Below are 68,401 nucleotides of genomic sequence, written 5' to 3' on the forward strand. Positions count from 1 at the left end.
CAGCGTCTGCTTCCCAGAACCAACTCCCTGAGCCCTCCCTCCTGGGGGCACCCGGGACAGCGTGGGGGTGCTGGGAGCCAGGGCCCAGCCTGAGGCTCAGGCTGGGCTAGGGACCCCTGGAATAGCTGGGCCCGGGATCCCTGGCATAGCTGGGCCCTGGTTACTCACAGGCCACTCTCAGCCCCTGACCCAGACCTCAGAGGGTGAGCAAGAGGCTAATGAGGCTAATTGGGGAGGTGGTGGCCCCGGGCTGGGTGAGTGAGCAGGAAGCAGCAGCCAGCTCGCGCTGGGCAGAAAAGGAGGGCCAGGCAGGCTCCGGGCCCCCAAGATGCAAGGCAGGCCTGGAGGCAGGCCCTGGTCTGCTAAGAGGGTGGCGGCTTCTCCTCCACTGCGTTTCCCTCCCTCGAGCTTTGGCTCAGCCCCACCTCAGCCTATTAATTGCTCATTAGTATTGCCAAGAGTATCAGTATCGGAGGGAGGGGCTGGGATCCCTCAACCTGCCCTCCCCTCCTCCCCCAGGCCCAGTCAGATGGGATGCCTGGGGGGGCCCCAGCTGCCCTTACCCAAACTCTTGGCTTCTAGAAGTTCCTGCCTCCTCACAAAGGCAGCTCTGTCCCTGGAGCCCTTGGGCTGGTCTCCCCCACTCTCTACCTCCTGAGCCACCTGTAACTCCAGCCCAGCGCCAGGACAGAAGTGTCCCTGTCTGATAAGGCAGACACTGCCACATGGGGCTAGCAGAACCAACCAAGGAATTGGATTTTGAATTTTACCTAATTTCAATATGGATGGCCACAAGCAGCAGTCTAGCCGTTGACTTGCTGGCAGCGGGGACTGGGAGCTTTGCGCAGTGGCAGTGTGGTAGCCAGCGAGGCTTGTCTGAGGCACGACTATTGCTAACTGAAAACTTTTCCCAACGCCCCGCATGACGCCTTGCAGTACGGTGGGCACTGGCGATTTTTGACAGTCTCTGCGGACAGAGTGAAGGAAGAGCGGCTGTGGGAGTCACAGAGAGAGGAGGTGATGGGCCAGCGTCCCCTGAAGAGGGCTAATATTTGGGGGAAAACAAGCAACAAAACAAAAAACAGCAGCTTCAGAATGAAGAAGGGGTGGATTCGAGTCCCATTGACCCCTGGCTCTGGGCAACTCACCAAGCCTTTCTGAACTTCAATTTCTTCAACTCTAAAATGGGAATATTTTATTTAATTAATTCATTTATTCTTCGGAGACAGGGTCTCACTGTCACCCAGGCTAGAGTGCCATGGTGTCATCGTAGCTACAGTAACCTCGAACTCCTGGGCTCAAGCGATCCTCCGGCCGTGGCCTCCTAGGGTGCCAGGATGACAGGTGTGAGCCACCGGTGCTGGGCAGCAAATGGGAATATTTTAAATAGTCCTGCCTTGCAAGGTTGTGTGAAGCTCAAACAGGAAATTATCAGAAAGATTAAATGGGACAAGGGGTGCAGTCCCCCAGCCCAGCCCCCTGCCCACCCCTGCAGAGTCTCCTCTGCTCCTCTCCTGCCACAAACGTGACACGGGGATGCCATTTAAAGTGACGCTGACCTTCTGAACATGCATCCCTCCCAAGCGCCTTCCTAGGCAGGAGGCTGGGGCAGCGAGGGGCTCGGCAGGCAGCAGGGAGGCGTGCGGAGCCTGCGGACAGGAACGTGGGTGGGAGAAGGCCAGGGAGCAGCGGGGCGGGTGGCTTACTCTTTTCCAACACAAGCTTCCTCCGACCAGCCAGAGGTGGCAAAGTTTGTCTTGTTTTCTTTCTCACATTCCTGCTGGCTGCCGTCAGCGTTTGGCCAGGACAGCAGCGCTGGTGGAGGCACAGTCTCTCCTGGCCTCTCCCGGCCTCTGCCAGGTCTCCAGCCACCCACGCAGGCTGGCAGTGTGGCCACACTCCTCCTCCCGCTGCTCTCTCCTGCCCCCGATGTCCACCCCGTCCCTGTCATCCCGCCACCCTGGGCCTCCCGCTTCCTCGACTGCCCTGCCCACATCTGGGCCCCCTGAGCTCCAGTCTCGCTGCCAGTTTCTCACTGAAAACGTCTGCTCTGCCGTGGTTTGCTCTGGTGCTCACCGTCGACCTTTCTCTCTGCACAGGCAGGGAAGACCGAAGCTGACGGGCTAAGGAGGGGAGGGAGGGACACAGGCTAAGTGCCCACCTTCTGTGAAGCTGCCAGTTTGGTGACGTCCACAGGAGTGCAGGCGGGTCTGCTGCGTTCCACAGCGACAGTCTGCCCCGACCCTGCCAGCAGGTGCCCGGCCCCATGGACGGACTGGGGAGAATGCGGGTGACACGCATCCACCCCTCCCCACTCCCCACCAGAGAAAACCCAGCTTGAAACATGTGCCTTCCGTAGGCAAGAGATGGGGACGCCTGCCTTGTGCTATGAAGAAGGCAGGTCTCTGTCCCCTCCGGCAAACCTGTGCTGCTGTCTTTCTGTGCCAGGCAGCGGCTCCCCGGCATGGCCCTGTGCTATGCTTTGGAAATTGCAACCAGGAGGAAGATGACTTGTTCCGTACCCTGAAGGAGCTGCAGCGCAGCTGGCACACAGTAGGCACGGAGCGGAGAGAAGGCTAGCGTGGAGAAGGGGCAGGCTTGGCTGCGAGGCGAGGGGCTTTCCCTGGGCCTTGAGGAATAAATGAGGAGCCGGGAGCAGGCCACCGAGGCTCGGGGCCCTGGCGGTGCTTCCGGTATAGGTAGGATGAGCAGATGGCTTGGGTTGGTGAGGGTCACACGTGCAGGGAAATAGTAGGTGGGAGAAGGGACGGGCTGCTGGGACCAGACTGTAGATGCCACAACACCAGGCTAACGGAATTTGGATTGGATAAGAAATGGAGTAGACACAAGAGGACGCAGGGAACCGAAGGGCTTTGAATGGCCAAAGAGGAGGCTGAAGCCGGGCGTGGTGGTGGAGCACCTGCAGTCCCAGGGACTCAGGAGGCTGAGAGGAGAGGATTGCTTGAGCCAGGACTTCGAGATCAGCCTGGGCAACACAGCAAGATGCCGAAAAGAGGAGGCTTGGGGCAAGAGAATGCCATTTACTGATTGCCTACCAGACACTGTACCCTGCGTATTGGACGTGTGTTGTCTCGTTTAATTCTCACAACAGCCCTACAGAGTTAAGTGCTTTTTCTCCTTATCTCACAGATGAAGAAACTAAGTTTAAATTATTTGCCCAAAACAACTACCAACAAGCAAAAACGGTTTGGAAAAGACTCAAACCCAGGCCTGCTGGACTTCCAAGCCCACACAGACCCCATTACTCTATGCCTCTGACACCGGCTATAAAGGGGTGGCAGTGGGTCGTGGGTCTTCACCGCTCCTTAAACCCTGAACAGTGCATGCAAAAGTTCTTGTATGTTTATATCTTTCTAGAGAGAAGGTTTCCACTTCCATCCAAGCCTCAGAAGTGAAGAAGCCCTAAGTGGGAGAGTCGCCACCAATGAGGTCCTCGCACCAGCTTCTGTGTCCTGCATGGCATCCGCGGACCTCCAAGGAGAAGCCATGGAACAGGTGCTCCACTTAGGGGCCCTTGGCAGACCTGGGGCTTAGGCTTGGGAGAAAAGAGTCAGTGTGAACACAGGAGACAAAGCCTGAAAGAGGAGCTTATTTGTGGTGGGGAGAGGAGAGAGAGGCCCCCAGAGCCACTCTGGCCTCCAGGACCTGTGGCCCCCTCCCCGTTTGTTGCTCCCTGCTGCGCTCCAGTCCAAGGCCTTTTCCTCTCCGCCTCCCTCTCTCTCTCCATCACGCCTGGGCCGTGTGGACTCATCTCTCCAGCCGTAACAGCGCCCCTCTCCCCGTGCGCGCGCGGATGCCGCCCGCCCCAGCGGGGCATGTCCTCCCGGTTGTTCTTCCTGTAGTGGGGAGGGCGGCCCTGAGTCACCCACTCTCTTCACCTGGTTCCTCTGGTGACCAAGGACACAGAAGGCGAGGGCGCGTCGCACGGCGCACCGTCGTTGCGGGCAGGGACCCTCTTTAGCCCAGGTGCTCCCAGGAGACTGGCGAAACGCCGGCGCGGCCTCAGTCTCTGCTTCTCCGCGTTCCTCTGGGGGGCGCCCTGCTCACCCTGCGGGGTCTTCCCCGTGGGCGCTCAAGGGCGGAATCCGCACTCCACCGGCCGGCTCCTTTGCCATCCTCCCAAATGGAGTCTGCAGCGTCGTCTCCGCAGCACCCCACGGCTTCAAGACGTGGCAGAAACCTTCTCCCCCGGACCCACTCCGTGGAGTGGGCAAAGCGCAAGTGTGTTCGTGGCGTTTTCGGCACTTAGCCTTAGTCGGAGCTTCGGTGCTATTTTGGAAGAAAAGAATAAATGAATGTGTCGGGCCACGCTTCCCCCTTCCACCTTCCCGGGGACACATCTCCCTCCTCTCTGGTTTCCTCCCTGGTGCCCTCTGCCCGCCCAACCGCACCTACTATGTGCAAAGCCCCACAGGTCCTGCGGCCATGCAGCGAGGGGCGGGGCAGGGGAGACACGTGCACTTGGCTCTGTCACAGCCGCTCACGGGCCTGTCTGTCCTGCCCTCATTCCTCACGGGTGACTATCTCCCTGGCCGCTCTCCTCCCTACCGGATTAGCTCCTTTTTTTTTTTTTTTTTTTTAATTTGAGGAATGCAGCACAGCAACACGCTTCCACTGCCACACGGCGGAGCTCCAGGGCTGGGACCCCCGACCGGGCACTGATGTGACGCTGAGGGCGGAGTAGGACGGTGCTTGAAAAATCCCCAAGGGGGACTCTGCGAGGCGCCCCCACTGCAGCATAATGTGTTGCTCCTCGCTGAGAATTCCTGCTCTGGGGAGCAGTCTGCACCCCACCCCTCTTCCGGGAATACTCCATGGTGTGGGCTGTGCTCATCTCTGCCCTTCCTTCCTCTTCCCTGCTCTCTCCCTGACCCATCACTCCCTCCTCTAGAACTGGCCTCCTGGGGCTTGGCTGGGTCAGCCTCCACTGGCCATCTTCCCATGCCCTGTCCAAACCTCCTGGCAGCCCTGCTGGCCCCTCCATGGGACCCAGGGCACCACAGACAGCACATGGGAGTGAGGACTGGGGTCAGAGCCAGGTGCATCCTCAGACCTTGAATCCAGAAAGAGGAAGAAGTTGGCAGGTGGAGGCTCTGCCCACCAGGCTATCTGCACCCCAATTCTTTTCCCTTCACCCCTCCTTCCCAAAAGCAGCAGGGAGTCAGCTGAGGGACAGTCATACTCCCTGGGCCCAAGCCTCCATCGCTCTGTTTCAGTAACATCTGATTTGGCCACCAGCCCTCTTGTCTTGTGAGGAGGTGCATACAGAGGCTGTGATTAGCTCTCAGGATCACAATAATATTTGTCTTCTCGTTCTGCGGGGCGAGTGCTAGGGAAAACAGCACTCACTGCTCATTATGTGCACCTATGAAATAGTCATTCTTTCCCCTAGCGCTATTAATGCTTTTTATTGCTATTGGTCACCCAGAATTAGAGACCCAGCTCCCTCGAGAGGGTGAGAGGGCCAGGGTGCAGTCTGAGTGTGCTCTTAGGAGAGGCCAGGAAGCCTTGGAGTAGGAGGGCTTGTGTGGCCCCGGAGCTCCTGGGGACAGGCTGAGCGTGGGCCTGTCTTCTCTCCTGTCTTCTGGGCTGTCTGAATGCCTCTCGGTGAGCATGCCCCTCGGGCAGGGAGCTTCTCCTATTCCCCAGCGTCTCCCTGGCACCTGATGCCTCACCCAGCAACAGACGTTTCCAGTAAACACAGAGTCCTATCGCAGAGGCCAGCATCTCGTGTCCAGCTCTGTTCTCTTGAACCCCAGGACTAGCCCAGCCCCACCAGAGAAGGGTGCCAACTCCTTGCCAGCGTGTAACATTCAGGTTATTGCAAACAAACATCTGCACACGCAGGACTTACCTTGACTCTCTCAGTGACCCTAGGAGACAGGATATTTGTCCTTTGGAGTTGCAGACACCAGTTCAGGTCGTTAAGCATGATGCCCACTACCAGTATTTGGGGACTTTACCCTAGAATCTTGACGCTGTGTTATACACACCATGCCACGCTGTTTTTGCCTCTTCTCCCTAGATGGTCCCATGGCCAGGCTCGCTCCCTCATTCCATTCAGTTCCTATCACCCCGTCACCTCCTCAGACTCCTCACGTGGACGTCACCCTCTTTCCCTCCTCTGCCTCACGCTGCTACATAGCATTTATCGCTACGTGGCAGCCTCTCACGGATACGCTGTGTGAGTCTGCCTGCCGTCACCGCCCCCACTCTAGGCAGGCCGCGTGCGGCAGGGCCCTGGTCCCTTTGGCGCTGTGACCGCACGGCTGGAGCACTGGCTCGAGGAAGGAACGCAATAAGCCATCAAGGAGAGAATGCACAAGAAATGAGTGCGTGCACCACTCGGCCAAGCAGCCTGTGCCTGGATTTTCCGGAGGGCTCCAGAGCCTGCCTCGCCTCACCTCACCTCACCTCACGCGCCTGGGCTCCCCTTCCAGGGGTCACCCTAGGGAGCCATGATGTCGGGGACGCAAAGAGCAAAGGCCGCTCTAGGCTGCCCTCTGGTGGCAGAGCTGGAAACACCCACATTCCAGGAACTCGGACTCCGCATTGCGTGGAGTTGAGGGATTGTTAAAGAAATCCCCTAGGCCGGGCGCGGTGGCTCACGCCTGTGACCCTAGCACTCTGGGAGGCCGAGGTGGGCGGATCGTTTGAGCTCAGGAGTTCGAGACCAGCCTGAGCAAGAGCGAGACCCCATCTCTACTAAAAATAGAAAGAAATTATATGGACAGCTAAAGATATATATAGAAAAAATTAGCTGGGCATGGTGGTGCATGCCTGTAGTCCCAGCTACTCGGGAGGCTGAGGCAGGAGGATCGCTTGAGCTCAGGAGTTTGAGGTTGCTGTGAACTAGGCTGACGCCACGGCACTCACTCTAGCCTGGGCAACAGAGTGAGACTCTGTCTCAAAAAAAAAAAAAAAGAAATCCCCTAGGCAGGGCGCGGTGGCTCACGCCTGTGACCCTAGCACTCTGGGAGGCTGAAGTGGGTGGATCGCTCGAGGTCAGGAGTTCGAGACCAGCCTGAGCAAGAGCGAGACCCCCGTCTCTACTAAAAATAGAAAGAAATGATCTGGACAGCTAAAACTATATAGAGAAAAAAATTAGCCGGACATGGTGGTGCATGCCTGTAGTCCCAGCTACTCAGGAGGCTGAGAAAGGAGGATCGCTTGAGCCCAGGAGTTTGAGGTTGCTGTGAGCTAGGCTGACGCCACGGCACTCACTCTAGCCCGGGGAACAGAGTGAGACTCTGTCTCAAAAAAAAAAAAAAAAGAGAGAGAAAAGAAATCCCCTAAAGTCCCTTCCCAAGTTCCCAAGGTCACACCGAGACAGATGGCAAGTAGGGACAAGAACCCAAGTCGCAGTCTGATGATCTCACCATGGTCTCCTGCCTGCCGCCATCACAGGGGGTGGGAGTGCTGCGAAAGGGAAGGCATGTCTGGGGAAGGGACCAATGACAGACTTTGAGGACATTAGAGAAAAAAACTTAGGAGGTGGATTTGGTTTAATTTAACAAGTTTTCTAAACCACTGCCAGGCACCTGGTGAGCACTTAATTAAAGATTAGAGGGAGAAAAATGCACAGTAAGAGAACTTAGGTTTGTACCAAAGCAAGTCTTTTTTGGCCAAATGAATTTGCAACATGAAATTGGCTGAGTTCAGACTTCCCCCTGGGGCTCCTACCCCAGGGTGTGCCCCTCTCTCATTTAACCTTTACCACGTGTTATAGCCATGATTTATGTTTGTTTCCTCCCTAGACGCAGGGCTCCTACGGGGCAGGGAGGACTGAAACTGCTTCCTGGACTGGCACCAGTACCCAGCACCCCACACAGGCGGTGCTCAGTGAATCAGACGAGCAGCTGCGTGGTTTGGAGTTTCCCTGCCTGGAGAGCTTCAAAGCGGCACAGACAACTACCTCTTCTGTCTAGTCCAAGACGTCATTCCCGCGCAAAGGCTGAGGGTTGTGCCGAGTGCTTTCTCAAGGTAACTCAGCTTCTATAATTAGATTTTACCATGATACTAGTTCTAGGTTCTTTCCTTTCATTGGCCAAGCATTTGTTAACTATCTGCCATGCCCAAGGTACTGGGCTACTGTTCTGTATGTCTGTGACCCTATTCTATTGTTTAATTCCATGACTCCGTGTTGACGGGAGATGGGAAGGTGCTCCCATCCCATTCACTGCTAGGCGAGGTCAGCCGGGGCAGGCGGAGAGGAATGGGCAGTGTCTGATCTGAATGGATAAGTGCCACAGTGGGTTTCCCTGTGCTACCACCCAGCGCCAGCCAGGCCCACTCGGTCTCCTCCCCAGCTAATAAACACGGCCTGGGTGCCGATACCCACTGCCTGTTAGTAGGTGCTAGAATCTCCAGTGACTTCCCACTTCCCTCTCCCACTCACGCACCTGTTGCGTTGGACTGGGGAGAACTGATTTGGAGCCAGGCAGCCCTGCGTCCAGTCCTGACTTTGGCACTTGTGATGTGTCTTGGACTGGCGAGTTACCTCTGCAAAATGGGGCTGATCATGTGTTTGATTGAATGCCTCCTGGGCCAGGTGCTAGGAGAGGAGTAAGGGATACAAAGACAGACAAGGCACAGTCCCTGTCCTCAAGAGGCTCAGACCTGACAAGGAGAGGCAGGCGTGGAAACCAGCGCAGTGCTCTGGATGCAAGGCAGGCAGCCTGCCGTGAGGAGCCCTCCCTTCTTGCCTGGGCCGCTCCGGTGCTCAGTTCCCTTTCCTCACTTTCTCTCCTCTTTAAGAATTTTTTTTCTCTTTCTTTTCCCAACTAACTCATCTCATTGGCTTGAGGGGTTCAGACCTTCCTCCCTTCCCCTCCTCCCGCCACAGGACGCCAGGCCTGTGTGTCTTCCTCCGCATGGCAGCGCAGTTCTAGCAGAGAAGAGAGTTTCAGACAGGAGCTCCCGCGCCTGGCAGGACCTCCCCTAAGTTTTCCCCAAGCCCCGTCCATCCAACGGTGTCTGTCTTCTCCGGGTTATAAACCCTTTACTGCAATCATTTCAATCTGCTCTCTGTTGGCCAAATTTGCCATTCATTAAAGAATTCACCCATTCATAAAACATGTATTAAGTGTACATGAAGGCCCAGATACTGTGTTCTGTGTCAGGGTTACACAGAATAAAGAGATGGGATAACGTAGTGGTTAAAATCAGAGTTGTTGGCATAGCATAGGCCTGCGTTCAAATCCCAGTTCTGCCGTTTGTCGCCCGTATGAACTTGCACTGGCGGCTGTACCTCTCCAGGCCTGTGTTTCTGGGTTAGGCGAGGTGCTGACGACCATAGGGTTGTTGTGCAAATTAAGCGAGAGCCTAATCTGTAGAGCATTTGGCAACAGCCCCCACCGCGCGTGGTCCCCAGAAGCAGACACTGCGACAAAGATTGAAGTAAAAGAGATTTATTTAAAAGTGATGAGGGTGGAGAGGAGTGGAAAGGGAGTGGGGAAGCGGCACGGGGGGGGGGCGGGGGGCCCTGGGGGGGGAGACTGGAAGGAGCCAAACAAATGAGCGGACACAGCACAGTCTCATGGAGGACGACCTGGGCTCACAGGGCTGGGGTATTGGTATCTTCATATTTGTGGTCATCGGTTAAGGCCTGGGGTCGGGGTGGGGGGGTGAGAGGGTGGGGGCTGTGAGATGTGGGAGAGACAAAATTTCCAGGCGATTCTAGTGCTCTGCACCAGGAAAAGGTCCGACTGCCCGAGGCGTGGGGGCTACTGGGAGTGACATAGACACAAACATGGTCCAGGGATCCCAGGAGAAACGTGCGGAACAGTCTCCGCCCGCCAGAAGCTGGAGGCCTGGGAGCAGAAGAGGCATGAATCAATAAATCATCGCTGTCGGGATGACCCGGGTGGGCAGTGGTCGCGTGGAGTTGTCCCTGAGGAGACACACAAGCCGTTTGGGAGAGGAAGGCCATTCCGGACGTAGGAAACAGCTCCCACGAAGGCAGACGCCTGCCACAGCCTGGCGCACACAGGCGCGAGAGCAGGTGGGGAGGTGGTCCGTCCGCTGCCCCCCGACGCCACCCCCACAGGCGGCTTCCGGACTGTCCCCCGCCCTCCAGCCACGCGGCTGGCCCTCCCCTCCAGGTCCTGCTCTGGGTCCTCCTCCTGGAAGCCTCCCTTGACCATTTCAACTCACCGTGACTCTTCTGAACTCACGGCGTTTACTGCTAAGGCTACTACTTTGGTGCTTACTCATGCAATTATGCAGTTACATGCATTCTTCCTGTCTGCGATGTTATTTAACCGTACCTAAAAATCCTGGCTCTCCCAGCTGAATTTTAAGCTTCCTGCGAGTGGAAGCTGCATATTTTTATTGTTTATATGCTTATATTCTCTCATGGCACCCGGCATTGGTGGACATATTAAAAGTATAAAATGAATGAATGAGTGAATCCCGTCTACTTTGGGGCCTATTAAATTCTACTAGGCTCACCCCTACAATTCTTATGTATTGTAAGATTATCCCTACGCTTAGTTTTGTTTCATTTGTGCCACGTGTAGGGTTTTTATTTTGTTTGTTTGTTTGTTTGTTTTTTTATGAGACAAGATTTCTTCTGTCGCCCAGGCATGGATCATAGCTCACTGCAGCCTTGAATTCCTGGGCTCAAGCAATCCTCCCTCCTCCAAAGCCCTGGGATTACCTTGCCCTGCCCTGGCCACATGAGGTTTCAAGGGAGTTACCACTTAAGCAAACCGGGTCCTTAGAGATGATTTTTAAGGTTATGCACCCTCAATTTCTTTTAGCCACTCTTCAAACCCACTTGACTGACACTAGGCCATGGGGATGTCTGGGCTCCTGCCCTTTGCATTTGACTGCTCCCTTAAAAGATTTTGAAAAACTATGCCCCTTGCACGTTAAGTCAACATCTAACATTTGTAATCATTTAAATAGTATTGCAAAGGGTATGCTTTCCAGTGAATTGTAAATATTTATTAAATATCACATCACTTTTTTTTTTTTTTTTTTTTTTGAGACAGAGTCTTGCTCTGTTGCCCGGGCTAGAGTGCCGTGGCGTCAGCCTAGCTCACAGCAACCTCAAACTCCTGGGGTTAAGCAATCCTCCTGCCTCAGCCTCCCGAGTAGCTGGGACTACAGGCATGTGCCACCATGCCTGGCTAATTTTTTTTTTCTATATATATTTTCAGTTGGCCAGATAATTTCTTTCTACTTTTAGTAGAGACGGGGTCTCGCTATTGCTCAGGCTGGTCTCGAACTCCTGACCTCGAGCGATCCACCCACCTCGGCCTCCCAGAGTGCTAGGATTACAGGCGTGAGCCACCGCGCCCGGCCCACATCACATTTTTAAAATTTTATTTTTTATGCTGAGTCTGTCAGAGACTGTGCATTACTCTTATAAGTGTAGCAAATGGAATATAACACCATAGCACTTTCGTATCTGTTAACACCGTTTTAAGAAATACGTGAACAAGCCCTTTAACCAGTCAGAAATTTTACCTTGTTCCTTTTTCTTTTTAGTTCCTCTTTTCATTCCACTTTCCCTATAGAATTTTATCTTAATGAAACAATTTTTTCATTGTATATCTCTTTTTTGTATTTTATTGTACATCTTTTTGGAAAGTCTTTTATTGTATGTCTCTGTAACAAAAATATGTATATAGATTGAAATTTATTTCCCATGAAAGTGTTAAAAATAAGGCTGGGTGTGCTGGCTCACGACTGTAATCCTATCACTCTGGGAGGCTGAGATGGGAGGATCGCTTGAGCTCAGGAGTTCAAGACCAGCTTGAGCAAGAGTGAGATCCCATCTCTGCAAAACATAGAGAAATTAGCTGGGTGTGGTGGTGCATACCTGTAGTCCCAGCTACTCAGGAGGCTGAGGCAGGACAGCTTGAGCCCAAGAGTTTGAGGTTGCTGGGAGCTATGATGATGCTATTGCACTCTACCCCATGGGACAGAGCGAGACTCTGTCTCAAAAAAAAAAGTGTTAAAAAGTTATTCTGTTCTAGGTTTACATTGCAATTATTACAATTAGTCAAAACTACACATACTGACAATGCTTAAACATAAAAAGTAAACTTTTACTGAAAATGCATCTCTTAATGAGATGGAAAGGGTTTATTTGTTTTCCTTTGACCTTTGTTTGGCCTCTTCAGGAAGGGCACCCTGGTCAAGCTCAGGGTGGCCAAGAGATTCATTTAGGAAGGGACATTTATACATCTGGAAATTGATCTACCCACATACCTCTGGGAAAATTTGCGTGTACCACCAGTGGTATCCAAATTATAAGCCGTTAAACAGAGACTTAACTTGTTTTCCCATTCTTTGATACAAGGGTCCCAGAAAAGTAGGGATGTGGGCCTGACTGTCCTTATATCCAACCCTCGGGGCAATCTAGGAACTCAAATGCCTTCCAGATCTCTGCAAGATTAGGACTGTGAGGAGGGCATCTGAATATTCAAAAACCTAATCATTAGTAAAGAAGCTGCCTAGAGTCAGAATTAAGAAAACATGGTTTTTATTTTTCTATTTCATGGAAGCACCATCATTGTCTACCGATACTTCCCAGCCGTAGGCCGCCAGGTGGCAGCAGAGAACACAACGCTGGCAGCCCTGCCCCAGCGTCCCCGGTGGGGCAGAGGAGGTGGGAAGCGGGACGGGGTGAGGACGGGACATGAGGTAGGAGTGTATTTAGGCTGTCAGAGAAAAACAGGAGAAATGTGACGGCCACACACAGATCTCAGGAGGAGACAGAAAATATTGACAACACTTTCTGAGTTCAGAATAAAGTTGAGGGAATGAAGAAGGGACTTAAGGAGGTAGGCTAAATTGGGGAGATTTACAGGGAATCAGAGGGTGGAGATGGGCTTGGGTGCACTCGGCCTGGAGACACCTCTGGACCTCCTGTTATCTGTGCTCTTCCCGGGGTGGGTCAAGGTCTGGCTCCTCCTGAGATCTGTGGTCCACCTCAGGGGCAGGGGGCCAGGGGTTTTCTGGGGGCTGGGGTCCTGCTGGCCAGGGGTCATCAGGCTGGGGAGGTTGAGGAGGATCAGTTCTAGGGGGCTCAGGGGGCCAGACTCCCGTTTCAGGCAGGTCTCTCCAAGGATGATTGGGGCCTGGAGGTGGAGGGTCCTTAAAGAGAGGGGGTGCCCCTGGCCAGGGGTCCCCAGGGACTGGAGGACCCTGAGGAAATGTGGGGGAGCCCTCCTCCTCTCCGGCCTCTGTGGGTTCGGGAGACGGGTGGTCCCCACTGGCTGAGATGCCTGTAGCGGAGGAAGGAGAACGGTAAGAGGTGGGCAGGGCCAGACCTCTCTTCCCAGCCCATCCCAGCTGCAGACCCAGGAGGCAGAGCCTCTCTGGGATGGACACAGCCTGAGCTGATCCCACAAACAGACCTCAGAAGCCTCTCAAAGAGCTCTCTATACATTTACAAATACTGACATGATCTTAAAATAACGTGACCCCCCCACCACCACCACCACTAATCTGAACCATTAACTTGACCAACTTTAGACTGACAAGACCTCCACAAATAAGCTCCACCCAACCCCGGTCAGGCCACCTCAGTGGCATGACCCCCAGGCCAGCCTGCATCCCAAAGGGGCCTACACCTTGGTCCCATTGGGACCCAGACCCCACCTCTACAGTGACCCCACCCGCCTTAACACAGGTCCTGGCTCCGATGAATAGTTGCCCCACACACCTGGATCCTGACTTAAATCGCCACATGGAGCTACACCCAAACCAGCAAAACGTTTATTCTGACCCTAAATGCACCTTCCTGCATCCCCTTAACTCTTCCCCTAATGCGAATTCCCAGATCTCCCTGACCCCATGGGTCCAGTTCACCCCCTTCCTTCTTAGTGGTCACCCTCACTCCTCGCGACCACCCTGCATCACCCAAATTGCACTCCTGGCCTCTGTTCCCGGCTCACCTCCGGCACACAGGCAAAGGACCAGGATCCCCAGTAGCTTCCAGTTGAGCATCATGGCTCTCTCCTGGCCCCCAAAGCCAGGGTGGGCTGCGGCTGGGTGCCTGGGAACCCCAAGAGGCTTTATAGGGGAGGACGGAGAGGAGGAGGCCAGTCTCTTGGGAGGGGCTGGCCCAGTGTCACGGAATCCCAACAGAACTGAACTGGTCAAACCCGTTTGGAAGGCTGAGGCTAATGCGTAACCTCTGATGAGGCGTCCCTCATTTTAGTCCCCCAGCCCAGGACCCAGCTGCTTGGCTCTCCCTACCGTGGCCCAGACCCTGGGTCACCCCACTGTTGTTTCACAGTCCCCCCCCCGCAGCAATCAATACCCACCTGGCCGCTCCATAATGATAGGGATGGCCACCTTTCATCCCTTGCAGCTACTGGAAGCCAAAGAATGGGAGCAAACCAGCGTGGGGAAGCGCCGTAATTGCAGGGGCCGGGAGGCAGGACGCCCGGGTGTGGGGGGAGTGCCCGTCAAACCGGGGATGCAGCTGGGACAGTGGCAGCTGGTATCCCAGCCTCCCTACCCACCCACACGTGGACAGCTCCACCTCGGAGCTTCCTCCTTTCCCCGGCACTTCCCGTTCCCCCAGGACCCAGGCATGCTGCTCTCCAGCATGTGCCTTCTTCAGGCATGCAGGGCCCTCCCCAGCAGTGACATCGGAGGAATTCCTCCCAGGAGCCACCTGGGTGACTAGAGAAGAGGAAGAAGATGAGAGAATCTCCCCATTCCCTCTCCCCACCCAGAGCTGGTTACATCAGTCCCACCCAGCTGCCTCTCCTCCAAGCTCAGCCCCTTCCTCCTCCCTCAGGAGCCCTCCTCTCTGCCCCCTGGCCGTGTCTTGGTGCTTGGCTCCAGCTGTCTCGTGCCCACCTGCTCCCTCCCCTCTTCCTCGAGGTCTCAGCTCCCTTGTCGTAGTCAGAGGGCCCCCTAGAACTTTTCCCTCCAGGACCTCTCTGCCTGGAGGTCCACAGACCTCTCAGAAGGAATGTGTCTAAAACAAAACTTGATTCCTCCCCAGGCTGCTGCCTGGTCTGCTCCCCCTGCAGTAGAGGACACCACTGTCCCCTCAGGGCTCACCTCATTTTGAAACCTTCATTCCTCCCCATCCACCTGCAAGCCCTGTTCACCCCGCATCCAAAGCCAGCCCACCGGTCCGGAGCCACCATCTCTCCTCCAGCCTCCCCCACCCTTCTAATTGGCCTCCCTGCTCCCACTCTTCACCCCTCCCCTGCACCCAAACCCCTCCCCCACCCCAAAGGATCTCTTTAAAATGTACATCGAATTATGTCAATTTTTCTCTGATAAAAAAAGTAGCTCTACACCTGTAATCCTAGCACTGTGAGAGGCCAAGTCGGGAGGATCGCTCGAGCTCAGGAGTTCGAGACCAGCCTGAGCATGACCGAGACACTGCCCCCAGCCCCAAGTCTCTACAAAAAAATAGAAAAATTAGCCAGGTGTGGTGGTGCACACCTGTAGTCGTCCCAGCTACTTGGAAGGCCGAGATGGATCATTTGAGCCCAGGAGTTTGAGGTTGCAGCGAGCTATGCTGATGCCACTGCACTCTAGACAGGGTGACAGGGCAGGGAAACTCTGTGTCCAAAAACAACAACAACAAAAAAATACTCTTAAGGCTTTTTTTTTTTTTTCTGAGTCCAGAGTCAGTCTCTATCATATCATCGTATTGTACTTTCTCTCCCCAGCACTTACTGCCTGTCCATTTAGGTCCTGTCTACGGCAGGCCTCTCCTGCTGGAGCCTCAGCACCGCCGCCCAGCGCCCGCCGTGCCCGGAGCTACTGCAGTGCCTGGATCGGACATTCCTATTGAATCAGTGAATGTTTTATCTTCCCCACTCCTGGCATTTATCATCTTCCAGAGGAAAAGAGTTTTAAAACAAAAGTTGAGAATAAAGAAAAACAGGAGCTTCTCAAAAAACTTTCAAAGCAGCTTAGGAAAGGGGTTTTGGAGAAGGTACCATCTAGAGAAAGAGTGACGTGTGGGATCACTTCTCACATCTCCAGGAGGAGAGGAGGGCGCAGGAAGAATTCCCACACGTTCCCAGAGAGGACATTTCCAGCGGCTCCTACTGTAGTCATCTTTATTTAGTGCAGGAGGATTCAGACTCGGTGGTAGCTCGGTGGTAGCTCGTGTCTCCAGCGCCACCCACTCGCTGGGTGAGGAAGGGGCTGGGCCCTGCCCCTCTTCTCCAGGATCCTCCAGCCCCACGGCTGGCTTTCCCGCTAGCCCTCTGCTGCTCAGCTGCTCAGCGTTTGTGTGGGACTGGAGCTGGAAAGTTCTGGTTGTCTCCTTGACAAATAGTTTCCTCTTTGGAAATGGCCTCACTCAGGCCCTGCAGGTCGTCAAGCAGGACAGAGAGGGACCCTGGGGAGGAAGACGGCACAGGACGCGCACCAAACAAGAGAGGGCTCTTGCGGTTACTGTGCGGAGGGAACAGGGCTGGCACAAGATATGAGGGTTAGGGGGGAGAGGTTCTTGGTCCAAGGTGGGTGTGAATAAAAGAGGCTAAGGGCCTCCAAGGGTCATGGAGAACAAGGCTCACGCATGCAAGAGTGTCTGACGGAGAGATTCCCGAAGGGCCCCCATCTGTCCCTTTGTGCTCAGCCTGTTACCTTTCATGGATTCCCTGGTGGGCTGTGCTGCTGCTGGAGGCACAGGCGCTGAAGCTGGAGGCCCGGGGCTGCATCCCACAGCCTTCTCCTCACGCAGCAGGGAAGGAAGGACTGCCAACAGTCGCTGCTGCTTGTAATGGGAGAGGAGACCCTCCTGCTGCAAGGTGGCCTGGGAAGGAGAGGTTAACTGCTACCCAGCCCGGGCAGAGCCTCCCTGTCCTCCTTCCACACTTCCACCCCCAGCCAGCCCAACATGGGCCCCGGTCTCTCTGTCCCCTACCAGCATGAGGTTCTTGTCCCTCTCCAGCTCCTGCACACGCCGGGTCAGTCGCTGCGCCTCCTCCTTCCGAGCCTCCTCTTGCAGACGCCTGAGCTCCTGGTTTCGCTCCTTTTCCCGGGTGGCTTTGCGCTGGATCTGGCGCAGGGAGACCACTACAGAGAAGCGGGGCACAGAGGGGACAAGTGTGAGTCAGCCCAGAGGCAGCCAGGCCCCCCGCAGCAAGGGGGCAGGAAGCCTGCGCCAGCAGCTCTGCGGACTCCTGTCTCTTCCTGCCGCGAGAGGGCTGGGCTGCTGCTCTAGGGCCCTGGGCATCTGTGAGCCCAAAGTGCCTTCCCCATCCCCAAACCACCCCAGAGACCCCTAGGGGAAATCTGAATACGGACTGGATACTAGATTTTGTGCAATCAGTGTTCATTTTCCTGAAGTATGACAATGGCATCACAGCTCTATAGGAGACTTTCCTATTTGTGGGAGATGCCGCTGAGCAACCACGTCTGCAACTGACTTCAAATGGTTCCAAAAGCTATAGAAATGTGCACAGGATAAGGGATCAAGTGTGGCAAGTGTTGCCTGCTGCGCTGAGTTAGAGAAGACATAGGAATATTCATTACATGATTTTTTTTTTTTTTTTTTTTTGGGACAGACTCTCACTCTGACACCTTGGGTGGAGCACAGTGGCGTCATCATAGCTCACAGCAACCTCAAACTCCTGGGCTCAAGCGATCCTCCTGCCTCTGCCTTCCAGAGTGCTAGGATTCCAGGCATGAGCCACCGCGCCCGGCCCATTACATGATTCTTTTAACTTGTCTAGGTGTTCGAAATTTCTGCTGGGGAGGGTAATTGCTGGCGTTAGACGTCTGGAAGGTGGTGGCCTCCGTGGAGGGGTAGTGACTGGGGTGGGTCGGGGGGCTCTGGAGTGTGCTGCCTACATGGCTCTCCAAGTGAGAATTCATCTGCGCTATTCCTCGATGCCTTCACTACTTGCATACTTCAGTAAAAAGCTTTTAAAAAGTTTGAGGGGGGAACAATAAGCTACTTCTCAGCACTTCCGTCTTCCCGGAAGGCACCTGTCCGCCCCGGCAACTCTCACCGGCCTTCTCGTGCTCCCTGCGAGCCTCCTTCAGTCTCCCCTCCGTGTCCGACAGCTGCTCCCGCAGCCGAGTTTCCACTTCAGCCACCTTCTCTTGCAGAGCTGGGGTGAAGGTACAGACGGGGAGCGTCAGGAGGAGCCTTGGTTCCCGGTTCCCACCCCGCCCGCCACAGGAAGCCCCCCTTTGCCCCCACACCTTGCCCGTAGACCTCCTGCTGCTGGGTCAGCTCCTGCCGGAGGCTGGCAGCCTCCTCCGTGCTCTCCCGCTGTCCCCGGCGAGCCGTTTCCAGCTGCAGCCCCACGCTGGCCAGGGACTCCTGCGTCTGCTGCAGCTCCTGCTCCAGCTGCTGGGCCACCTTGCTCAGCTGCTGCCGCTCCGCCTCCCCTGGGAGGGGTGGCACTGGCTCAGGCCTCTCCACGCGCCCTAGACCCCAGGCCTTCCCTCCTCTCCATCCTGCCAGACTCCAGGACCAGGTGTACCTTGCTCCCGGGCCCGGCCCACCTCCTGCTGGATAAGGTGGGCACTCAGCTGCAGTTCTGCATCCAGGCGGTTCCGTTCCTCCCGCAGCTGCTGCAACTCAAGGCTCAGGTCTGTGAGTGGTGGGGGTGGGCGTGGGGGACAGCTGGGACAGGGGAGAGAAGCAGCGTCAGGGGACAGCACCCAGCTGACTGACCCCTAATCCCCCATTCCTCCTGAGTCCTCATGGTTTTGGGTCCCAGCAGCCAACACCTTAGGCTCCCACCCCCACCCCCGCATACCACCCTGTCCACCTTGAAGTGCCCAAACTTCACCTCTCCTGGCGCAGCTGAGCAAGGGCGAGCTTTCGAGCCATCAGGCCTGGGAGGGAAAAGGCAGACAGCAACAGAGTCGAGTTTGCAAGGGTGAAGGGGACATGGGGGAATGAGGGGGAAGAGATGCAAGGACTGCTGAGAAGAGGACGGTAGATGGACGTGGGATCAGAGCGAGCGGGGCCAGGAAGAAGAGGGTCAGATGCTGGCCGGGCGGGGGCAGGCTGCCCTACCCACCCTGAATGGTGTGGACCTTGCGGACGGCATAGCTGAGTCGGTTGCTGAGGCTGGGGAGCCGGGCTGCAGCCTGTTCCATCTTAGCCACGGTGCCTTGGACCCAGATCTGAGAGCTGAAGAGGGCACAGGTCACTGACCCTCCACCCTCCCCTCATCTCCAAAGGACTTGCTGTGCCTTGTACAGACAACCCCTCTATCCTGCACTGTCACACAAGTGAGGAATTTTCTAAGGGGCCCTTGCCCCAAGAATGCATTAAATAACTGTGTACTTTTCCAAGCAACCTGTGAACCTTATCTGGCATAACCCGTGTTTTGTTCACTAGTGCATCAGAGTTATCCTGTCCAACAAGCACAGGAGCACAGATTCTCCGGTCCAATGAGGGCAGGTCCGTGTGCTTTATCAGCTGGCTGTGCCAGAAGCAGGACCAACACGACTCACGAAGACTGGGAAGCTCAAACAGGCCCAGGGAGGAGGCCAAGGGAGTGTCTAGGGGCACAGCTGGGACCTCCTCAAGGGAGTCCAGGGCTGCACCGACGGAAAAGCAAGTGAGGACAGAGGCTGGCAGTTGGAGCCCCAGCAACACAGCAAGGATCACTTTGACCTGGAAACTGTTTAAGTAGGTGCTTCCAACACCTACTGTGGCCACTTTCTGGTAAGTCTCCAAGTCACCAGGGATTATCTAATAAAGCTGACATCAATCCGAGTTTGGACTGCTTTAAGTCTGGAGGACTGGCCGGGCGCGGTGGCTCACGCCTATAATCCTAGCACTCTGGGAGGCCAAGGCGGGTGGATCGCTCGAGGTCAAGAGTTCGAGACCAGCCTGAGCAAGAGCGAGACCCCGTCTCTACTAAAAATAGAAACACATTATATGGACAACTAAAAATCTATATAGAAAAAATTAGCCGGGCATAGTGGCGCATGCCTGTAGTCCCAGCTACTCGGGAGGCTGAGGCAGTAGGATCGCTTAAGCCGAGGAGTCTGAGGTTGCTGTGAGCTAAACTGACGCCACGGCACTCACTCTAGCCTGGGCAACAAAGTGAGACTCTGTCTTAACAAAAAAAATAAATAAATAAATAAAAATAAATAAAATAAGTCTGGAGGACTTCTGGCAAAGACTCGTTGGCAAGAAGCCTTTCTGTGGTCTCCTAGGACCAAAGTAAAACCCTGTCCACAACATATCTCTCTGTTGCAGGTACGAGGCACCTGCAATGGACGAATCTGGGTGGTGGTGCACCACAACTAGTCTAATTCCATGTATGTTTGAAATTTTTCATAATTTTTAACAGCTCAGTGTTTCCAAGGTACCAATCCAAGAGAAGGAAGTAGTGGGCAAAGACTCATCCTGCATTATAATTTTGCTAAACCAACAATTGTTACCTGACCCATCAAGAAAAGCCTCATGGTAACAGTAAACATTACAGGACACAAACTAGAGGCCAGCCACCGTGCTGAGAGCTCTACAGGGACACCCTGCCTCAGGCACCTCAACGTCCAAGGCCGAGGCGAGGTCATCACCAGCACAAAGAAACTCTGGTCTTTCCTTAGAGGTCTTTCTAGAGGTTACATAACATTTGTCGGTGATGAAACAACCGGGAAGCTGGTATGAGAGGCACAGGCTGGCAATTGATTTAGACGCAAACTGACATTTTGGATGGAATATCTAGTAAGCAAGTAAGTATATAACTTCAAATAAATAGACTAAATTTTTTTCCAAGTAAACAGGGCATGCCTGTAAATTTTGAGAGAAAAAGAAAGGAAGATCCACTATCCACAGCCCCATCCTTGAGCAATTCTGAAGGTGGAGACTCTCCCAGGTGCTCGATTTAGCTCAAGCTGTTATTAGACCACACTGTGGGAGGAAGCACGGCCTCACTTCCAGCCCAACATGCAGCGGGAATTCATAACAAGTGACCACAGCGCAAATGTAGCGGGACAGGCTGGTCTCGAACTCTGGGGCTCAAGCGATCCTCCTGCCTCAGCCTCTGAAAGTGCCGGGATTACAGGTATGAGCCACCATGCCTGGCCACTCCTAATTCTTTAACTCCAAGGTGCCCAGGCAACTGGGGAGGCAGAAATACTACTTCACTCACCCCTGCACCCCAGATACCTGCTGACAGCACCGGCCACAAGTCTTAGCTGCTCCTCAGCCATGGCTGTCTGCTGCTGCCAGCGGCGCCTGGTCTCCTGAGCGCGGCTCAGCTCCACCTGCAGGGCCTGGGGAGGATGTGGTGAAAGACGGGGTCCCTCCCTGGGGACCAGCCGTCCTCCCTGAGTCCCTGCCTGGCTCAGACGCCGACCTTGGCACCCCTCCGCTCCACCTCCACCTCCGTAGCTTTGTCCTGCAGGGAGCGCTGCAAGATGGCCTGCTCCTGCCTCTGGGCTGTCACTTGTTCCTGGAGCTCTGCCACCTTGGGGAGGAGAGGGAGCTGGGCAGGGCTCTCCAGAGCTGAAAGCTGAGGGGACACTGGGAGTGACGGGGCAGGTGCAGAGGTCTCTGCAAGGATGCCACGCAGGGAGACAGAAGCTTAGGTTCCTGAGAATGGGGTCTGGATCCAGTGTTCCTTCCAGAAGCACTTTCCATGTACCCACACCCTGAGGAACCTCCCCCTGACCCACCCACAGGACCCAGCAGCTCAGACCAGGCCGCCCACACTCAGATGCTGTCACCTCCTCAGAGAGGCTGTCCCCAACCATCCTGAGGGTGACCCACCCTCCGTCTCTGTCACAATTTTTCTTTATATAATCATTTGGCATTATCTGTTTACTTGCTGCTTCCGCATCTCAGCTCTAGAATGCAAACTGCATGAGAGCAGGGACTTGTCTGTTCATGGCTGCGTGCGCAGCATGTGGTAACCACTCAGCAGTATTTGTTGAACGGATACCGTCCGTATGGAAGGAGCAAGGAGTGGGGGAATGTAGGGGAAAAGAGAGTGCAGCGACCTGTCCCTTCAGCTGTTTAACAGAGTCCCTGTGCTCCAGCTCCTGGGCCTTGAGCTGCACCATGAGGGCAAACACCTTCTCCCGCCAGCACTTCAGCAGGGACTGGCACTTCTTGGTAAACTCGGGCTTCAGGGAATCTGAAGGTTGAACCTGAGGGTGGAGGAAGGGGAGGAAAGCGTGGGTTCCTGGGGGAGGAGAGGAAGGAGGTGGCATCTTTGTTTCTTCTCTGTCCTGCCCGAGCAAAGGAGAAACAGCAAGAAGAGTTCACAAAAGAAAGATCCGGACGGGTTCTGGGGCACACTGACCTCTCCTGCCCACAGGGAGGGAGGCTAGGGACAGCAGGTGTGGGGTGCAGCGGAGGGGGAGGGGGTCTGGGGGAGGGCCCTACCCTCCTGGTCAGCTCCTCCTCCTGCAGGGCGAGGATGTGCGTGAGGCTCTGCACCCGCACCTGCAGCAGCTCGGCGGTGGCGTGCAGGCCGTCCCGGTCCTCCTGCAAGTGCTGCGGGCGGGGGGAGAGCAGCCCCTCTGTAGGGCCTCCAGGCCTGGCCCAGGCACTGCCTTCCCTCGTGGGGACTGTGCTCCACACTCTCCTCCAGGGCCACCCCATCCCACAACCTGACCCTGAGCCACACATCCCACTCCCGGCCCCCGCACAGATGCACCCTGCACTCTCCCACCTGCACAGTCTCCAGAAGCTCCTGTCGTTCTGGTTCCCATGCCTGGCTGCGGACCTCGGGAGGAACTTGTTCTCCCACGTATTTTCTTAGATTCTCAACCAGGGTCACCTGTGCCTCCAAGTCGTCCTGGGTCTTGCTAGGGTTGGGTGGGGACAGGGCAGCTATCGGTGGGGTGCGCTGGAGACCCACCACACCCCCAACTTCTAGACCCGCCCCCCTTTGGTGTCTATCCCCAGCCACCACCTTAGCTGCTTCCGCAGCTGCTCGGCCTCCCCCTGGGCCACGGCCAGCTCCTTGGCTTCCCCTGCCTGCCTGGCTTCCAGATCACTCAGAGACTTCTCCAAGCCCTTGGCCTTGTTGGTCAAACTGGAAAGAGCCTCCTGGTGGGCCTGTGTCAAGGAGGACAGCTGCGGAGAGGGGAGAGGGCTCAGCAGGGCCAGCCCCCACACGGGCCTTCCAACCTCCCCTACCCCCCACCCTGGCCCTGGCCCTTCACTCCTACCTTCTGTGACCTTAGGGAACGACCCTACCAATCACCCAGTTGCACATGGCAAACAGAGATGGTCCCTGACACCTTACTCTCCCCACTCACCCCCCGACCCATCAGCAGTTCCCGCCAGGCCTCCCCCAAAACATATCTTCACCTCTCTCTGTCTCTCCATCTCCACTGCCACCAGCCTAAGGTAAGCCACACTCCTCTCCCGCCTGGACAACGGCAACCATCTCCTAACTAGTCTTCAAAAACCTTCAGTGGCTTCCCGCAGCATTCAGAACAAGACCTGGACATCTCCCCGCGCCAGGGGGCCAGGTGACCGGGCCGCTGCGCACTGCCGGAGCTCACCCTCCATGGCTCTCCCACTGCTCCCCAGCTCCAACCATGGGGACTCACCAAGAACCAGATGCCTCCTCCTGGCTCCCCAGACCCTGAACGACGGCCCCTCCTCAGGGAGGCCTCACTGGGCCCTCTAATTCCCCACGCTCTGCCCTACTTCTGTTGACGTCCTCCCGAGTAGCATCGGACAGCATCTTGCTTACACGTGCGTTCACCATCCCTCACGCCCCATTGGGAATGAACCTCTAGGAAGGGAGGAATCTTCTTTTGCCCACCGCACCTCAGATGGTCACAAGGGTATCAGGGCCACCAAGAGTCAGGGGATAGACGGGGAAGGAGGGCAGAGTGGCCACCCTGCTTCCCGGTCTGCCTCTCCTTAGCCCTGTCTCCAGACAGCAGTAAAGTGATTTGGGGGGAGATATAAATCACAGAACTGGTCTTTTTAGTCACCGTATCCAAACCTGATCACATGATTTCCCTACTTAAACCTTTCCGTGGTTGCTCAGTGCTCCTAAGGGGAAGTGTCAAGTTCTAACCTAGCCAGAGGCCTGGCACCCTGAGTCCCGAGCTCGGCAGCACACGGTGCCCCTCATGCCTGCGCTGCGGCCCTCCCATCCCTCGCCTCCCCCTGCCTCCCCCTGCCGCCCTGCTGGGCGTCTACCAGCTCCCAGCGCCGCCCACGCGCCTCTTCGCCAGCCAGCGCCTATCCAGCACAGATGCCAGCTGCCTATCGCGAAGCTTCGTTCATGAATCTGAAAGTCGTTTATATTTTTCTCTGAACTGTCCCTTGTCCATTTTCTGATTGGATTGCTGGTCTTGCCCTTACCAAGTTCTAGGCACATATGACATACTAGGGTTGTTAGCCTTTTCCTGTGATACGAGCTATAAATATTCTTCTCTAGTTTATCACGTGTCCTTTAACTTTTTTTTGTCATTCCTAATGTTAATCTTACAAAGTCAATGTATTTTTTTTTTTTATGGCTTCTGGACTTTGACTCACAGGTACAAAGGCCTTCCCCATTCAAGGATATAAAGGAATTCACCCACGTTTCCTTCCAGTACCTTTATGGTTTCATTCCTTGACATGTTAATTGGTTAGGGTGGCCTTCCCTAAACCCCAGACTAAGTTTGGACTCCCTTGTCCTTCTTCTTCAAGGCACTTCTCCCAATTGCAATTAATTAATTATGATTAAATTAAATGTGGACGTGTGTCCTCTATGAAGCTGTCAGCTCCATCCATGAGGGCAGAGACTCAGGCTAATTTGGTCACTGAGTTTCAGGGATGGCAAAGAGTAAGCACTGAGTTTGTGGACTGAATACTCTCCCTTCTCCTGTCCCCCATGGCACCCCACAATGCCCCCAGGTGAGCTGGGGACCTGGAGTAAAGCAGGGAGGCACACCACCTCCTACTGGGAGGGGAAAGAGGGCTTCAAGTGGTGGGAAGTCACCTGAGTCCTGGGAAAAACGTGCAATGTGAATAAGACCAAAACACCCAAGTCCCCCTCCTTTCTAGGCCACTTACGTTTTTCTCCTTGCTCCACTGCTCACAGGGGTCTCTTCTGCGGTACCTGCTCTTTGCTGGGAAGCTACTGCCCAGCTCTCCCTGTCATCACTCTGAGTCCCTCCTGCCCCACATTCACCTGCTCTTGGTGCAGCCTCTGAACCTCCTCCAGCTCCCGCTTGTTCCCCTCTTCCAGGTTCTTCCTGACGACCTCGGCCCCAGCCAAGGCAGCACGCAGGCCCTCGGCCTCTGCTCGGCCAGCCTTCTCTGCCCGTGCCAGAGCCTCCAGTTCCATGGCCTGGGCCTCCAGCCTCATCTTCTGCTGCAGCGAGGTCTCCCGCAGGGCCCGGACCTCTTCCTCCAGCCGCCGCAGCTCTTGCAGCTGCCGAGAGATCAGCTCAGCCTGCTGGCTCAGGGCCTGTGACCCCGCCAGCTCCAGGGATCTTCAAAGACAGATTGCCACATGTGAGACTTGTCTCCAATGCCCAGGGCATAAATGGAGACAGAAGGAAAAGAGGACCCCTCTGTTCCCATGTGGGGAGGTGGGGGGATGAAGCTGGAGCATAGAGAACTCTGTATTTACATCATCATCACCATTCATCCACACCCTACACACACTAGGTCCCATGCCTGGGCTCACAGGATTAAAGCCTAGCTGAGATCATGGAACCCGATCTCTCTGGAGAGCTATATACACGCAGAAGCATTAAACATCAAATGTGCACATCATTAGGCCACATATTCTAAGTGGAAAGGTTGGAAGAACACATAGAGGCATCTGAATCCTGATTTAAGGGCATGAGCTTCCAATATCAGTGGCGAGGCCAGGTGCTAGTTAAAGGCATTTGTTGAGGGTTAGGTATACTTTATGAGGAGTCTGAGAGAACAGTACATCAATAAATAACACAGTGCTGACCTTTGAAGAACAGTCTACCCGTGTCATGTAAAGTTTAATTCTGCTTAGAACAAGGCTGGAGAGACAGCTTTCCCTCTGAGACCCAGTACCAACCAATTGTTTTTTTAAAGTAGCTAGGGAAATGAAGTGACCCGCCAAAGTCCCCTAGCTGGCAGCCAAACTAGAAATAGAGTCTCTATATCCTGACACTCAGCCTAGTATTCCCCCTTTTTCATCATGCTGTTCCTCTTTGATGTAATCCTATTCTGGAGCGAAATCGCAGAATGACATTCCAGTACAATTGGGAAAAGACACACACGAAACAACAAAAATACAACTTTTTACTGACAGCCAGCATGGCCAGCCCCGGTGGCACGTCCTCTGTAAAGGCTGTCTCCAGCTGCTCCGTCAGAATGAACCCACACCAACATAGTACTGCGTCTCTGCTTCTAGTTAGTACGTCTTCATTTCGCCTTCTACTACGCTTTGTGATTGGCTGCTGGTCAATCTATTTCCTCCCTTTGGATATTAAATTCCTTATTAATAAGTTTTGGCCGGGCACGGTGGCTCACGCCTGTAATCCTAGCACTCTGGGAGGACAAGGCAGGTGGATTGCTCGAGGTCAGCAGTTAGAGACCAGCCTGAGCAAGAGTGAGACCCCGTCTCTACTAAAAATAGAAAGAAATGATCTGGCCAACTAAAAATATATATAGAAAAAATTAGCCGGGCATGGTGGCGCATGCCTGTAGTCCCAGCTACTCGGGAGGCTGAGGCAGGAGGATCGCTGAAGCCCAGGAGTTTGAGGTTGCTGTGAGCTAGGCTGACGCCATGGCACTCTACCCCGGGCAACAGAGCAAGACTCTGTCTCAAAAAATAAATAAATAAATGAATAAGTTTTAAGTTGGGACTTGTCTTATTATCATCCCCATCTCTAGCACCTAGCACACTGCCTTATTATTTATGCATCATAGGTACCAATGATTGCTTACGTAGAAATGAGTAAGTTAGGGAACCAAGGGCTGAAATAGGGTAAGAAATCTATTTCAGTGAAGAAGGGTCACTGGCCAGCAAGTCTGAGAAAACGGCGATGACTGATCCCTACCTGCCTCTCCACCCTGGCTCCTGCCTATCACCAGAAACATCCCGTTCCCTCGTGGTCACTTGAGGTCTCTGGGTGTCCCGCCGCCTCTCTGAAATATCTTGATGGGCTGGGGGTTGGACCAGGGGAATGTCTGAGACCCAGGAGGGAGCCGTTCTTGGCAGAGTTGAAAGGGGCCGAGCTTGGAAGTGGGAGGGGGGAATCAGCCCCATGGAACCTGAGGAATCAAAAGCAAAGAACGTCAGTTTCCCAGACAGTGGCAATCACCAGTCCCCTTGCCTGGTCTGGTCCCACTGACCTGAAGGTGGAAACATCTCGACATTTTTTGAAGGCTCTAGATTCTGTCTCCAGCCATCTATGTTCCCCTGGACAATAGGAGAAACAAGGACACTCCAATTCAATTTTCAGGCCACCTTCCTAAGAGAAAGCCCCTACAATAACAAAGTTATAATCCATAAATTACAGCCAGGTCCACCTGACTCTCAGCTCCTCTTTCTCTACTTCGTAAAAGAAGTAGGAGATTCCCCAAGATTGCTAGCTTGTCCCAGTCCAGCTCCTAATAGAACCCAGGCAATAACTATGAAGTAGACAGAGTTTACTGAGAGACAGGCTGAGGGGGAGCTCTTAGGCTTTACTCATACTTTTAGGATTCTGGGCAGTATCTTTACCCTCCTCCTTAAGGTTCTATAGTCCCTGCTGCTCCTGGCTAGAGGTGAGAAAGGAGGTAGGGGCCCCGAGCCCAGTCTCCGGAGTTCTCTCCACCGCTCAGCAAGCCCTGGGGGAAGCCCATCCAGACACCACCAGGCCATGACTCCTGGGTCCTTCCCTATTAAAGTGCTGGCCCAAGGCCTGGACCCAGATGAACGTGGCCACATGTGGGGCTAGATCCCAGGCAGAAAAGCCAGCTTCCTGACATCTCATCCAAATCTTTTTTGCAGCTTTCCTCTCAGTTTCTCTCTAGTCTCCCCTCGGCTTCCATTCCTGTTGCCCACCTCCTCTTTCTAGAGTCCTAAAGCATATTTGGGCTCTTCAAGATCTTCCTCCCACCCGAATTCATCTATTTTTTTTACCCAAATCTAGAATTCCTAACCTGTCCCTTCCTACATCCTAATCTGCTTTTTTCTTGAAGGAATTATTCTGGGCCCTCACCCTCATCTCTCAACCCAAGGGCCTGCGCTCGCCTCCCTGCACTCTAGCCGGCTCTCTGTTCCCCCGTCTCCTCTCCCACGGATATCCCTGGGTCTTCACCCTGCTGGACTCTGAGCTCTATGGCTGTTCTGACCTCATCTGCCCCTTTACCCGGCCCCTGTCCCTCTCTTCCCTACGGATCCCCTGAACCCCCCAGAACCCCCCTCTCAGCCCCTTCCCGCCCCCAACCGACTCCTGCCGAACGCCTCCTACCCAGCGCGAGAACCGCTCCGCGCTGGAGCCACACCCCCACACCTCGCTCGGGGCCCGGCCTCCGCCCCGACCGCGCCTGCGCACGGCGGGCGGGCTGGCGGGCCGCTCTAAAGCCCTAGTTCGCCCCGGAAGGAGGAACAAAGGTGCACGCAGGCGCAGTGGCGTCTACAGCCGGGTCCAATTAATGCGTCCGGGCGACTCCGCGCCCTAGCTGCTCCTCCCCACTCCGGGAACCCGGGAAAACTTGTGAACTAATCAGAAAAAGCAGAAGGCGGGAGATTGGCGACCCTCCCAGCGCGCTGCCCAATGGCGCGGACGATAACACAGGAGCTGGCCAATCAGGAACGGGACGGGGGCGGGCTCGCTCGGCGCGCAGTTGGGACCCGGGAATTCCGAAGGAGGGGTCGGCGCTGCCCGCGCGCCGAGGCCGCGCCCCCCCGGCCCCGGCTTCTTGGCTGTCAAACAGCTGTGGGAGCGCCGGCTCCGGCGGAGGAGCCCGAGAGGTCCTGGAGCCGCCGCACGGCCTGGTACCGCCTGAAGAAAAGACCACTCGGAGACTGCACCGCGCGGGTAGATCCGAAACTGACCTGGGGCTGGGAGGGAAAAGGCCGGGTCTGCCTTCCATGATCGCGGGGGGCTCCTTCCTCTGTTTTTAATCCCACCCTGAGAGGCCAGGAAGCAGGAGTTTAGGTCCGCTCTGTTGGAGTACATAAGGACTCGTTTGTACTGCCTTTTGGAGCATGACAGTGGATTCATTTCCCTCAGGGGTTCAAACTAAGTAGTTATGGGTGAAGGATTGGCCAGAAGAGGGGGCGCAGGCGAGCAGGAAGGGTGCATTATTTGCGTAAGCAAGTTTGACAGGAAGAAGCTGCTCTTCTCCAACTTACACAGAGGTGGTACGTTCGTACTGTACGTTATATGTTTGTATAACAGGACCCCCACACACACTCCTCCAATTTTTATTTCCCCGGAAGCTGCTTAATGTGTCGTTGTCTTGCACAGATCGGAGGTTTCCCGAACATTTTGCGGCCTGAGGATCCAGCTGAGATGCTATAGGACGTGTTCCCGTTTTTGCACTGCATCAGGACCTTCCTGGAATTTTTCAGTTGCAAGTCTCCTTAACAACCAATTTTGCATTGAGCGCCTGTGCTGCTTGCACTCTGAATTTGCACTGCTCAGGTAGTGTGGTCAAAATTGAAATTGCACACAGCACGGCTCGAGTTTGGATCAGACTGGAAAGAGAACATAAGCCAAGGATGCATGGCCCAAGAGTGGGAAAGGTGATAGATGCCTGAAGTGGAAGAGGTGGTGCAGAGGGGGCACCGCCCATGCTGCCGTGCTTCCAGCTGCTGCGCATAGGGGGCGGCAGAGGCGGTGATCTCTACACCTTCCACCCCCCCACTGGCACTGGCTGCACCTATCGCTTGGGCCACAGGGCTGACCTGTGTGATGTGGCCCTGCGGCCCCAGCAGGAGCCTGGCTTCATCTCTGGGGTCCACGCCGAGCTGCATGCTGAGCCCCGGGGTGATGACTGGAGGGTCAGCCTGGAGGACCACAGCAGCCAAGGTGAGCAGCCAGCAGCGCAGTTTTGCCCCTGGGCAGTCAAAAGTTCCTGGCTGGAATGAGTAAGGGGCTCCACAAGGATCTTGCCACCTGCTTCCTAAACTCCCCATAAGGTTGGATGATGGATGGTCACGATCTAGACCTCCATTTTCCACCGGAAGGGTGCAGTTCAGAAGCTCTCTGCAGGACTGATCCTTGTTGGTCCTGTTTAGCTCATACAGGGCCTGGGGCATCATCAGAGAAATGTCACAGTGGGGATGTTCTGGAGCCATTGGGGGCCAAGTTCAGACTTGATTCAGTTTCCAGCTTTGCTGAGGCACTCTGTTCCTGGGTTAGGGCAGTTACATGTAGAATTATGTTTTAATGATCTGGGCATGTGTCCTTCTCCCTGACTTGGGGTAGTCAGTCAGCCTCTGAAGGCCTGGGTTCACATTTGAGTTCTGCCACTGGCCCCTGGTAAAGCTTCTTGGTAGAGTCAGCTTTGGGGGTGTGTGATTAGACTATAGTAGCCAACATTCATTTAGTGCTTACTATTATAAGCCAGGCACTGTTTTAAGTGCATCGAATATAGGTGTCACTAATATCATCCTCATTTTACAGTCAAGGAAAATGAGGCACAAAGAGGATAAGAAATTTGCCCAGGATCACATAGCTGGTAAGGTTGTAGAGCTAGGGTTTGAACCATTCTGAACTGTTCTGAGTTGGAGTTGGACAAGAGTCCACATGACTGAGGATTGGACCTCAGGAGAGCGAGGGAGCTGTCCTTTGTAGGAAAGCATAGGAAAAATAAACTTGCTCCCAGTGGCCCATAAACTTATTACCTGGTATCTATTACCTGATGAGGGGCTCAGAATGTGAGGGAGAATTTGATGAGGATGTCATGTTCTTCCCCACGTTCCCCAGAAATCAAACAGAGTCAGATTCTCCACTCCTGACTCTGGACATTTCTGTTTTTGTCCTTTTCTGTATCTGGTGCCCCACCATCAACAGGGACTTTGGTCAATAATGTCCGACTCCCAAGAGGTCACAGGCTGGAGTTGAGTGACGGGGATCTCCTGACCTTTGGCCCTGAAGAGCCCCCAGGAACCAGCCCCTCGGAGTTCTACTTCATGTTCCAGCAAGTCCGAGTCAAACCTCAAGACTTTGCTGCCATTACCATCCCACGGTCTAGGGGAGAAGCTGGGGCCGGTTTCCGGCCCATGCTGCCCTCCCAGGGGGCTCCACAGCGGCCTCTCAGCACCCTCTCCCCTGCCCCCAAGGCCACACTGATCCTCAACTCCATCGGCAGCCTCAGCAAGCTCCAGCCTCAGCCCCTCACCTTCTCCCGGAGTGGGGGTGGGCCGAAGAGCCTGTCTGTTCCCACTCCACCTGGGGAAGTGGGGGCCACCCCTTCTGCCCCTCCCCCACGAAATCGGAGGAAATCTGTTCACCGAGTGTTGGCAGAACTGGATGATGAGAGTGAGGCTCCTGAGAGCCACCCACCAGTCCTTATGGAGCCCAGGAAGAAACTGCGTGTAGAGAAAGCCCCGCTGACACCCAGTGGGTAAGGGAGAGCCCTCACTTGTCAGCCTTCTCTATCTCACTGCGCTTTGATTCCTTTTATTTCCCCAGGCTGGGAGCAGGACCCTCTGCTTGAGGTTTGGGTGTGGGAGGTGGTCAGAGGCAGAATAGATGCTAGAATGGCAAGACCTGGGTTAGCTCTGACATAGAAATACATAGATAGGAGGAAACGAGTTAGGTGGGGTGAGGGCAGGTCAGCAGAGGTTCCTACCTTTTACATTCCTATGGCTTTAACCCATCTTCTAGTGCCTCAGGATGGGGAACTTGCAGGCTCACACTACGGGTTTCCAGTGACTAATTTCACACCCAAAGGGAGAATCATACCCCTAGACCAAGGAGCCAACCGAGTACTAGTTCCTAGGCCCATCCTACATGTTTTTAAGGACAGATTCGAGGCTCACATTAGTCCAGTGAGTCAATCTAGGTTCCTCCTACGGCTATCAAGGGGAAAGGTCTAGGCCTTCTACAGGTTCCCTTCTACAATGACCCTGATGTTTGTGTCACTTCTTTCAGAAGTCGACGTGGCCGTCCTCGGAAGCACCCAGTGAGCGCCCCCATGACTCCCCCTGCAGGTGGGGGCGGGGAGCCCTGCGCAGCTCCTTGTTGTTGCCTGCCCCAAGAAGAGACAGTGGCCTGGGTTCAGTGTGATGGTTGTGACGTCTGGTTCCATGTGGCCTGTGTTGGCTGCAGCATCCAGGCTGCCAGGGAGGCTGACTTCCGATGCCCAGGGTGCTGTACGGGCATCCAGACCTAAGGTCTAGCATCAAGGCACCAGAGGACACAGCTCCATTCTGTGGGTGGACAGTGGAGTGCAAATGGACCTCACAAATGCTCCTGCTTCTTCCCTTCCCTCCCCAGGAGGGAATGACTACAGGGAATAAGGGTGGATTGCTTTGGATACAGATTGCTGTGGATACATAGCCAACGTGACAGAAGATGGTTTCTTGCCAAAGATATTGCTGCCTCCAGGAAGTTGCCAGTGAGCTGCAAGTGCCCACTGTTACGGGCTGTAAGGCCTTGTTGCCATGGGCACAATATCTGTGGTCAGAGCACGCATCAATTGCAGAAGCCATACCTGCAGCTGATGGAAGAGGGAGTTCTTAATGTGCTTGAATGGCATTGCCTAAGGCCTTCTGGGAAGACCTAGGGCCTGACCTAAAACAGCTTTGCAGTGTGGCCAGTCCTCCACTGACCAGACCATAGTGACCTGCTTTTCAGAACCTTGCCTCTATTTCCAAGTAAAGAACAAGCAGCTTCATTCACTCCTGAGTATTTACTCCTCTTGTGGGTCTGATATTCCTTGCTTCCCAGTTCTTGGGAGAATGGCATTTGGCAACCTGTGGAGAACTAATTCAGCATCTCTGGGGAAGTCCTTTGTTCCTTCTCCCCTCCCACTGCCTCACTTGATCAGACCAAAAAAAAAAAAAAGAATCTCTGGGGAAGGGGAGGAGAGATGAGTAGAGAAATACAAATCTGCTCACTGGAAAAGTATAAATATATGGGGACAAGCTGGGGGTAAGAGGCAGGAAAAAATAAGATTTCTAGTTTAAGGGAAGACAGATCCACTGCCATTAACATAAGGTAACTGGGATTTGGTCAAGTTCACAGGGATTTTACAACTTTTAGGGGCTTCACCAGTACCGTCAGGGAAAGAGAAAAACCCGTGTCTACTAGCTCCAACAGATGCTGGCCTGGTCCATGCAGAACCCAGGTATGGTACACGTTGTTTTCTGTGAGCCTTACGCCAAGCCGATATCGTCAAAGCACCATCATCTCTATAGTTCTTATTTGGAAAGCCTTATCTTGACCCGGTCTATCCCCTCCTACGTTGATTTACCAAACTAAGTTTTTTCCACATCAAGGAAACAGCTCCCAAGCAAAGGCCCCTAATGAGCTAGTGGCAGAAACAGGAATAAAATCTGCGTATCTGGTGAGTCACTTAGGGACACGGTATGCCAAAACCTTAAGTGGAAGCCAGATGGACCCTGGTATCCAGAAAGCACAAAGTAGAGTTTCTGATTGGGGAGATATGCAACAGAAATAGTATCTGAAGACTTGATTTCTTAGTATAAAGCCGCTGAGGGCTTCCAGAGTACAGGGGGGAAAGAAGCAGCTCTTAAGGGGGTCACGGGGTACATGGTGACTATCTGCGGGCAGGAGTGTGGTGTTCAGACCCCTGTCACAGGCTCCCAAGAACTAGCCTATAAGGGCCCTCTAGAAAGAAACCTGTTCTAATCCCAGCTCTCCCTCTGACATCGTGGGACCTCAAGCAGTTTAAATGGCACCTTGGTTTCAGGGTCACTTAGGCATGAGAGCAGTTAGATGTCACTGGATATCCCCATCCCCACCCCTCAATAACTAAAGGAGGATAAACCAAGACAAAATTATCTATCCACTGTGTCCCAGGCTTCTTTATTTAAGAAAAAAGTGATGAGTGATGTGGGGATTAAAATCAAGAGCATCATGGAACTTCACCTTCCTTCCAGCCAGCTCCCCCAAAACTCCCTGCCCCCACCCTTTGTGTTCCCAATTCCTCCCTTTGTGATTGAAGAACTTAAATCCCAAAAGCTCTGGTACAAACTCCAGGTTCTCCTTCCCGAGCTCCTCCCCTTTCCCGGCCCCCCCCATTCCTAGAAGGGCAGGCACCTCAGTTTGAATGCATGGGAGAGCCCAGAGTGGTGACAGAGGGAAAGGCTTCCCCCTCAGGGAAAGGGACCGAGGAGTACAGGGTGGCAAAGTGAGGACTCCCATAGCCCGGGGTACCGAAATGGGGCCCTGGGGCCAGAGGAAAGGACACTGGTGCCCCTGAGAAAGGAGACCCAGCAGCCTCGAACTCCTCCCGTTGAGAATAGTCACCGCTAGATCGCTTGCCCTTCTGGCGCCGGTTACAGAACCACACTCGGACCACCTGCGATGGACGACACGAAGGAGAGAGGCATTAGACCACAAGCTCTGAGAGGTGGGTCTGGCTCTGCTTGGTCATTTTGCCCACAGCCAATAGCCCTAGAGTGGCTGGAGGAGCCAGAGCTAGGGAAAGGGAGGAGGAGATGGAGCCCAGCAGGAGAGAGGCACTCACATCCTTCTCCAGCCCAAGCTGCTGGGCGATGTGGCTGATCTGCTGCAGGGTGGGTCTCGGGCACTGCAGGAACAAGTTCTCCAGGTTGCCTCTCACTCGGTTCTCGATACTCGTTCTCTTCCGCTTTCGGGCCTGCACTAGGGTCTCTGCTTTGCATATCTGAGCAGGTGAGGAACGGGAGACAAGGGCAGGCTTTGGACCTGCTGAGCAACAGCACCATGGGGCCAGTGACTAGATGCGTCACCAGGGCCAGGTGGTATGATAAAGGAGGGTCCTCGAAGGGTGGCTCTGGACCCTTCCCAGCAGAACTGAGGAATTGCACTCCATCCCATGGAGAACTACTGCCCCAAGAGGGAGAGCTACAAGCCAGGGATGGAAGCAATGGAAACTGGCCGAGGCAGCGCCGGCCCCAGTGCACCCCTCCACCCTCACCTCCTGAAGATTTTCATTGTTGTCAGCTTCCTCCACCCACTTCTGCAGCAGGGGCCGCAGCTTACACATGTTCTTGAAACTGAGCTGCAGAGCCTCAAAACGGCAGATGGTGGTTTGGCTGAACACCTTCCCTGGGGGAGGACAGTTGAAAGAGAAGCAACGTGAGGTGGCACGCAGGGCCCTTAGGACTCCAAGACCCAGGCCTCCCACCTCCTCCTGTGCTTACGAGATCCCACTCTGGGTCCTACCTCACCCCAGCGGGAGCTCAAGGCCAGAACTGTCTCCTCCCCTCCCTTTTTGTGGGTGAGGGTGGAGCCTGTCCCTGAAACACCCCGACGCCCTTGGTGGGAAGGAAAGGCCCAAGTTCAGGACTGTTCCTCCCAGGGGAGATGTGGTCCCCGTGGGTCAGAATGTGCTGGGGGACCCACCAAAGAGAACCCCCAAGGTGAGCCCCACGTCGGCCTGGGTGTACCCCAGGGTGATCCTCTTCTGCTTCAGGACCTTGGCAAACTGCTCGAGTTCTTTCTGCAGAGCTTTGACGTCTGGGGACTGCATTTAAAAAGGCAAAAGACTTGTAAGAACATAAACACACCATTTATCCACCTCCTTTTTCCACTGGGGGTCCGAGAACCTGACTGTGGCCTCAAGGAGTGGTCTGTGGGACTATCTCTGCCTCCCAAGCTGCCCACCTCACATCTGGAAATAACCTGTCTACACCCATTCACCGTTCCCTGACCCGTGCACATGACAAGGGGCTGCTCTCCCCCTAGAAACTGGTACATCCAGCAGATGCAGAGCACCTCAAACGCATGGAAAGGCAGGCCCCGGCCTCAGTGAAAACACCTGTCAGGTTATGCCGGTTAGGTTAGAAGGTCCCACCTGGCTAGCTCATTTAATACTTACAAAAGTCTTTTTGACTCAAGTATCACCTCCATTTTGAGACTACAGAAATAAAGAGGACCATGTCTCTCTGATGCCAAAGTCAATACACTGTCCCCAGCTTGCTTTGAGGGTCCACAAACTGTGGCATGGCATGCACATGCACAAGCACAGTACAAAAGTAGCAAGTGTCATAAGAGGTGTGAATAAAATAATTTGTATATACTTGGTGCTTGATTTTTTTAAAAAAAAAAAATCTGATTATCCCTTGTTTTTACCACAGTTTTTTGCACTATAGCAGCGTTCTCAGTGATTTTAAATTCAACACATGTATTGGACACCTTCTATAAGCCAGCGGCGACACAGTGGGCAAAAGCCCTGGCACCAGCATGATCGAAGTGCTACGGAAAAAACAAGCAGGCTACACAGGAGTAGGGTAAAGGTGGGAAGGAAACTGTGGAGGAGGTGACAGCTTTAAATAGGACAGAAGGTGATATTTGAGCAAGAGACCAGAGCTCAGGGGCAAGGCCAGCGTGGCTGCTCAGGGAGCCCAGCAGACCCTGTGGAGGCCACAGTGACTTGGGTTCAGTCAGGGTGGAGTGCAGAGCCGCTGGAGGGTTTGTGGAGTGAAATGATCTGACTCTCGCCCTTTAAAACACGACTGTAGCCGACATGTTGGCCACAAGACTGTAAGGAGGCGGCAAGGGTGTATCTCACAAGGCTATTGCAGCAATGCCGGCAGAGATGTTGGGGGCTGGGGCTGGGGGTAGGGCGGGCTTGGTTCAGGATGTTTCCTAAGGACAGGATGTGGGGCGTGAAAGGAACGGAGGACGACTGGGTTTGGCCTTGCACAACTGGGTGTCGAGTGGAGTTCAGGGAGCCATCCACAGGAGACAGCAAATGTGGCAGTCACCTCACATCTAAATGGCATTTAAGACTTAAGGGTGGAAGAGAGGAAGGAAGGGTGGAGAGAGCAGAGGATGAAGGACTGAGCCCTGGGGCACGACAATGAAGCAGCCAAGGGGACAGAGGAACAGCAGCTTTTGAGAATAAACAAAGCCTTTTTGTAGTGCTGGAAGCCTTAGGGGAAGCGTTTCAATGGTGATCACGGTGATCAATCGCATCCAATTCAAACAGGCTAATATTCATTCCCAACTTCTGCTCAGCCAATGACTTGAACCTATAAATACCATCAGCTGTCTTCCTGGATTTTCCAAAACCTATTTTGGGGATTTGGAATAAGGTAAACCCCAGTTCAAATCTTTGCTTCACCATTTAGCAGTTAAGACCCGTGAAATAGGCTAATAACACCGCCCCCTAGGAGAGGTTGTGACGGTTAATGAGATAATGATGTATAAACTGACCACACAGCCAAGCACTTAGGAAGTGGACCCCAATTGGCAGCCATTATTATTCAAGGCTCAGCAGTCACCTCCTGGGAAGAGTCTGGGGCTACTCAGTTGCTCCTGAAACTGCTCACACCTTCTTTGCGGTCTCAGGGCTTAGTACTTGATCTCTAATTGCTTGCACTTGTCGCTTGGGAGGACTGGAAGATCCACGTTTAACAGTCCCGGCAGGGATGGAGCCTTCAATCCCTCAGCAGAGCCCCACACTGGGGAATGGCCAGGAGTAACCTCCCACCATTTCTTCTCCTTGCATACAGCTTATGGAACTGAGGCTGAAGCTGATCAAAATCGGCCCTTCCCGCTCTGCACAGGGGGTGCTCGCCGGCCTGGGGCAGAAGCCCAGGGGAGGCAGGCCCTAAACTTGACGGAGGTAAACCCGGCTCCCCACGTGCACACACAGCCCCAACAGGAGCTCCCATCAGAAAGCAGTCACACCCTAGACCTTCAGGAACAATAACCCCGGGATAAGTACTGTTTCTACCCTCAGGCCATGCTTAACCCTAGGCCAAGATCCTGGGTCTGATAGGATCAGGTTTTCAGAAAGGGCTAAGGGTGGGAGAAGGGGCTCAAACAGACCCCACGCTGGGCCCAGTGTGGGCTGATAGTGAGTGACCTGGCCCTGGGCAGACCTAGGAAGTGAGGGACCTCCTTGACAAGGGCCATCCTGGGCCAGCCTCCAGCTCCCCCAGGCCACCATGCCCTCACCTGTTGGGTTCTCACCTTGGCCCTGCCGCCCAGGACGGCCTGCAGTCGCCACACACCGCTCTGCCCAGGTGGCCTCCCCTGCCTTCTCCTCTCGGGGTTCCAGGCCGGGCAGCTGCAGGTGACCACTCCCCTCTCTTGCTGCCCTGCCAACCGGGCCCCTCCCCTCCCTGTCCCCTCTTGGCTTACTCACCTCCTCAGGGTTTGGCTCCAGCTTCTCCTTCAGCTTCACGGCACCTGGTGGGGCAGGGCAGGGCTCGGGGGAGGCCCCCTTGGAGCTGCTCTCCACTCGGGCTGCGGCCTTGCCCTCAGGCTGAAGGGTCTCCAGGCTGCCTTGGGGCACTAGCCCCGCTCCAACCTGAGGTGCACAGTACGCCATCCCGCCACACAGCTCGTACGGCGGGGGGAACGGGGGGATCCCCCACACCTCGGAGCCTGGCCCAACCCCCGGCCCGATTCCTGGCCCTCCGGGAGGGCCTTGGAAGCTTAGCCAGGTGCGAGGGTCAACCCAACCCGGCTCCGGTCCTCCTGGCCCATCGCCTCCACCGCCTGGCAGGGACGAGAAGGCAAAATCCGAAGCCAGGTGTCCCGCCATGGGGTAGGAAGGCGCCCCAAGCCGGGGGCCTGGTAAAATGAGGGCTCGCCCAGGGACTGCTCAACACCTCTCTCCCTCCCCAATCCCACCCACTAGCCTTGACCTCTGGCCCCGCCCCCTGGATGGGTGGAGGAGAGGGCGGTGGGGGTGGGAGAAACTGAGGCGAAGGGTATTCACCTAATGGTGGCAGTGGAAGGGGAAAGCTGGGAGACCCAACGGGGCGCCCCTCCGGGACCTCGGTGCAGGCCCCCACAGGGACTTCACTTTCAACTCCCAACAGGCTGCAGCCCTCCCTCCTGCTCCGCAAGCCTCGGAGCTGCCTGGGGCCCCTCAGACACCGTGTGCTTCAGGACCCCGGGCACTTGAGACCTGTGCACTGTCCCCTCTCTGGGGCCCAGCCACCCTCCCAGCTCCTCAAACGTTTACCGAAGGTATCTGTGCCAGGTACTTTTGTGGCCACCCCTCAATTCACAAACAGCCATAAGCCAGCTGGCCCGTGTGGCTCCCATCTGGAAACCCGGGCAGGCCCACCCAGACAGACCAGACCCAGCCACCCGCAGCCTCGCATGCCCAGCACACATCTGCCCAGCCTGCCAGGTGCCTCCATCTCCAGGGTAGACTGCCAGACCAGGCCTCCATGCCACAGCCCCGTCTTTCGATCGGACTCCAGGAACTTGTCTAACAGACCCAGGGAATGACCCCCACTTCCCCTTCAAGGGACCAGGCTCTGGACTGACAGGGCTGAGTCCCCCAACTTTTGTCCAGACGGAGGGATCTGACACTCCCTCACGCCACTGCCCATTCCAGGACCTGCACATCTGGCTCCTAGCCACCCCCTGCTCTGAAACCCACACATCTACCACCAGAGCGGGCTCTATTCTCCTCCCCCACTGCCCCAGCCCAGGCCTCCAGCCCTAGGCCCTGGGTGGGGAAACCAAGGGGTGGGGGGTGTGTAGAAAAAAAATATCTGAATTCAGGTTCAAAGAGGTCTGGGAGGGACTGGGGGAAGGGGGCAGGACAATGGCCTTGGCTCGGCAATCCGGGTCCCCAGAGGGGGCAGCTCTAACCCTAAACAAGTGCTCAAGCCTTGAATGGGCCTGGATGGCTCCCCTGGGGACAGCTTCCTGCCCCCCAACCCCCCAGACCCAATCCCCTCACAGAATCCTCCTCTGAGAGGCTAAAAGGAGCTCTAGCTACTCCTTCTCCCCACCCCCTCAAAGACTCAGACAAGCACCAAGGGCCCCTGCGGGGACCCAGGTATCCTACCCCCCTTCCTCTGGGGACTCAGGCGTCCTGCCTCACCACCCACCCCTCCCCCAGCCCCCCAACCCCAGGGATGCGCTTTGTCCAGGGGGCTGGCTGGCGCAAAGATGGCGAGGAGGTTGAGAGCGATGTGGGGAGGTGTCGGAAGGCTGCCCTAAGCTCCCCCTCGGGGTGTTTCTCTGGGCCTAGCCGGAGTGTCCTGAGGGCTCAGGCTGCTGGTCTAGTGCCTGATTCTTTTTGCAAGAGAATAGCCCACGGAGTGCCTGTCTGTGAGGGATGCTGTTTGTCTGCTCCCAAAACCTGCCCCAGTGCAGTTCCGGGGTAAATTAGGGGCTCCAGAAAGGCTCTGGACCAGAGCTCCCTGTAGCTTCGCAGGCCGGACCCTGAGCTGGGAGCCTGACCTGTCAACTTAAGTAAGTCTTCTCCCTCGCAGGTTGCGGGCTCAGCCCTGACTCGCGCTGCCTGCTGGGGTCCGTGGCTCACCTCTGCCTTCCCAGGGGCTGGTGTGCCATGGGGTCCTGCCCGACGGGGCCAGCTATCTTCATCCTGGTGGCATCCGTGAGTCTTTTGAACCTTGTCCCCCTTCTGAGTCTGTCACGCTGCCTGTGTTCCTGTGCCCATCACCCACCGGCGTAGACTTTTTGGACAACTAATTATATGCATGTATTTTAATACTTCCCATAGGTCTGTTTGAAGATCTACAGGGCAGTGGGGTTGGAGCTGTGTTCACCTCTCAGTAGTTTATTGCCAAAAAGGCAGGTAGATTAAGGGGCCTGGTGGGGGAGGAGAGACAGGCTTTGGAACAGGAGGGGCCCCTCCCCAGCCATCGCCTCAACCCCCAAGACTGAGCCATCACGGCCCCTTTGTCATGCATCTCTCTGCTGTCTGTGAGAAGACGGCCTCCCAGAGGAGGGGGAGGGGCAGGCCGGGGACTCAGCTGGAATCCCAACCCCAGTGTTCTTCAGCTTGTCACCCTCTGGGTTCCCAAAGACCCCTCTTCCCAAGTCAGTCCAGAGAGCACCTGCTGCCTGTTTTCCCAGCTGCTCCTAACATACCTTTCCCACGTTCCCCACTCGACACCACCCTTTTGATTTTAGATCATACTTTATAGTTCCAGGTGATATGTTTCTGGCCTGGGTAAGAGGCCCATTCCCAAGAGGGACCAAGAGGAGGGTGGGAGCGTGGATCCCGGGCTGCCTTGGCGAGCCTCCTGCAGGCTTGGACTCTGGCTCACTGGCAACCTTAATGGCAAGGTGAATTTGTCAGAAACCCTAGCCAGCCCCCTCCCGAGGCACTGAGGGCCGATGGGAGGCTAAAACTCGCTTCCCTTCTCCTTTTCCACCTTCCTGTTAGGCCCAAAGCGTAGCCGGCTTCACTTCTGCTGTGGCCAGCTCTCCCAGGCCTGGCCCAGTGCTGTCAGCCCTGTTGGGGCCAGGGGAGACTGGAAGCCAGGTAGAGTCATCAGATCTGGCTCCTTGACCTTTCTTGGTCTCTCAGAGAGTCACCAAAAAACTTCAGGTCCCCAAACCAATTTAGGACTAGACTCAGGGATGCTCCACATACACCTTTATTACAGCACAATGTCAAGGCCCTTCACACAGCACTGTGGGGAGCGGCAGGTGTGGGGGGCTGGCACGCTGCAACACTGTGTGACGAGTGGCCTTACTGCTGTCAGCCCAGCCATCCCCTCGCTGGGGGATGGGGGTGCTGCTGGGTTGAAAACCAACTGGAAAAACTCAGATGGGGACCAGTGGAGACTTACTCGTGACAAAGGCAAGGAAATCACTTATTTTGACTTCCGAGGTCTGTCAAGCTGAAGGCAGAAGAAAGGGAAGGAATGGGGGGCTGGGGAGAGAGGGTTCAGGCTTGGCCCCCCTTGGGAGATGATCTCCCTTAATCTCAATTCACGCAGAATCCGCTGCTCAGGGTGACCAGCTCCCTCTTCCCAACAACGGGCCTTCTGATCTCCCCACGAGACCTGCAAACTGAGGTTGTCTTTTCCCAAATCCAGACACTCTTACCTCAAACAGAGGAGCCAACTCTCTGGCTGTAGCCTGCAGGGACACAGAGGTGAGAGCGTGAGGGGTGGGAGAGCTGGGAGAAGCCGTCAGGAAGAAACAGGGAGGCTACGGACCAGGTTCTCGAGGCCCTGGCTCTGACTCCCCAGCTAAATGGCACCCCCCGCTTCCGGGCCTCCGTTTCTTCACCTAATAAAGAGGAATTGGACTAAATGAACTGTAAATTTCCTTCCAACTCTGACAAAAAACTGCTGCCCACTGCCATACCCCCTCCCATCAACCCTCCTCACTTGCCACGCCAATCAATGTAGACTTCTCTCTGCCCGCCGGGGAAGAGAGACGGGGTAGGGAGCGGGGAGGGGTGTTCAGCGAGATGGTGGCACAGGCCTCCCTGCACCCCGCTGCCCACCTCCAAGCAGCCTTCCTGGGAAATCCGGCAGGTTTGATCAAGAGGTCGATGAGAAGTTTGAAAGGAGCCAGTTTTGATTTGATTTTCACTGCTTGGGTACTTATAAGAAATATACTTCAGGAGGTAAAAGTTCTCATGGATAAGAGCAAGGAGGAGAGGAAGGGAAAGACAGAGGGAGGGGAGGAGAGAGGGAGAGGGAGAAAGAAAGACAGAGAGAGGGGCAGAGAATGTGTGCATGCGTTGGGAGGAGGCAACCCCGGTTAAAGGCTAGAGACAAAACAGGACCCCTAACCTGCTCCTCCCTCTTTTCATACTCCCTAAATTGCTCTTCCCTAAATCTCTTCTCTCCAGCCCCAGCCTCCCAGAGAGAGGGATTCCAGATGATGATTAAGGTGGCTTCCAGCTCTACATTCCTGAGAAGACCTGCTGTCCTGCCCTTTTTCCACTTCTTCCAAAGGAAGGCACCTGCAGCTCCCACAATGACCACTGCAGAAGCCAGAGGCCCACAGAAGATCCAGACTGGGGGTGCTTAGCTCAGGGAGGTTCTGAAAGGCAGCAGAACGTGGGGGCCACTGTCAGACCAGCTGGGCTCCCCACCTTTCCTGGCCCCCGGCTGCTCACTTGAGGCCATGCAGAGACCTAGCATTTCTACCTGGCCCTCCCCCGACAGGAGAGCCTCTACTCATTTCAAAGGGATCTTGGTGGACTGCTGGCTCCGAGCAGTGCCATCCCCCTGTGGGCAGGTGGCTTGCGGCCCCAGGGACCCGAGAGTTGCCGCAGGGGCAGCCCATCCTCAACTAGGCTAGCTGGGCACGTGGGATGGGCTCCCTTCCAGAGGCTTTGCAGAGAATCCCACTCACTGAGGGGGCTAATGGGACAGGGAGGAGTGGTGGCAAAGGAGACCTCAAGACCTCCCAGACCAAGCCAAAATTGCTGCCTTGGATCTTGGCAAACTGCTGTGCATCCTCAGGCCACCACCCAGGCACCATCCCGCTGCATTCCACGGTGACTGTTGGGGACGGCCTGCCCTGAGTGCCGTTGGTGCTCGGCCTGGGTGAGAAGTCGAACACCTAGTGGAGAAAGGGCTGACCACGCACGTGTGAGAGAAGGAAAGCAGAAGGGCCAGGGCGGTCGGCCACAGAACTACTACAGTCTGAGGACACAGGCAATGAAATGGAGTTTGGGAGCCGCTGCGGGGCCTGCGCTCCCATCCCTCCCCACACTGATCAGTCTGCTCCTATCACACCTATGGTGGGCCGTCGCCCCACCCCAGCTTCCAGGTATTTCCTGAGAGGCTACAGCTCTGGGTGAGGAAGGATTGTTCCTTTCCTCCTCCCCTGCTGCTGCGGCGCTGCTTGTTTCTGGCTGGCCTTTGCTGGCAGTGAAGGACTCAAGCGTGCTGAGAAGGAAGTTCTGGCCATCACAGTTGTATTGAGAGTGTGCCCTGGTGCTCTGGTTCCTCAGCAAGTCACAGACCACCATGGTCTGGAGAGTGTGTGACTCTGAAATGACAAAGCCCCAGAACTCTAACATTACAAGACAGCAGAACAGTGGCCCTCTCAACCTCCACTCCCAACACCTCCCAAAATGCCTGAAATTCCCTTCTCTGACTGATAAACCCTCACTCCTCCAAGACATATCTTCCCCATCATGCACATCCCTGGCCAAGTCATGCGGCACCTCTCTCCCTCCCCTGCAGCAAGTGGCTCCCTCCGTGTTCCCAGCATGCAACAGTTCTGCCCCCTGCCCACACCACAGGGAGCCCTCCCGAAGGCCCAGCACAGCATCAAGTTTAAATCCCAGATCCAAATGCCACCCACTGGCTACATGCCCATGGCAAACGTACCTGAACCTCTCCGAGCCTTGCTTTCCTCATCAGGGAACTGGAGCTAATAGTCCTTACTTCACCAGTAAAGATTAAATGAGAGAATGCACGCCAGTGTTCACGTAAAACCTGCCAATAAGAATCCAAGAACTAAGTAGCTGCTATTGTAAGTGCATTATTGGTAACAGCACAATGAACAGCACTTACTAGGCCCTCAACTGTTTGCGAGGTGAAAAAAAGGTATAGGTTAGAAATATACTTTACTGAGGACCCTGACCAGGTCTCCAGGGTTCCTGTAACTTCCTACTAGTGCAGGTGGGAGGTGGATATGATGCAAAAAGGCCCGTTATTTTCCAGTTCTTGGTTGGCTAAGGTTTTTTCACCTGAAGGAGGCTTGGGAACTTAAGGACAATGGCTCATAGCTAAGAGGCCTATTCCTTGACTGGAGGAAAGGGTGGGGATCTTATGTCTTACCCTTTCCAATACCTGATATCCAGTCCTTTTGGCACCACTGGGTACATAAAACAGGGTCTGAGTCAAGGATGAAATCCTCCAGACAGAAAGAGGAGAAAGTATCAAGATGTTAGTGAGGATGGGGCCGTGTCCAGAGTGCCCAGCACAGCGCCCACCCAGAGCCTAGGAAATCTTGGGTGAGCAATGGCAACGCATCTTTAGGCCTGTCCTGAGCGCCTCCTCCCGAGCCCCCAACCCCAGTCACCTTGGCTCTGGTTGTTCTGGCCATGAGACTCCTTAGGATGATGCCAAGGCGCTGTGCTCTGGCCTTCAGTCTGAGAACCAGCTTCTCCCAAGCTCGTGGGTCCTGGCCTGAGACCAGGGTGCCGGGGCTCCGCCCACCTGCCCTCCTTGCAGGACCAGAAGGGCTGGCTGGTTGTCCAGGTAGCCTGAGACTTCAAAAGCGGCTTGCCCAGGCCTGGGCTGGGAAAGAGCAATGAAGTCTCGGCACAGAGAGTGGGTTGCTGAGGAAGAAGGAACGATGGGAAAGGGTTATCTCTAACAGGAGTCTTGCCTGGGACACGGCCGCCCAGTGTGACAAGGTGAGGCTGTGTGACTACTTTTGAGGGCACCAAAGGAGCGGGGAAGGGAAACGGGGAGTGAACAACGGGAAGAGAAACTCATTTCCCTCCGGGATCTCATCCAGGCTCACGGCTGTGAACGGTACCGGCTCCCAAATCCCTAAAGCCCTGCACTGCTCGCCAGTATATCCGCCCATCTGTTGGCCATCTTGACTGAATGTTCCACCTCGCCTCAAACTGGACTCGTCTAAAACTGAGCACGTCCTCTTAGCGCCCCTGCCATGGAACAACCTGCCTCTCATCCCACGCTCCCAGTGGGTGGCATCACCGTCCCGCCTGCCCACTTACCCGAGCCAGAACTGGGCTGTGGTGTGGGCAATTGCTGATGTCATGGCAGCCTCCTGTACAGTGCCACGAAGCAATCCCAGAGGCCATGGAACAAAAAGGCTCACAGACCACATTACGATGCTTAAATAACATGGTTTATTAATAAACATAAAACACACCGTGAGAAGCAAGAGGAAAGCCCTGGGGTAGGTTAGCACACCCAGGACAGGGTGCGAGCTGGGTGCAAGGATCACACAAGCCGAATGTGGGCTATGCAGCACGCATCCGTCCTGTCAAACGGAGACCTCACGAATACCAAGGGCCTCATGTCTCACATATTTAGGGCATCGTGAATATTTAGTGCCTGCTTGGTCTTTCCGTCTCTTTCTGTCTTTATTCACACAAATACGCTCTACTTCCGTATCTGACAGATCACCGACTCGGTTATCTATGTGTAACACTTCTCTCCAGTTCCCTCCGTGCCCTTCTCTTTCCTGTCTTCTGTAGCAGAGCTGGATGGTCCCCAACAACCGGCAAGTGTGCTTCACGTGGGTGTTTACCCCAGAGCGCTGCCTCCCCCATCATCCTCCAGTTTCAATCACCAAGCCCTGCTCATTCCTTACTTCCTACTTCTTGAATCTGGACATTCCCCCACCCCCACCGAACCAGCCCTAACCACGGCTTGCTCAGATTACAGCCAGGGTCTTTCCAACTGTCTCCCTCTCTCCAGTCTTAACCACTCAAAATCCGCCCTCCTTGACACAATCACGGTGATCTGTCCGGAAACACGTATCTGGCCACATACCATTCTGCTGCTCCTTAAAAGATCCCCCTTCTGTCCTCAAGGGCTAGCTTCTGAGCTCCTCAGCGAGCTGAACAAGGCCCCCGAAGGCTGCCGCCTCTGCCACTCCCTGCCGTCACCACACCCTCTTGGAATGGGAACTCCTCCTGCAGTTCCCCTCCCACTGCCTCCCTGAGACTGTCCACTCTTGAGGGAAGACCCATCCTCCCCTCCTTCACACACACCAGCTAACCCCCTTTGCTAAACTCTTACCTGGCCTCAAACCATCTACCGTGCTGCTGCACCCCTTTATTTCAGAGATGATCTCTGACTCTCACTCAGAGGATGGTGGGCTAATCCCAACACCGGCACCCTGCCACTCCTCAATGTCTGTACTTCCCTGTCGGGCCACCCCTTTGCCCGTCCAAAGCTAATTCCCTGCCTCTCTTGCTCATCTCCTCTATTCAGCTGCGAAGTCCCCTCCTGAAGACCAGCTCCCGAGAGAGCTAAGAAGGTACAGCGTGACACTCCCCAAGCTCTCCTAGGCTAGGCTCCTCCAGAGCCTAGGAATCACCTAGGCTGTTGCCCCAGGCCTTTCCCCTTGAGAGCCTGACTCAGAAGGGGTGGGGTTGGACCCAAGAATCTGCATTTTTGTTTTTTAGAGATGGGGTCTCACTATGTTGCCCAGGCTGGAGTGCAGTGCCTACTGGCAGGCACCATCACAGTGCACTACAGCCTCAGGCAAACTCCTGGCCTCAAGTGACCCTCCCACCTCAGCCTGCAGAGCAGTTGGGACTACAGGCACGTGCCATCATGCCCAGTTCAAGAATATGTATTTTTAACAAGCACTTCTGATGATTCTTTTGAGATATATCACCCTGGACAAGGTTTTAACTCACTGAGCCTCACATTCCTCATGCAAAAAAGTAACACCCATCTCAGAGGATTAGAGGTAACACCAAGAACAAACAAATAACTAGTAGGTATTTTAAAATATTATTTAATTTTACATATTTTTATTTATTTATTTATTTTAAGGCCAGTCAAGTGAGGCAGTGGGAGTGGAGAAGGAACAAAGGAATCTGTAACTGGTTGTGATCAATTAGTTGTAAACACCACTGCACTCGGACCAGCTTTAAAATGTACTTTGAAACAAACATAGCTGTTATCATTGGCTCCTTTTCAGAAGTATTTCCGTTTAATTTCTGCTCTTCCCAAACAAGCTACCAGAATAAACTGTCCTTCTCTACTTCCTTAGCCCCCAATCACTTTTAATTAGCAAATTATTTTATTTGATTGATTTTCTTCTGATAAAAGTAACATCACCTATCTCAGACTAATATCAACAAGAAAGTGACAGCCCCTCCAACAACCCTGCCCCCAAGATAACCCACTGTTGTCAACCTGGTGAATGTTCTTCTAGGTTATTTTCAAGAAAAAACTGATTTAAAGAAAATGAGATTCTACTGTTAATGTAACTTTTTTTTTTTTTCCAGTTAGTAAATATATGTCTGATCAAATCTTGCTTTTGTCCGCACCTCAGCATGGTGCTCATCTGGCTGAGGTCACCAGCCACTTCCTAATTGCCAAAGCCACTAACTCACGTCAGCCCTTGTCTGATGTGGTCTCTCAGAAGCCCATGACCCTGGATTTCCCTTCCTCCTGTCGCTCTCCTGCCTGGGGAACTAACTCCTCTCTTTAGCCTCTTTGGCTCCAGTGCCTGAGCGGTGACCACACTGGGTTTCCTCACTCCCTTCCTCGGCTCACCGGCTGCTCATTCCACAAGCGTTGCCTGCAGAGGCCCGCTCACCTCTGACTTCTTCAGTGCCCTCTGCTTCCCTTGCAGCTCCCAACATCTCTCCACGCAGCTGCTGAGGTGGTCTTTCCCAAACATAAGTACCATCAGCTTACTGTCCTGCCTGCGATCCTTCAGTGAGACCCTCACCAGTGCTTCCAGAAACACAATCTCCTGGCCTGTCTCATGTAGGAAACTGGGACTTGCCTAGGATTTGGAATCCAAAAGACCTTGCTAGACATCCTTCACTCACCAACATACCGGTAGGCGAAGTTAGGGAAATTAGATAATTTCTAAGCTTCTTTCTCCTCTGTAACCTGGGAAAATAGACCCACCTATCAGGGAGGGATATGGCCGAGATTCAACGGCTTAATGTTAGTAAATACCCAGAAAGCAATGACAGAGATGAGTCTCTAACAATCAATATGTTCTGATTCAGCCTGTGCCACCCAACCCCCACTTTTGCAGATCCACCTGTGGTTCCCAGAACCCCACTCTGGCTGCTCCAGTTGCCTGCAGAGCCCCCCTGGCACCCCCAGTTTTGTCTACTCAAGACCCTGCTTGTCTTCCAACACTGAATGCCAGCCACCTCTCTCAAGCCTTTCTGCACCTCCAGAGGGAGAAATCACTCCCTCCTTTGGGAAACCCCAAGCCCCTATACATTCTGCTATGACAGCGTCTGTAACATTTTATGACACTAATCTGCTTAGTAGTTCTTTTTCAACAGGCCGGACACCCTTTAAGTTCAGATCTTATTCATCTTTGCATTCCCCCATGCCAAGCAGGAAGTAAGTAGCTGATCAATACGTGGGCATTGCAAAAATCAGTTTCATAGAAAATTCACTTTTTCTCTGTTCATCTTCCGCCATGCCGAAGAACTAACTGTAGGTAGGACAAGTTCAAGGTTCGAGTGGGGTGGAAAGGACTGGCGCAATTACTTCCCAGAAGCAACCAGTCTCAGAGCAAACCCTACCCCCTCCCTACGCCTGCCCTTATCTTCTCTGACTCCCAAGGCCACCTCCCTGCCAGGGTTGCAGGAAGCGCTCTCTAGGGGCCATAGTTTGGGGGAGGGCATGTTTCAGAAAGGGAACAACAATGAAGCCTCCCTACAACTCAGCTCCCGCGTGAAGCATCGTCAGGTCGCTGGTAATGGGGGAGGTACCCGGCCTCAGTTTCCCAGAGAGCAGGCCTCTCTTTGCGACGCTGGGGGTCGGGCCTTGTCAGGGTGGGGGCCCGGAGGCGCTCAGCAGGGCCGGAAGGCGGAGTGCCCCGCACACTCGGCCTCCCGCACTCACAGGCCTGACTTCCGGGACCAGCCGCCCCCAACCAGCGCAGCAGCAGGACGAGGGGGTGCAGGGAGGGACCCCGCTTCTCACCCGGGCGCTGCTCCCCAGCCTCCGCGCCTGCGGCCGTCGCCAGCCGGGCTCCCCGCCGGCGCAGTGCGGCACGCCCCAGAGGCTCCCATTGGACTGTAGCCTCTAGGGAGGCGGGACTTTCCCTTTTCTTTGAATCCCATTGGACTGAATCTGGTCAGAGACAAGATTGATTCCTCCGCAGACTGAGTGGCGTTTCGGTGCGCCCCTACGTTGGAGTTCGGGGTTAGGTTTTCCTTCTCGGTCACTGTGCAATGCAGTGTTTTTATGTTCAGACCCTTCCCCACCAAGTAAATATTATGTTTTAAAGAATCCGCTTTCATGTCTGATTTCCTAGCCTATGACCTGGGTCCTACTTTCAATTCTAGTCACGGGGTCATTTGAAGATGCATCAGAAGTCTTTGCCTTTTTAGAAATTCTGGTAAAATGTATACCATAAAAATTACCATTTTAGCTATTTTTTTCTTTTCTTTCCTTCCTTCCTTCCGACAGGGTCTCGCTGTGTTGCCCAGCCTGGAGTGCAGTGACTATTCACAGGACCAGTCATACCTCACTGCAGCCTGAACAGTTCCAGGCTCAAGGGATTATCCCGCCTCAGTCTCCCTACTAACCATATTAAGTGTACTCTTCAGTAGTATTAAGTACTTTCATATCCTTGTGTAACCATCACCAAGAAGCTTTTGATGTACATAAAATTTAAATTACGAAGGTAATATATGCTTGTTACTAGTGAACAATGCAAAAATATATAAAAGAAAAGTTAGCAAAATGCATCATATGTTTCTACCACGAGAAGGTAACTATGTCAATAATCTGCTGTGTACCCCTCCACATGTTTCTTTAATGCCATAAATATGGATAGCCACATACTCTAAGGTTTTATTTTTGCTGTCACAAAGATAGGATAATAGTATTCATGGCACTCTAACTCCATACATATAGGTTAAAACTACTTTTGAATAACCGCATAATAGTCCATAGAATGGACGCATCACAATTTACCCAATCTTTTCACTCTTGATGGACAGTTGAGTTGTTTCCAGTTCAACACTACAAATAAAGCTACAATAAACATTCTTACATATTCTTAGCCTCAACTCTTTTTATTTTTATTATTTATTTATTTTATAAATGTAGACACAATTAATAAAATATAATGTGCTTAGTTTATCATAGGAAAGGATATCCCTACTATATTCTCTGTTGAAGTATGTGAATCTCTCTCTTTCTTTCTTTCTTTCTTTCTTTCTTTCTTTTTTTTTTTTGGAGACAAGGTCTCATTCTGTCACCCAGGCTGGAGTGCAGTGGCTCAGTCATAGCTCACTGCAGCCTCAAACTCCTGGGCTCAAGCGATCCTCCCACCTCAGCCTCCCAAGTAACTGAGACTATAGGCACGTGCCACCACTCCTGGCTAATTTTTAAATTTTTTTGTTGCCCAGGCTGACCTTGAACTCCATGGCTCAAGCAATCCTTCTGCCTGTGCCTCCCAAAGTGCTGGGGTTGCAGGTGTGAGCCACCAAGGCCTGGTCGGTTATTTTCCTTCATACCGACAGGTTACATTCACAAAAAAATGGAAGCAGTTTCCATGCTTTCCAGAATGCCCCTTTTCCTGTATCTTTATCAGTTCTAGGTGTTACTGCTAATCAATTGATTTGCAGGCCATTTGGATTTATAATTAAACCTTTCAATGAGGTTGAAGTGTCAAGTTTATCTTGACCTCAAGGAGGTAATTCAGAAAGGGCCAGTGTTGTTTTACTGCCCGACAGCTGGCTGTGAGGCTGGCTGTGGCCCTGTTATCCACGGTGAACACCACCACCACTGGTGCAGTCAAGGGCTGTGAGTGGTTTGGAAGAAGGCTAGACCCAGGAGAGGTCTGGATGGCCAATAGTGACCCGCAGAACCAAAGTGTCCTGGGCCAATGCCCTTGGGACCAGTGTTCATCACCCCAGGTTCATTCCGTGTTCTGGAATGAATTTGTCCATCCCTCAGGAAGACTGAAACGAATTCATTCAGAAGGATATTATTTACTTGTGTCCAGACTTGAACTCCAATAGAGAGTTCTGGGATCTGCCATACCTTATGGGTCAACTTTATCCAGGTCCCCTTCCCTGAATTACCCTTTTCCTCTTTCTACTGACTGGGATGACACCTAATTTTACAATCTGCTTTAGTGTCTTTGTTCCCACCTAGATAGTAGCCCTTTGGTGGTGGGGGTGGGGGGGAGCATCTTACTTATGTTCTTATCCCCGAGGCAAGTGCAGTTGGTTCATGGCACATGATAGGCACTCAATTAATTAATAGGTGAATGGGCTCCATTGTTCAGTGAGGCCTGGCACAGTGGCTCACATCTGTAATCCCAGCACTTTGGGAGGCAAGGTGGGAGGATGGCTGGATCGCTTGAGGCCAGGAGTTTGTTCCAGACCAGCCAGGGCAACATAGGGAGCCCCGTCTCTACAAAAATAAAATAAATAAATAAAATAAACCAGGCATGTGGATGCATGCACCTGTAGTCTCAGCTACTCAGGAGGCTGAAGTGGGAGGATGCTTGAGCCCAGGAGTCTGAGGTTGCAGGGATCATGACCAGGCCACTGCACTTCAGCCTGGATGACCAAGCAAGACCTTGTCTCAAAAAACAAAACAACACACAACAAAAACAAAGAACTCAAAAAACTGTTAAGTGAATTGTTCAGTGAATGGGTTAAGTGTGGGAAAGGTAAATGGTGCAAAGGCAGAGACCCTAGGAGAGGGAGGGCTCAAGAAGGACAAAGGCAATTTCTTTTTCTATCTCCTCCTATTCTTCCAGTCATCGTGGGGACAGGGAGAGTAAGAGGTACAGGGTAGATTAGAGGGGACAATTCTGATTCTTTGAGGAGGGCTGGGGGGGTGGGAGGGAGCTTCTCCACTGTTTTAAAGCACTGTCCCCTGTCTCATGACCCATTCAAAATCTTCCCCTCCTTAGGAGTCCCGCGGGGGGATAATGGAAACAGGGCAGAAATGGAGGCAGCAAGCCGGTCCTGGGTGTCCACCCAGCTTTGCTTCTGCGTGATTTTGTAACCTATCACTTAAACTCTTGATTCTCTAAAACAAAGTGTTTCTCCTTAGAGGAACATCGTGAAGATTAAAAGAGTTACTAATACAAACTTCCCAGCAAATTGTATATGCTAAAAGGAAGTTAGTGACTTTCTCCCAACAATTTTAAGGCCCCCAAAACCCTTAGCTTGCTCTGGCCTGCACTGATCTTTCTTTTCTGAAATTGTACAAGTCACAAAATGTCAGCTTGCAGATTTTATGTCATTATCCTGTGGATGTCTGGTGCATTTACTCTTTTCTCTTAAACAAAATGCGGAGGTTCCAGATATCAGGGGCTTTGAGCTCATTCTGCGTTTCTTCCCTCCGGCCTGGTTTGGTGCCCTGCAGGTGTTCCTTGTCACTGGCTATGCATCCACTTTGCACAGGCTTGTTTGTGCAGCCTCCTCACTCTCGGCCTTTGGAACTTCAGCCCCATACAGATGGTATTTGATACAGTGACAGGGAGAAGGGTAGGGGGTCCAAAGAGTGTCACATGGTTAAAAAAAAAAAAAGATTCATGTTTATAGGAATAACAGGGCAGAGAATTTGACTTTCACACTATCAAAACATGGGGTAGTACCTACCTTCAAAGAGTCTACAGTTGAAGGCATATAGATAATTGTTTAAAAAGATACACAACAATACAAGGTTACATTTTAAAAAAAGATAAAGAAGCCATATAAATTGAGGATTCCACTGTATTCTTATTTACATAACCAGTTCCTTATTGATGGATTTTTGGTTGTTTCCAGGCTTTGCCTTTACATTGCAGTGGTAGATGTCTTCATACGTCTGTCTTATTCTCAGTTATCTCATTTGTGATTATTAATGATAAAATTTTTTTATTACAAGCATTTTAAAATGGCACAATTTATATATAGTGAAATGATCAGATCTTTAGCAAATCTTTCAACGAATTTTTTTTTTTTTTTAAAGACAGGGTCTTGCTCTGTTACTTGGGCTAGAATGCAGTGGTATCATCATAGCTCACTGTAACCTCAGACTCCTGGGCTCAAGCCATCCTCCTGCTGCAGCCTCCTGAGTAGCTGGGACTAGGGCAGGTGTGGTGGCTCATGCCTATAATCCTAGCACTCTGGGAGGCCAAGGCGGCAGGATCACTTGAGCTCAGGAGTTGGAGACCAGCCTGAGCAAGAGTGCAACCCCGTCTCCATTTATTAAAATAAAAAAAAGCTGGGACTACAGACACTCACCACCATGCTAGGCTATTTTATTTTTTTATTTTTTGTAGACACAGGGTCTTGCTATGCTGCTCAGGCTGGACTTGAACTCCTGACCTCAAGCGATCCTCTCCTCTCAGCTTCCAAAAGTGATAAGATTATAGGTGTGAGCCACTATGGCCCCATCAGTGAATGCTGACAAATACCACCATGTCACCCACGCCCCTATGGAGATATAGAAAGTTCCCTTTGCCCATTTCTATTCAGCCCCCTCCACCCCGCAGCAGCCACTGATTGAATGACTATCACTATAGAGCAGTTTTGCCTGTTTTAAAACTTCATATAAATGCACTCATAGAGTAAGGCCTCCTCTGCGTTTGGCTTTCTGTGTTTGTTGTCATCATATTTATGTGATCCACCATGTCGTTGCAGGTAACAGTAGTTTGTTCATTTTTATTGCTGATAATATTCCATTGTATGATTGAATCACAATTTTTTATATGTTGGTGAGTATTCCCAGCTTTTGGCTATTACAGATAAGGCATCTATGAACTTTCTTGTACATGGTTTTTATGGATACATATCTTCACGTATCTTGAGTAAATCTGTATGCATCTTGAGTAAATACCTAGGTATGGCTAGGAAACCAGCCATAGGGTACTAGTTTATTTAACTTCAATAGAAGATGTAAAACTGATTTTCAAAGGGATTGTTTAATATTCCTACAGGCAATACATGAGAACATAGGTTGTTCCACATCCTTGCCAACATGTATACTTTTTAATCATTTTAAAATCTTTAGCCATTTTAACGGGTGCTTACTGGTTTCTCACTGTGGTTTTACTTTGCATGTTTCCCTGATGTCTATTGATACTGGGAGCTTCTCCATATACACATTGGCCATTCATATAACTTCTTTTGTAAATTTTCTGTTTAAGTTTTTTTATTCATTGTTGTTGTTGTTAATAGTCTTTTTGTTATGGAACCATGAGTTGTTTATATATTCTTGGTATAAGTGTTTTGTCAGATAAATGTATTACAAACGTTCTAACAAACACCTTTTCTTTTTTTTTTTTAAATTCCTTTTGGAAGGTAATACTGACTTTTCACACATTATCCAAAATAATGGCCCAAATTGTGAAGGCTAGCCACTAGGAACTCACATTATTGTCTTTGTGTCAGAAAAACAGGCCAAAGCACTTAATTTCCCTGAGGGACCCAGGAACTGTTGGAGGACTTCATTCTTCAGTCAGTAAAACCTGTTTTAGAAGATTTCTCTGAGGACTATGGAAAGAGCTCAATAAACAAGAATTCTCTACGTCCTGACCTGAAGCAGAATCTCAGGACCCAACCACACCTCCCAGCCCAGCCCATACTCATCTCCTACGGCCTGTTCACCCCTGGAGTCCACACGCCTTCACCCCTCTTTGACCCTCTGTCCCCTTCCTCCTGGCTTCAGCTCACGCTCCTCCGGGAAATCCGTAATGTTAAAGTCACTAACACGCTCAGCACTGTCAACTCTGCATCTGCCTTTACCTCTCAGCAGTTCTCCTCATCTCCACAACTCTTCCCTGTCATTCACGTCTCTCAATTCCTGTGGATTTACTTCACAAATTTCACTATAAAGTTGTTCCAGCTGAAAGAAAGAGCAGAGAATTATAAGCAATCTTTGTGAAGCCACTACCCAGGTTTGTTAATTTGTAACATTTTAATATTATTGACTATATGTAGTAGAAATATATGTAGGCTTTCCTCATTTTGCCCAGTTCTGATATGCATGTGTATCCGTCAGTACTGTACTGAGCAAAGCAAGGGCTGCCTGGTGGTGGGGGCGGTGCGGTGCGTGTGTCTTGAATTTGGTGCATGCCTTTATATTTTTACTAAGTTTTTATAAAAAAATCCTTTTGTTTGACATGTTCTTAGACTTTGTATAAATTGTTTCTTGCTGAATGTATCACTTGGTGGCTTGCTTTTTCAGTTAACAAACAGTTCATTTGTTTTCATTGCTGGATAGTATCCCTGGGAGGAATATGCTATAATTTATCTCTTCCCCTCTTCATTAATCATTAGGCTGTTTCTGTTACAAACATTGTAGCAATGAACACGCTGGGCCTCTCTCGCTGGTCCCTGTGTGAGTTCTCCTGGGATACGGATGTGGGAGTGGAATCACTGTACCTTGACCATATGATGCTCCATGATGCCAAATTGTTCTCTGAAGAGGTTGTATCAGTCTGTCCTCCTCTCCACTCTTTAGCAGCTCCTGGGACACTGTCCAGTTCCAGTTCTCTTCCTCCCACACTGTCTGCTCCTCCTAGTTCCCCTTTGCTAGCTCCTGTTGCTGTAGATGCCGAAGTACTTGAGGGCTTTGTCTGGGCACTTGCGCTGCGCTTACTGCCTTCCCAAGCGCTCTCGTGCCCTCCACTCCCGGGATTGCAAATATCATCTATGCACAGATGGTTTCCAAACATGTATCTCTACATATTTCTTTTCTTTCTTTTTTTTTGAGACAGAGTTTCACTCTGTTGCCTGGGCTAGAGTGCCGTGGCGTCAGCCTAGCTCACAGCAACCTCAAACTCCTGGGCTCAAGCGATCCTCCTGCCTCAGCCTCTCGAGTAGCTGGGACTACAGGCACGCGCCACCATGCCCAGCTAATTTTTTCTATATATATTTTTAGTTGTCCAGCTAATTTCTTTCTTTCTTTTTTCTTTTTCTTTTTTTCTTTTTTTAGTAGAGATTGGGTCTCGCTCTTGCTCAGGCTGGTTTCAAATTCCTGAGCTCAAACAATCCGCCCGCCTCGGCCTCCCAGAGTGCTAGGATTATAGGCGTGAGCCACTGTGCCTGGCCTTACATATTTCTATAATTAAAAAAAAAATCATACCGAAACAGGTATTCTCATATATTGCAGATGGGACTGCAAACTGGTGATGTTTTTAGGATAGGCAATATGGTAATTTCTGTCCAAATTAAAAATGCATACAGCAGTCCCACTTCTAGGAATGTGTCCAAAAATATACTTGCATCCCTACAAAATGACTGTATTCAAAATTATATGTTGTAGCCCTGTTTGTAAAAGCAAAACAATACAAAAGAAAAATAAAAGGATAGAAAAGAAATAATCCAAATGTCTATCAGTAGGGGGATAAAAAACATCACAAACTGGGCATGGTGGCATGTACCTGTGAATAGCCACTGCACTCCAGCCTGGGTAACATAGTGAGACCCTGTCTCTTAAAAAAAAAGCATTACATATCTATACAATGGAGTACTATGGAAATTTAAAAGAAAAGAAAAAAGAAAAAAGAAAGATGTAGGAAAACCTCCATATTCCCTCATGGGATGGATATATATATATATATAATTTCAACATATTAGGGGTTTTTGTTTTTGTTACATGGATAGCTTTTATATTGCTTAAATCAGGACTATTAGTGTACCCATCACTGGAATAGTGTTCATTGTAACTTAGGTAGGTTTTTACCTCTCCTTTTCTCTCCCCTGCCCCCATGATATATTTATATTATTAAGGGGAAAAAAGCAAGATGCAGAAAAGCATATATAGTTTGCTAAAATTTATGTCAAAAGGGGAAAAGAATATATATATATGCACATTTATAGTTGCTTGCACATGCATAAGATATCTTCAGAAGAATAAGCAAGAAATTGATATCAGTTCCTACCTGTTGGGGATGGGATGGGGTAAGAGGGAGAGTTTTTGCCTTTGAATCTTTTGAATTTAAAATTAAATCAAAATATAAAATAAAAGATAATTCCAAGGGAGACCAATTAAACAAGACCAAAACATTCAAAATGAAAAACTTGCAAAAAAAAAAAAAAAAACCCTGATAGAAATAATTCTTTTTTTTTTTTTTTTTTGAGACAGAGTCTCACTTTGTTGCCCAGGCTAGAGTGAGTGCCGTGGCGTCAGCCTAGCTCACACCAACCTCAAACTCCTGGGCTTAAGCGATCCTACTGCCTCAGCCTCCCCAGTAGCTGGGACTACAGGCATGTGCCACAATGCCCAGCTAACTTTTTTTCTATATATATTTTAGTTGGCCAGATGATTTCTTTCTATTTTTTAGTAGAGACGAGGTCTCGCTCTTGCTCAGGCTGATCTCGAACTTCTGACCTTGAGTGATCCACCTGCCTCGGCCTCCCAGAGTGCTAGGATTACAGGCGTGAGCCACCGCGCCCGGCCAGAAATAATTCTTTTACCTTCATTAAAGACAAACAAAAATTATCTAAAAAATTGCATAATTCTTTAAACAAGGATGTTTACTACCATTTTAATTCAATATGTTGTTTTCTTTTTAATTGCTTTATTCTTTTTTTTTCTTTTTGGGAGACAGAGTGTTGCTCTGTTGCCTGAGCTAGAGTGCAGTGGCATCATCATAGCTTACAGCAACCTCAAACTCCTGGGCTCAAGCAATCCTCCTGCCTCAGCCATCCGAGTAGCTGGGGCTACAGGCGGGCATCACCATGCCCCGCTAATTTTTCTATTTTTAGTAGAGATGGGGTGTCACTCTTGCTCAGGCTGGTCTCCAACTCCTGACCTCAAGTGATCCTCCCACTGTAGCCTCCCAGAGTGCTAGGATTACAGGTGTGAGCCACCGCACCCAGCCATCTTTCTTTACATATCTCTGTTTCATTCATTAAAAGGCAAAATAAGGGCATCACTAATTAACAAATGCAATTTTGTTTGGTGAAGGAAATTTTGACCAAATCTTAGTGTAAGTGGGAAACCAGTCTTCAAGGGATTCTAGAAGGTACAATGCCACAGTTGTGGCTTCAGTGTCCTCAGGACGCCCTCTAGTGGCCATATGGGATCAAGGATGTGATATTTAGAAAAGAAAACACTTTGGTAATTTTCCTGCAGGACACACGTTTGAAGCCATTTGTGAAATTTTCAAGGTTCTCCTTATTGGCCCATGCTGTTATCCCTATAAGTTTGCTAATACTTGTCATACTAGGTCATCCTATCTTTGGACCAGAAAGTATGCTCAGAGTTCCTCTGGTCACGTCACAGGCCCAAACGGCCAAGGGCAGTATACTGAGCAAGGCCTGGAGGTCAATGTTAAGAGGTGGGAAGGACCTGAGGGTGTAGGAGCCAGTCTGTGGTGTTGCAGGAGCCCCCGGTGCTGTGTGTACAGCCCTGCCTCTGGGCCACCCTCTGACCCCACATTGAGACCCTTCCTGGGTGTCTGCCATTCCCAGGACCCCAGGGAAATCCAACGCTGGAGCCTTGGGGTGGGCAGCTCTCTAGGAGGGGCCAGGCATGGTCCAGTTTATCCTGTACCTCATCCTCACAGCTGCCTTCCAGCCTCTTCTGATGATAGAAATGCAACCAGATTGGCTTAGGGTGGTGGTTCTTAAAGTGTGGTCCCCGGACAAGCAGCACTGGCATCACCTGTGAACTTGTTAGAAATGCGATTTTCAGGCCCTGCCCCAGACTCACTGAATCAGAAGCTCTGCACTGTAATAAGGCCTACAGGAGAATTTTGCTTTTCCATTCAGCCCTGCCCCCTTCTGACTCAAGTCTCATTATTGAGTAGCTGTGATTTCTGAATAGTCAGATGTGGGACACTTTTTCTTGCCAGGAAGCACCCGCCTCCTCAATCAACTTAGTCTGAGTCCTGTCCTGGCCCATGGAAAGAAATCCATGTTCTGGATTTGAGCAGTGCTCTCTTGTCCTCGGTGTCTGTTGGGCTCCTACTTACACCTCAAAACACCGCATAAATGTTTTTCTTCGTGAGGGTTTTGTGACTCCTTGGTCAGAGCTGATGGTCTACATAGACTCGTACATCCAAAAACCAAGTGTGCGTGTCTCACTAACCATTTGCGTTATAATTGCTTTACTGATCTCTGCCTGAGCAAGACTGGGCCAACCTAGAGGGCCAGGAGGGTTTGGTTCCTCCTACCTCAGCCCCAAGCCTTCTAAAGACAGTGCCCAGCACACAGTAGTTTGGGAAGTGGTTACAAATGAAGGGGTTGCCTGGGATGGCCTTGCAGACAGGGCAGTGGAACAGGAAACCACAAGCCAGAAGCGACCCTCTGCTGGGCCACGGAGCTTTCTGAAGCTCACTTGTGGAACCCTCCCACCTGTCCAGTTCCCACTCCTCAGGCACTTCCATGTGCCCAGAGCCCACCTCCTCCAACACCGCCTTTCAGGGCCGCCTTCCAGATCAGCCAGGTGCAAACCCAAAGCCTCTTCCCGCCTTGGCGCCAAGTGCTCAGCGGCAACTCCGAGGCCAGTTTCCGTGGAAGTTGGGAGATTATCCAATTGGGACGTCACTTGGAGTGACAGTGCTGGCTTTAAGATGAGGCAAGTGGGGTCTACATTTCAAAAGAGAAGCCAGCTCCCCATGGGGTATGCAGATGTGGTAAGTGCAGGGGTGGGGGCTTCAGAGGAAAACTCCACGCAGCTCCAGGGACAGCCGCAGCCGCACTCACGGCTGACTACTCAATGGCTGACACAGCTACTCAATAATGAGACTTGAGTCGGAAGGGGGCAGGGCTGAATGGAAAAGCAAAATTCTGCTGTAGGCCTTATTACAGTGCAGAGCTTCTGATTCAGTGGGTCTGGGGCAGGGCCTGAAAATCGCATTTCTAACAAGTTCACAGGTGATGCCAGTGCTGCTTGTCCGGGGACCACACTTTAAGAACCACCACCCTAAGCCAATCTGGTTGCATTTCTTTTTTTTTTTTTTTTTTTTTTTTTGTTGAGACAGAGTCTCACTTTGTTGCCCAGTCTAGAGTGAGTGCCGTGGCGTCAGCTTAGCTCACAGCAACCTCAAACTCCTGGGCTCAAGCGATCCTACTGCCTCAGCCTCCCGAGTAGCTGGGACTACAGGCATGCGCCACTATGCCCGGCTAATTTTTTCTATATAGATTTTTAGGTGTCCATATAATGTGTTTCTATTTTTAGTAGAGACGGGGTCTCGCTCAGGCTGGTCTCGAACTCCTGACCTTGAGCGATCCACCCGCCTCGGCCTCCCAGAGTGCTAGGATTACAGGCGTGAGCCACCGCGCCCGGCCCTGGTTGCATTTCTATTATCAGAAGAGGCTGTGACGGCACCCACAGCTGAAGGAAGGCGCTGGGCTGCCTCCTCGGCTCCTCTTCGGCACCCACCGGTGCGGGCGGTCTGCGAGCGAGGACGCTCCCGGACTCTGACCCTCGAGCTGCCCTTCCCGCCGCCCTGGGGCCGCGGCCGCTGTGGCGCATGCGCAGTGGGCTTCACAGGAGGCCGCGCGCCCTTTAAGTCTCAAGGACAATATTTTTGGAGATTCCCCGTCAGGCGTTCGGGATCTCAGGGACTCAGATGCTCACACTGCGAAAATGAAAGTATCCATCGCACTCCCTCGGGTGTGGTGAGATTAGTGTTACAGGACAATCAGGAATCTGTAAGCTGATCGTGTTCTCAGCGCCGCCTGTATCGCTCAGCCCACGTCTGTAACCCGGACGGATCAGGCTGTGCTGGGGAAGCGCTCCCCTCCTCCTTCCCACGGGGCCATCGCCAGAAGGATGGAAAACTGCCTGTTGTCTCCGCGGGGAGGAGCCTGGTTAACCTGTCCCGGCAGACGACCGCAGTCTGCGGCGGGAAGGGGCCCTGGAGCTGCGCTTTGCAGCCCCCGGGGTTCCCCCACTTGGCTTCTGTGACAGCTCGTCTATGCAGGACTACTCAGTGCGGTCAGACTTTATGAATTACTTTGGATCTTGTTTTTCAGGACATTATCATCAATAAACAACATTACATATTACAAACTTATTAAACACTGCTTGTACCAGCTGTATACTATTTCCAAACAGAGCACTCAGCCACTCTTCTTCTGTTTGCTGTTTTCATTATTGTAAATAATGTCTGATTAGCATCCTTATAAACTAAGATCTTTCTGAATTTTGGATTTTGTTTTAAAATCGTAGATTTCTTAAATACAAATTACTAGGTCAAAGGGCATGAAGATTTTTAAGGCTCCTCATACATGTTACCAAATTACTTCTCAAAAGCACTGTACTGGCCGGGCGCGGTGGCTCACGCCTGTAATCCTAGCACTCTGGGAGGCCGAGGTGGGCGGATCGTTTGAGCTCAGGAGTTCGAGACCAGCCTGAGCAAGAGCGAGACCCCACCTCTACTAAAAATAGAAAGAAATTATATGGACAGCTAAAAATATATATAGAAAAAATTAGCCGGGCATGGTGGCGCATGCCTGTAGTCCCAGCTACTCGGGAGGCTGAGACAGGAGGATCCCTTGAGCTCAGGAGTTTGAGGTTGCTGTGAGCTAGGCTGACGCCACGGCACTCACTCTAGCCTGGGCAACAGAGTGAGACTCTGTCTCAAAAAAAAAAAAAAAAAAAAAAAAAGCACTGTACCGACTTATATTCATTCATTCACGCAATGCACATTCATTGAGGCCCTACTCTGCACTGGGACTGTCCTAGGTGCTGGGGATAAAAGTGGTGACGAGACTAGGTCCCTGCCTCAAAGAATGTGTTTCAGTGAGACAGACAGACAACAAATAAAAACACTTATTCTGATATCAGTGACAATTGTTGTAGAGAAATTATACCCGGGCTGGGAGACTGGTGGTGGTGAGGATGGCAGGAGATTGGACAAGACGTTTCTGAGGATGTGACCACTGCACGTGACAGCAGAGACCTGCATGGTGTGAGGAGCAGCCGTGTGGGTCCCTGGGGAGGAGGAGCACGTGGGGGGGTCACAGCAGGGGCAGGTGCCCAGACGGGACAGAGCAGTGGTGAGAGGCTGGTGTTAGTGGGGACCAGTGAGCTGGGCTGAGAGCGGTGGGATGAGGCCAGAGTGGCCACCGGAGCCCATGATGAGGGGCCGGTAGGAAACGCTGAGGGACTGGGATTTCACTGTGTCTCAGAAGAGAAAACGCTGGAGTGTTCATGGGAGGGATCATGCTGCCTGTCATGTGGGTAATGGACAGCAGGGCATGAGAATCAGCAGGTGGCCCAGCCGTAAGGTCCTTCCTGTTTGCTACCCCAGAGCTGATGGCTCTGGCATGGTGTCAGCAGAGGTATGAAGAGTGATTGGATTTGGGGTTGATAAAACTTTAAGACTGTGTCAACAATAATTTGATGGAGAACCACACATTTATGTACTTACTTTAATTCCACAGTTGATTCAAGGCGGCGTACTGCAACAAACCCAATGTAATAAATATATATGAATTATTCAAAAATCAACACCAAGGAACATATAAATTTTAAAATGTTAAGACTGGCTTAAAGCTAGAACATTACTAGGCAAGCCAGAACATCTGAAACATTTGCTGAAACTGAGATTTTTCTGTTTGCCTAGCCATGGATTTTGTTGGCTCACAATCTCTTATTATATTGCATAAAGGAGCCATGGGGTTTGGGGTGACAGCTTGGGAGCCCGGTCCCTCATTTCCTGCTTCAGGAGCAGTTTCCTGTTCCACACTTAGAGTCAAAGCAAATCACAAAATTGTAAGATGTTCCAAGATGAAATCAATGTCTATAAAGTCAGTGAGTGAGTGTAACAACCTCAGGAATCCAAGGAGAGTCTCCATGTCTTCCCAGAAATGGCCTCGCTGTGCACTGTTGAGGGGAGAGGGTCCTTTCTAGGGTCCCCAGGATGTAGGTGCTACTGAGCCACAGCCCCAAGTAGAGACGTTCTTCTTTCTGCCTACAGATCCATGAAGCCTCACAGTCAACTTCAGCCATCTCACCCCAGCCAGGATTTTGTTTTTTTTGATGTTGGTTCTATTTGAGCCATTGTGTGAGCTTAAAAATTCAGCATGGAGATTTCGTTCTAATGGCATTTCTTTGATGGAATTTGACATTCATGGTGGCTCTGACTTCTCTGCCTGGTCCCTGGAGGGAATGGAGCATCCTGCACTTTTTTTCAGTACTCCTTTGTGTAGCAGTGACCAGCAGAGTTGGAGTCAGGGGCTCCCACAATGTCACTCTCCTCCCTAATACAGAGTGCCCTAAGCTTTCTGGGGCTGGGGGCCATGGCACTCTGCTGATCTGATGAATGCAATTGTCCCATCCCTGAATAAAGGCACAGGTGCACATGCCACCAACTCTTGCATGCAGTGCCAAGGTGGGGGGGGGGTCCTAGGTGCCAGGATAAGCACTTTGCCTCTCCATTCACACACACACACACACACACACACACACTCACACACACACACACAGAGTGAGCCCTGGGGGCAGGGAGCTGATCTCAGGCATGAGGGATCACAGGTGTCCTTCAGGTCTTTGTCTCTCTGTTTTCCTGGAGTTGGAGGAGTTTGTGCTCCAAGCAAAGGAGTCCTCTGAAGAAGGTGCGAGATATTTGGGAGCTGGGTCCAGGGAGGGGAAAGGACGAGGAAGTAGAGACAGCAGAGTGGGGCTGCCTGAGAGGTGGCAGAGGAGGAATGGAAGGGTGGCAGGACCTTCTCCTGGCCAGAAAAATCACACACGGCTTTTGGCTCTTTGCTTTTCTGTTTTTTCAGGATGAATTTGGAAAACAAGCCTGAGTGGGAGATCCAGAGTCTACTTTCCAAAGGACAAGTCTTCCAGTCTTCCCATCCTTTGAACTCACGAGTAGTAGCTGGGAGAAGGGAGCCAGGCACCTGGTGGGGACCAGGAGACGCCTCCTTGCGGTGACCCCATCTCTGCATCCTCCTGGGCCCAGGTTGGTCCATTCCAAGGCCAAAGGGAGGGAAGGAAGGCGCGGTCTGCAGGCTGTGGGTCCTCTCCTGCGTGCCTCCTTCCTGTGCCATGCACTCCCTGAGTTTCCTCGCCTCCCCTCCGCCACCTCAACCCTCACCAGAGCAAAGCACTTTCTGCGCGCTTAGCCAGGAATCCTCCTTTGGCCTCAGTCAGACCCACAGGGGCAATTTGGCCGGGTCCTGTCTTTGGGGCCACTGCCACTGGGTGGGTCCCGAGAGCTCATTGCCCAGATGGGCCGGATTCTTGCAGTAACTGCCAATGGGAAGGTTCTTGAAACTTATTAGATCTGAAAGTCAGCCTGATTTTTCAGACTAGCTCTGAAAGCCTTTGACCATTCACAAGAGCACATCAATGCTCCAGGAACAAGATTTGCCTCGACTTTGTCGCGACCCGAGGATGCTATGGCAACGCAGGTTGCAAATACACTTTGATACAGACAGGACAAGGACCCCTGTGTCCACACTCGATTTTGCGCTGTTCTTTTTTGTAGCCCGCCCCTTCTGTAAACATTTGCTTTATGTCTCTCTCCTCCACTAAAAACATCTCTTTCAAAGGGACTTTGAGAAGGATCCAACACTGAGAAAACATGAAGGATCGTCCTAAAAGAATTTCTGGTTTTGGGTTTTTTCCTCCTTTTTTTCTACCCTGATAAAGCTAAGAAAAACCTGGTCGTGATGCTGGATTTTAAATCACATTTTGGTTTTTAAAAATCTACAGCTAATTGCATTTGAGGCTTAGCTTCATAATATTTTTGAACTGAAATATTCTCTCCCTGACCCTCTGTACAAATCCAAATTTAGACTAAATGATAAAATTTCAACTTTTCAGAGAAAGTGAAAGTCATGAAGTTATATCCCAGTCCCTGGAGTCACTGTCAAACTTTGGTGAGAAATCTTCCAGGTTTTCCCTTACTTAAAATATAGATTATGTAAGTGGTATTAGTGGCATCATAATTCAGTATGTTCTTAACCTTTTAAAAAAATTAGGTGGCTCATACCTGTAATCCTAGTACTCTGGGAGGCCAAGGCCAGAGAATCCCCTGAGGTAAGGAGTTCGAGATCAGCCTGAGCAACAGTGAGACACAGTCTCAACTAAAAATAGAAAACTTTAGCCAACTGTGGTGGCATGTTCCTGCAGTCTCAGCTACTTGGGAGGCTGAGGCAGGAGGATTGCTGGAGCCCAGGAGTTTGAGGTTGTTGTGAGCCAGGCTGACACCACCACACTCTACCCAGAGTGAGACTCCACCTCAAAAAAAAAAAAAAAGTTGAAAGTATTCTGGGCGCACATCTTTTCATAGCAATACATTAAACTTGGTCTTACTCCTTTTAGTACTGCATAGAGTTTGATGGCACCGCTGTTCTCTGGGGGAACAATGGAAATGTTCTGTCTCTACACTGTGGTAGTGGGGACACGGATGTGTACAACTGCTAAAACTCCACGCCTGTGCATTTCAAATACGTGCACTTTATCCTATGTGTGGTACGCCCCAATAAGATGGTTAAACAAATATCGTCTTTGGCATTTGCACTTTGGTTCCTACTCTCACATGGCTCAGAAATAATAATGGCAATGTATTTACAGAATCAGAGAGGGAGCGAGAACTATGGTAGTAAAATGCTAATAAGAATGGAACTAGATAAAGGGTAAAAATAAAGTTAGACATAATAAAAGTACATCTTTTAAAATTTATTTTCCCCTTTACTTATTTCCTCCCCTTTTAACTCTCCCTTCCTTCCCTCCTTCCACACGTTCCCATCCTCCCCTCCTCTGTCCACTCTCTCCGTATTACCCCCTGTGTATTTGAGTCAACACTTGGGACAGGGCAGGGAAGGAGAGGAGGCGACGCTTGTCATGGCATTTTGTTTTTTGTTGTATTTATTTTTTTAGAGACAGGGTCTGGCTCACTGAGACCGGGGTGCAGGGGCGTGATATGATCAGAACTCACTGCATCCTCCAACTTCTGGGCTCGAGGGCTCCTCCCGCCTCAGCCCCCCAGAGCTGGGCTTACGGGCGGAGCCCCGCAGCGGCGTCAGGCTCCTTACTCCGCACTTTGTAAGCGGCAAGGCCTGTCGCCGCTGTTCTGGTACCATTCAGTGAAAGTCACTCCAGTCGTTGACAGAGGCCACACTCGGTGTGAATTAGGAGCCTCACTGAGGGGGCGGAGCCCTCGGAGGGTTCCCCGGCTCCTTGTTGTTGCTGTTCCCGGGTCGGCTGAGCCCATTTCAACCAGAACCGCTCAGAGGCGGACACTTTCCTCCCTGGGGGACCCGCAGCAGTAGGACGTGTTCTCGGACCCTAGAATCCGTGGGCCCCGTGGGGGAGGCTGAGGCAGCATTGCCCTGCTCCTCGGGCTCAGAATCCACCCGGATGCTCTTTCAGGTAGATCGGATTCTGGATCCTGCTCCAGACCCCGGGCCTCGGAACCCACAGCCGAGCCCGGGGTCTGCATTTTCGCAGGCGGCAGGTGCAGCTGGAGGACCAGGACCCTCATGCAGCTCGCGCCTGCTCCCCTCGCCCGTAAGTGCCCATTTTTGTATCAAGAAACAACTCTTATTTTCCGTGGGCTCTGGTTGGGGGACCAGTGATCTTCAGTCCTCCCAGCAAACTCCGGCTGGCGGACGGGAGATCCCGCGCGGGCGGCCAAGCCCAGCCCCGCCCTGGGTTGTGTACGGACCTCGCTGGGAAGTTTCTTTGTCCTTTCCGGACTCACAGTTACGCCCAAGATCTGCGGAGGGACAGTCGCCTCTGTTTGTGAGTCCAGGGGTCCAGAGACAGAGTGGAGGGAGAAAAAGTAGTTTATGGGGCAGAGCAGAAGGGGGCTGGAGGTGGGTGGAAAGAAAGGGCTTTGTCCAGAAGATGACTAGGGAGGCCTGGTGGGGGAGGGGAGGCCAGACCTCCATCCTGGGGAGGGACTCACACCCCATCCCAAGGCCACTACCGACTCCCCTACCCCCAGAAAGAGGAGGCGGGTATCAGCCTCACCTCTGGTCACAACCGCCTCTAAATGTCTTGCAATTATCATCATCATCATCGAAGTATTAAAAATCTTTTTGGGAGGTGAGCTGAACAGACACTTTGCTGGAGCCGGCACACTGAGGAAGCCCTGGAAGGAGGGGAGACATTGTGGAGGGACGGGCTGGGGACCACCTGCCAGGGAGGCTGGATCCCTTTTCCTCTCTGCCCCTCACTACCCTTGTGACCACCTGGTCTGGCTAAATTTTTAAAAAATTTTTTGTAGAGAAGGGGTCTCACTATGTTGCCCAGGCTGGTCTCCAACTCCTGGGCTCAAGCCATCCTCCACCTCAGCCTCCCAAAGTGCTGTGATTACAAGTGTGAGCCACGGTGTCCCAGCTCTGTTTCTTTTCTCCTTCTTCTCTTTCTTCCTTCTCTTTCTCCTTTTTCTCCTCCTCCTCCTCCTCCTTCCTCCTTCTCAGTCTACTCAAGTGAGGCAGTGGGAGTGGAGCAGGAACAAAGAAATCTGTAAGTGGTTGTGATTAGCTGTAAACATCACTGCACTCTGACCAGCCTAATTGGGAAGAGTCTGGGATTTGGTGAGGTCTTATAGGTTGGAAGGCAGAGGTGACAGCAGTCCAGAGAAGGGAGACTGCTGCAGCAGTGGTGTCCTGGAGGGACAGGGTGAGGAGACCTTGAAACCACTTTTACTGCCACCCTGGGGAGATGTCACCAGAGAGATGGGGGTGATGCCAGACAGCAAGTGGAGGCAGCTGTGGGATTCCATGGTAGAGCAGAAGCGTCATGTGTGAAATTCCCCGGGTGGGGCGCTGGGGGCGGCTTGGAGCACTCTGGTGATAACCGGGGCGGGCACAGTGTTTGGGAAACCGTGCGGTATTCCAGGCTGAAGGCAGAGGAGAGCCTGGACTAAGGGAGAGGCTGTGGGATCCGAAAAGTGTTGAAGGAGCACACTTTGAGTCCTGGAGAAGCAAGGGGCAGGGGACATCAGAAGGGACCAAGGAGGGTGATGCTGTTAAGAGATGTGGCTACAGGAAAGGAGACCTGGCTTCAGTCAAAGGGAGGACAAGGAGCAGTTAAAATGCTGAAACGTCTGA

General features: G+C 52.5%; 4 protein-coding genes and 1 non-coding gene across 6 annotated transcripts; 2 read left to right on the plus strand and 3 right to left on the minus strand.

Annotated features, from left to right (window-relative positions):
• Positions 1-836: 836 nt before the first annotated feature.
• LOC138396089 (U4 spliceosomal RNA) lies at positions 837-976 on the plus strand. The gene has a single exon (XR_011235574.1). It is a non-coding gene; the product is annotated as a U4 spliceosomal RNA (small nuclear RNA).
• Positions 977-12,906: 11,930 nt separating this feature from the next.
• Positions 12,907-13,989, minus strand: PSORS1C2 (psoriasis susceptibility 1 candidate 2). The gene is made up of 2 exons (XM_069488688.1): positions 13,935-13,989; positions 12,907-13,262 (listed from the first exon to the last, which is right to left on the minus strand). Exons 1-2 carry the CDS (start codon positions 13,987-13,989, stop codon positions 12,907-12,909), a joined length of 411 nt encoding a protein of 136 aa, XP_069344789.1.
• A 1,993-nt stretch (positions 13,990-15,982) lies between these two features.
• CCHCR1 (coiled-coil alpha-helical rod protein 1) lies at positions 15,983-28,381 on the minus strand. The gene is made up of 18 exons (XM_069489180.1): positions 28,351-28,381; positions 27,248-27,314; positions 26,953-27,166; positions 25,095-25,398; positions 22,866-23,029; positions 22,623-22,758; positions 22,334-22,444; positions 21,946-22,095; positions 21,303-21,413; positions 21,113-21,219; positions 19,005-19,117; positions 18,771-18,816; positions 18,459-18,601; positions 18,175-18,378; positions 17,979-18,080; positions 16,889-17,040; positions 16,609-16,777; positions 15,983-16,360 (listed from the first exon to the last, which is right to left on the minus strand). The coding sequence occupies exons 2-18, from the start codon at positions 27,261-27,263 to the stop codon at positions 16,242-16,244; spliced, it is 2,361 nt and encodes a 786-aa protein (XP_069345281.1). The 5' UTR covers positions 27,264-27,314; positions 28,351-28,381; the 3' UTR covers positions 15,983-16,241.
• A 365-nt stretch (positions 28,382-28,746) lies between these two features.
• On the plus strand, positions 28,747-32,843 carry TCF19 (transcription factor 19). Of its 2 annotated transcripts, XM_069488143.1 has the most exons (5): positions 28,747-28,920; positions 29,098-29,243; positions 29,353-29,916; positions 30,904-31,456; positions 31,987-32,843. In XM_069488143.1, the coding sequence occupies exons 3-5, from the start codon at positions 29,679-29,681 to the stop codon at positions 32,225-32,227; spliced, it is 1,032 nt and encodes a 343-aa protein (XP_069344244.1). In that variant the 5' UTR covers positions 28,747-28,920; positions 29,098-29,243; positions 29,353-29,678; the 3' UTR covers positions 32,228-32,843. The 2 variants fall into 2 exon arrangements, with proteins under 2 accessions (XP_069344244.1, XP_069344242.1); XM_069488141.1 differs by lacking the exon at positions 29,098-29,243.
• A 1,017-nt stretch (positions 32,844-33,860) lies between these two features.
• POU5F1 (POU class 5 homeobox 1) lies at positions 33,861-38,627 on the minus strand. The gene is made up of 5 exons (XM_069488706.1): positions 38,162-38,627; positions 35,410-35,530; positions 34,982-35,112; positions 34,550-34,708; positions 33,861-34,381 (listed from the first exon to the last, which is right to left on the minus strand). Exons 1-5 carry the CDS (start codon positions 38,561-38,563, stop codon positions 34,121-34,123), a joined length of 1,074 nt encoding a protein of 357 aa, XP_069344807.1. The 5' UTR covers positions 38,564-38,627; the 3' UTR covers positions 33,861-34,120.
• Between the last annotated feature and the right edge of the window lie 29,774 nt (positions 38,628-68,401).

This window comes from Eulemur rufifrons, chromosome 15 (genome assembly GCF_041146395.1).
Source record: "Eulemur rufifrons isolate Redbay chromosome 15, OSU_ERuf_1, whole genome shotgun sequence".
NCBI lineage: Eukaryota > Metazoa > Chordata > Mammalia > Primates > Lemuridae > Eulemur > Eulemur rufifrons.

Excerpts from the sequence above, each read along its gene's own strand:
- POU5F1 (XM_069488706.1), bottom strand. The coding sequence starts at position 38,563 with ATGGCGGGACACCTGGCTTCGGATTTTGCCTTCTCGTCCCTGCCAGGC. Across the intron at positions 35,113-35,409 it reads CACCTTGGGGGTTCTCTTTG|GGAAGGTGTTCAGCCAAACC; the intron begins GTGGGTCCCCCA and ends GTCCTCCCCCAG. Across the intron at positions 34,382-34,549 it reads AGCTTGGGCTGGAGAAGGAT|GTGGTCCGAGTGTGGTTCTG; the intron begins GTGAGTGCCTCT and ends CGTCCATCGCAG.
- PSORS1C2 (XM_069488688.1), bottom strand. The coding sequence starts at position 13,989 with ATGATGCTCAACTGGAAGCTACTGGGGATCCTGGTCCTTTGCCTGTGT. Across the intron at positions 13,263-13,934 it reads CCTTTGCCTGTGTGCCGGAG|GCATCTCAGCCAGTGGGGAC; the intron begins GTGAGCCGGGAA and ends CCTCCGCTACAG.
- TCF19 (XM_069488143.1), top strand. The coding sequence starts at position 29,679 with ATGCTGCCGTGCTTCCAGCTGCTGCGCATAGGGGGCGGCAGAGGCGGT. Across the intron at positions 29,917-30,903 it reads GGAGGACCACAGCAGCCAAG|GGACTTTGGTCAATAATGTC; the intron begins GTGAGCAGCCAG and ends CACCATCAACAG. Across the intron at positions 31,457-31,986 it reads GCCCCGCTGACACCCAGTGG|AAGTCGACGTGGCCGTCCTC; the intron begins GTAAGGGAGAGC and ends CACTTCTTTCAG.
- CCHCR1 (XM_069489180.1), bottom strand. Across the intron at positions 23,030-25,094 it reads AGAGGCTGCACCAAGAGCAG|CTGTCCTCCTTGACACAGGC; the intron begins GTGAATGTGGGG and ends CCCTCTCCGCAG. Across the intron at positions 16,361-16,608 it reads CACCAGGGAATCCATGAAAG|GGTCCCTCTCTGTCCTGCTT; the intron begins GTAACAGGCTGA and ends CTTCCTCCCCAG.